The 72,089-nt window shown below is 35.5% G+C and overlaps 2 protein-coding genes, 1 long non-coding RNA gene and 2 pseudogenes across 3 annotated transcripts; 3 read left to right on the forward strand and 2 right to left on the reverse strand.

The window, feature by feature from the left end:
• Positions 1 to 491: 491 nt before the first annotated feature.
• On the forward strand, positions 492 to 1,704 carry LOC120183451 (gibberellin 2-beta-dioxygenase 8-like). Its single transcript, XM_039188141.1, has 3 exons — positions 492 to 952; positions 1,044 to 1,359; positions 1,436 to 1,704. The coding sequence occupies exons 1-3, from the start codon at positions 492 to 494 to the stop codon at positions 1,664 to 1,666; spliced, it is 1,008 nt and encodes a 335-aa protein (XP_039044072.1). The 3' UTR covers positions 1,667 to 1,704.
• A 13,488-nt stretch (positions 1,705 to 15,192) lies between these two features.
• Positions 15,193 to 16,136, forward strand: LOC120183422 (annotated as a pseudogene).
• Positions 16,137 to 28,160: 12,024 nt separating this feature from the next.
• On the reverse strand, positions 28,161 to 35,963 carry LOC120183424 (cysteine-rich receptor-like protein kinase 15). The gene is made up of 7 exons (XM_039188124.1): positions 35,177 to 35,963; positions 34,970 to 35,098; positions 29,506 to 29,714; positions 29,157 to 29,367; positions 28,821 to 29,058; positions 28,588 to 28,738; positions 28,161 to 28,500 (listed from the first exon to the last, which is right to left on the reverse strand). The coding sequence occupies exons 1-7, from the start codon at positions 35,961 to 35,963 to the stop codon at positions 28,189 to 28,191; spliced, it is 2,037 nt and encodes a 678-aa protein (XP_039044055.1). The 3' UTR covers positions 28,161 to 28,188.
• Positions 35,964 to 53,232: 17,269 nt separating this feature from the next.
• On the reverse strand, positions 53,233 to 53,908 carry LOC120183425 (annotated as a pseudogene).
• Positions 53,909 to 56,507: 2,599 nt separating this feature from the next.
• On the forward strand, positions 56,508 to 57,241 carry LOC120183486. The gene is made up of 3 exons (XR_005521948.1): positions 56,508 to 56,572; positions 57,035 to 57,095; positions 57,205 to 57,241. It is a non-coding gene; the product is annotated as an uncharacterized LOC120183486 (long non-coding RNA).
• Positions 57,242 to 72,089: the final 14,848 nt, after the last annotated feature.

Raw genomic sequence — 72,089 nt, forward strand, 5'->3', positions numbered from 1 at the left:
AATTGAGGGAATGTTTATTTTCAAAACTATATATTTTCTAATATAAATTAATACTTAATTTTTTTTGGCGTGGTCAAAACTCCCCTTGACCTCCATAAAGTTCTGCCTATAATCGCAACAACCCTACCCGTGATGGGGAAAGCCTCGAGAAATACCAATCATATTTCGTTGTCTATTCAAATAATATGTCATAATTTGTTCACTTGCTAATAGGCATGTGCCTATTTTTTATGGATTAGTGTATAGGTAAGGTTAGAGATGAAGATCCATGGAGTTCAGTGCTCTTCTTATCCTCTCCAGCACGCGCGTATTGTTTGCCAGTTCTCGTCTAGTCATACATACTGACCGTGTATTGTTTGCTTGATCTACTTGATGGTCAGTTCTAACAAAAAGACATGCAATTCATCTTTGTGTCTTTATATTATATACGTATATTTAGCCACTGTTAACCTTTATTCTCTGTTTTGCTTTGAGATCGTCCCTTAGGAATGATGGATTCGGACCCACCATTCCATGAAACCTACAAGACCCTTTTCGCCGACAAAGGATCATCGACGACGGATATATCTCCGAAAAATGACCGCAACACCACGGTCGAAGATCGCGAGCTTCCGTTGATCGATCTAAGCCGGTTGGCCCTTGACGACGAGTTGGAGAAGGAAAGATGCAAGGAAGAGATAGCAAGGGCTGCAAACGAATGGGGTTTTTTCCAAGTTATCAACCATGGGACCTCGAGAGACATATTGGATAAGATGAGGGAAGAGCAAGTGAAAGTGTTCAAGCAACCGTTTTACAACAAGTGCAGGGAAGACAAATTCATGAATATCTCTGCAGGGAGTTACAGTTGGGGAACGCCAACAGCTACTTCGCTTGGGCAATTTTCATGGTCCGAAGCTTTCCACGTTCCCATGACCGATATCTCGAGCTCTCGTTCCTTAAATACCACTTTCACGTAACTTACAAAACCTTCCTTAATCTTCACAAACTATGCAGTAATTCTCATACCATAACTCATTTCATTTGACCTTGTAATGTTACACCAGCACATCTGTGGAACAGTACGCCACAAAAGTTGCCAGTCTTGCTCAGAAGTTGGCCGAAATTTTGGCAGAGAAATCAGGTCATAACTCCACTTTCTTCCAGGAAAATTCTTTTTTGAGCACCTGCTTTCTCCGACTGAACCGATACCCGCCGTGCCCCGTCCCATTGTTCGGCCTAATGCCACACACAGACAGCGATTTCCTCACCGTATTGCACCAAGACCAGATTGGAGGACTGCAATTAGTGAAAGATGGGAATTGGGTTGCAGTTAAACCTAATCCAGAAGCTTTATTCATCAACATCGGAGATTTATTTCAGGTAACTCATGATTACCAGTGATTAGTGGACTCGAGTTAATTAGTTAGCACTTAGCAGATAACTATTTCTTGTGCAGGCATGGAGCAATGATTGTTATAAGAGTGTGCAACATTGTGTGGTGACTAATCCAACACAGGAAAGGTTCTCGGCTGCATATTTCCTTTGCCCATCGTATGAGACAGTGATAGAGAGTTGCAGCAAGCCCTCGGTTTATAGAAGTTTTAGCTTTAAGGAATATAGACAACAAGTCCAAGAGGATGTTCAAAACTATGGTTATAAAGTAGGGCTTCCAAGGTTTCGTGTATGATATATATTAACCAAGTAAATATTTATTGCTTCTTCTAGCTATATTAGCAGTAGGATCGGTTTTGAGTTTGAATTTGTAATAATGATTAAAAAAATAAAAAGTTAAAATTACGTCATTTTTATCTTTAGTTAAATAATTTGATTGTTTTAAGATTTGATCATTGATTTATGTGTTTCTTTAGTTTCTCATTCGCTTTAAGTCTAATTCTAATTAAATTTAAACCACATCCTCTTCAATCACTGTATAGTACATTTATAAATTCAATTCCTCTTTTTTAAGTAATAATTTCTCTCTCTCTCTTTTGTAATTTAATTCCGCAACTTTATGCTTTATTCAATTTAATTCTTTGACTCTAATCTTTTGTAAATTCTTTCTTCTTATTAATTCTTTGACCGCTTATACTTCCATTAATACTTTATCTTCAAAATACTTCTTTGAAAAATATCATTATAAATTTATTATATAATTTTGGACGGTATTTAATTTATTAAATAACATTACAACTCATCTAAAAAGTATGAAAATATGTGTATATGTATATACTTATAGAAGTTTACATTAGAATCAATCAATACCATAACATTATATATAATTACATTTAAATAGAAACTTAAACAAATATATTCAATTTGACTAGAATAATTTCAAATAATGTGTAAATAATAAAATGATACTCGTAAATTCATTTAACTGTGATTCTCTTCAGCTCGACTTCATCAAACGTTCACCCTTAGCTTGGTGAGCATATTTGAAGTGCCATGCATGTGCTACAATGCAACATATTTCAATCACCGTTAGGTTGGTGAGCATTTGTACTGTTGTTCACAGCTACTAATCTAAAGCATTCCCATCTGGATCTGTTCCCCTAACCGACAATGTGAAGTATATCAGCAAAATTGTACCAATGCTCGATCTGTAATCCGAAAAAAAGAGAGAAAATTTGATCAGTTTTAGTATATAAACAATAGCTTAAAAATTTATCATAATAGCTTAAAAACACTTGCATTGTGGCAAAGAACAGGAGAATCCTCTTAGGGTCTCGTAGCCATGGTGGAGGAGATCGCTTGAAACTATTTCTCCTCGAGCTGATATTCAATCTGCCCTCAGTTGCAGCACTGATATTACCTGATGTAAAGGTGATCTGATTTGCCTGTTGTTGCTCGGATGATCTCCGGACTCTTTGGCCACTAAAATACATATGCAAACTGTTCATACACTAATTACATCTAAAAAAGCAGCTCAGAATCTTTGTAGGAAACTAATATTGATGATGATAATAATCATACTCATCTATATGATGGTCGAGCTAAGTGGCAGGACGACCACATCCGCAGCTAAACTGCAGAAAATGAGGCCGGCCCAGCTGGTTGGTGATGGAAGTTAATGTACTAAACCAGCAAACATGAACCAAATATTTTCCAGGAAAATTTTCCTGGGGAAAGTTTCAAGAACGTTCTATTTTTAATTTATTATTTTATTTGATAATTTTAAAAATATCAATTTTTTATTAAGCTAAGATGATTACAAGTAGTATCTCTTCTAAATAAATTATCTTGCTGCAGCTGCTGGTGCTGGAACCATGACATCTAGGAATAACAACGATTCTTTTAACCATTGAGGTAAGTTGATTCGTGTAAAAAATATCATTTTTTAAAAGTATTTTAAATTTGTGACGGAATATGTTTATGACAGATCCATATATTTTGTCACAAATTTGTGAAGGGTCCACAAGTTCCGTCACAAATTTTGAAATTTTTTTACCTGTTCATTTTCTCCAATTTCCCTCTATTGAAACATAAAATTTCAAATCTACCCGTTTTTACCTTAATTTTTTTTAAACCTTTCTAAACTCAAGTTTCTCTCATTTCTTTCTTCTTATTTCATCTCTTCTTATTAGCTCATTTTTTCTCATTAAGAGTTCATCTTTGTAGGTTTAAACGTCGATGTCCTTCCCTCGTTGGTTTCACACATTCCTCTATTTTAATTTTATGCAATCACATAGATGGACTTAAGCCTTTAATATCGACTAACAACCATTCGATGGCCTTTTTGTGGGTGAACAAAACAGAAACCAAGTCTTCTTCTTCTTCCTTTGATAACTCACTAGAAATAATGATCGACAAGGTTCGTTTATCGCCCAAAAATGTAAATCTTAGGTGTGAAGGATGCTGCTTTAACTCTAATTTTGGTGCCTGCAAAATTGAAGGAATGGGTTTAGACTTAGAGGGAATTAGGTGAAAGTCAGAAATATATGAAAGAGAGTAAATAATTGCGCCTAAATTTTTTCATCAAGATCCGTCAATTCCCTACAAAAGTCACTAAACAAATTAGTTTCTAAAAATTCAGCAGCCAATGGATCTATAATATCGATAAAATTTAAACTTGCGACCGTATCCGAATATTTCATGGCTTTATATACTTTGAACTTAACCACTTCCCCCTTCGAACTCCATGGTTAAGATGGCACTACATACATCAATTTTGGTGTGTATCATGGACAAGAAAGGTCGTCCAAGCAAAATCTTTGATTCAATATTGCTACGATCATTTTCCATATCGATAATGTAAAAATCAGCAGGGAAAATAAGATCATTTACCTTTACCAATACATTTTCTAGAACTCATTCGGGGTAAATGGTTGACCAATCGGCTAGTTGAACCGTCACTCGCATCTCCTTCAATGGTTCGCTTGAAATTTTGTTGTAGACAGTTAACAGCATGACATTGATGGATGCGCCTAAATCACACATCGCCCTCTTGATTATGAAATTTTCTATCTTGCACGGAATGGCGAACATCCCTTGATCTTTATACTTTGTTGGGAGGCATTTCTAAAAAATGGTCGAGACGTTCTCGCCAAGATTTAATTTCTCATACCCGGATAATCACCTCCGATTTGTGCACAAATTTTTCAAGAACTTCGCGTATTTAGACACTTTTCGAATGACATCAAGAAGCTGAATATTAATTTTCACTTTCTTGAATATATCAAGAATCTGTTTCTCATATTCTTTCTTGTCACGCCATGCAAGCCTACATGGGAAAAGAGGAGGAGTCTCGTAAGTAGGAGAGAAAAAAGAACAAGGAACGTCTTTACCTAAGATAGGTGGAAGAAAATATTTTTCTTCTTGATTCTTTGATGATGTGTCATCTTCCTTCTTGTCGAATCTTTTTTTTTTATGCTTTCATCGATTCAGGCAAAATGACAGTATCACTCCGCAAAGTAATTGCACTCATGTTTTCTATCAGATTAGTTTTGGTTTGAGAGTGTAATCGGCCTTGAGACTCAAAACGACCAACGGCTTGGGCTAATTGGCTGATATGTTTGTCAATTTCTTTGAGATGTGATAGTGTTTGGGTTTGAAAATTTTCTTGTGTGATGGCCAATTTTTCAACAACGGTCTAAAGTGAGGTTTCTTGTAGCTCTTAATTTGAAAAGGAGGTGGCATCGGTTGGTAATTTGGATTTATATATCTCATATTTGGGTGATCTCTCCAAACAAGATTAAACGTGTTACTATAGGGATTATATGGCCTTTGAGGAGGTCCCGGGAAGTTGTTTATGGAATTAACATGGGCGTCTGACTCTTCTTGCAACATAAGACAATAATCCATCGGATGGTCCGGTAATGTGCAAATTCCGTAGACTTTCACAGTTATGATCTTTCCTGAAATCAATGAATTCAGAATATCAGTCAACATATCTATCATATTTTCTAATGAAATGTTGCTTACCTCATGAACCCATCGGTTAGATTCACTTGTAGAACTGAATTGTTGTGAATTCGCGATCATGGTAGAAATTAGAGTCCTTGTGGCTTCCAGGGTTATATTAACAAGGGCACCACCATTAGCGGTGTTCACCATTTTTGTCGATTGGAAACATGCATTCATAAAGGTATTGCAAGAGAGTTTGTTCGGAAAGGACATACTATGGAAACTGGAACATAACTTTTTAAACCTCTACCAGTAGTCATGAAAAGTTTCGTTGTTCCTTTACTGGATTCCCAAAATTCTTTGCCTAAGCTCACAGGGAAAAACCTGTCAAGAAAAACACGAGATAATTCAGTCTAAGTAGTTACAGAATTAGACGGGACGTAAAATAACCACTCATTAGCTGCTCCGGCTAAAGAAAAGGGAAACGTTTGCAATTTGATTTAATCTTCGGAAACTCCTTGAGGCAGCATACTATTGCAAACCATATGGAATTCGGCTAAATGTTTATGTGGGCTCTTGCAAGGAACTATGTGCACATTCAGCCATGATGATGAATGTGCACATTTGCTATACAAGCATGATATATATATATATATATATATAATGTAAAGAATGTTGATTTCAGTTGTCATGAACAACACAAAATCTAGGAGAAAAGCCAAGAATGGAAGTTTTCGTGAGCCAAACCTCGAGCTGAAGGGGTCAGAGCAGCAACTGCTGTTTGATTATAGGAGGGGCTAAGTTCATAACTGACGATACAGTTAGGATTAAAAGATGTTCCGCCTTCTGGCCCGGGTGGAATATATGCTATTGCTCCTCGCAGACATAGACCGTAATCGGTTCCTGATAAGTCCGACGCACACTGGACAAGGGTGTACAGTGTTTGAGAACTTGAAATATTCTTCTCTTTAGTTGCAAATTTTTTGGCCCTTGCGGCTTCAGTTTCCACCAGGATAGCAGTATCATTAATTATACTCAGAATATACGTGTCAAAACGGTCTTGCTCAGCGAGATTCGAACTCACGGTCATGCCATTAAAGAAGGCAACTCTAGGTGCTTCAGCCACAATGGAAAATATATTTCGATTTGAGTATCGTCTCCGGCACCCATCGAACCATATCCCGGCCTCTTTTTCAATGGGACAACGTCGGGAAATGTCATCGGTGGCAAAGGTTTCACACACTTGGCAGTCGTTGGTAGAAGATCTCCAAGGCATCCGTACATGCCGTATACCATGTCAGGGTTCCTGCCTGAGGTTGTGTTGTAGAAACCTTCTCCCCAGTGACGTTAGACGACAGTGAAGATAATAATCTATCGTGGTTGGTCCGGTAAGTGCTGCTTATGGAGAAATTGGTGGTGTTTGGACAGAAGTGGTAGACATAACTATACTGTAAAGTCAAATAAATGCGGCTGAGGGGGCACCAAGTCAAATAAGTGTGGTTGAGGGTCACTGAATTCGGTGCAATAATTTTTTTTTGTTGAAATTTTAGGGTATTTATAAGATTAGTCCTTAAGCTTCAACTATAAATACCTTTACTCATTTAGTTTCAAAATTATCCCAAATCATTTCTTTCTCATAATACTAGAGAGCTTTCTTATGAGTAGTGAGTGTTTTGTAAACAACTATAAATTTTCTCTCTTAGTAAAAGATCTGCAGTAGTCCGGAGACGTATGCATAATTGGTTGAATTCCGTTATCAATTTCAGGTATTATTTTTCTGTTTTTATTTCGCATTCTCACTAATCTGATTATAGGAAAATTACTCGTACTCGTTTATTTTCCAACAACTGGTATTAGAGCTTTTGGTTGTGAATTTTGTCAATTTTTGTGAGGTTACTATTCACATGAATAGTGAATTTTGTGAATGGTAAAATTTTGTCGGCGATACGAATTTGTCGATAGAGGTGTTCTAATATACGACGGTTCGCGAAAATTGTCAAAAACGATCCAAAGAAGCCAGATTCAAGTGGGAGCGATGACTGCAGACGAAGGGAATGTGAAAATTGAGAAGTTCGATGGTGTGGACTTTGGCTTTTGGATGATGCATATTGAAGATTTTTTGTACCAGAAAAATCTATATCAACCTCTCTCAGGAAAGAAACCAGAGGGCATGAAGAATGAAGAATGAAGAATGAAGACTGTGCTCTTCTCGACAGACAAGCCCTCGGAGTTATCCGACTGACGTTATCTCGCAATGTTGCTTTCAACATATCAAAGGAAAAGACCACAGTGGGTCTTATGACAGCTCTCTCCAGTATGTATGAGAAGTCATCGGCCTCAAACAAAGTTCACTTGATGAGGCGATTATTCAATTTGCGGATGGTGGAAGGGGCATCAATGGCTCAACACCTAAATGAACTCAATGCAATCACAACCCAGTTGAGTTAAGTGGAAATTGAATTCGATGATGAAGTTCGAGCTTTAATTCTCTTATCATCTCTAACAGACAGTTGAAGTGCTACTGTTACAGCAATCAGCAGCTCGTTGGGAAATAGCAAATTAAAATTCGACGATGTTCGGGATCTGGTATTGAGTGAAGAAATTCGACGGAGTGAATCGGGTGAAGTATCAACCTCCTCAGCCTTGCACACGAAGTCTAGAGGGAGAACTTCAGAAAGAAATTCAAATCGTGGCAGATCCAAATCCAGAAAGGGAAAATCAAGAACGGGAAAGAAAGATTTTACATGTTATAATTATAGCAAGAATGGTCACTTTAAAAGAGACTGTCGAGCACTGAAGAAAGATACCGACGCACAGGAGTCTGTCAACATGACAGAGGAGACAAGTAATGCTATGATTCTAAGCGTCAACAGTGCGATTGAATCATGGATCTTAGATTCAGGGGCATCTTTCCACTCCACCCATGACAAGAAATCATGGATAACTATGTCAGTGGTGATTTTGGGAAGGTCCCGGAAAGCTGCTTATGGAATTAACATAGGCGTCTGAGTCTTCTTGCAACATAGGACAATAATCCATCGGATGGTCTTGTAATGTGCAAATTCCGTAGACTTTCACAGTTCTGATCTTTCTTGAAATCAATGAATTCAGAATATCAGTCAACCTATCTATCATATTTTCTAATGAAATGTTGCTTACCTCATGAACCCATCGGTTAGATTCACTTGTAGAACTGAATTGTTGTGAATTCGAGACCATGGTAGAAATTAGAGTCCTTGTGGCTTCCAGGGTTATATTAACAAGGGTGCCACCACTAGCGGTGTTCACCATTTTTCTGTCGATTGGTAGCACGCCTTCATAAAGGTATTGCAAGAGAGTTTGTTCGGAGAGGCCATACTGTGGAAAACTGGAACATAACTTTTTAAACCTCTACCAATAGTCATGAAGAGTTTCGTTGTTCCTTTACTGGATTCCCAAAATGCTTTGCCTAAGCTCGCAGGGAAAAACCTGTCAAAGAAAACACGAGATAATTCAATCCAAGTAGTTACAGAATTAGGCGGAATATAAAATAACCACTCCTTAGCTGCTCCGGCTAAGGAAAAGGGAAACGTTTGCAATTTGATTTAATCTTCGGAAACTCCCTAAGGCATCATACTATTGCAAACCATATGGAATTCGGCTAAATGTTTATGTGGGCTCTTGCTGGGATGACCTTTGTAAGTGGGAAGGAGATGGATCAATCCTATCTTTAGTTGATATGGGGTCTCACCTTCGGCGAATATGATACATAGCAGCTGTTGCACAGCGAGCGCTGTGACTAGCTCTCTAATAATCTAATTCACCATTGGTATTGGCTCGGGTATAGGATTTACGTCAAGTAAGGTGGAATTGCCATTTGGGGTGGATCATTCGTAAGATTAGGATAGAGTTTCGGATGTAGATTCCAGATTTGATCTTTGGTTGTTTTGTTTGCGTCGTTGTTTCTTCTTTCGAAGTGTTTGGCCGTGAGTTATACGAGCTCTCACTTTGATATCCAGATTAAATTCTGTAAGATCTCTCAAATTTCTCTTGGTTATAAAATAAAAAAATAATCAGTAATTGTCGAAAATAAATCACCCCAGCAACGATGCTAATTTTAACGAGCGTAGTTTTACTCGCTAAAATAAATTATACCTCTTCAAAGATAAAAGAAATAAGTAAAAAGTATAACAGTGGAAAAGGGTTGATCCACAGGGAGATGTAAGAATTTATGATTCAAATTTTGTGTTGGTTTCAATCCCAGAAGCTGTAATGAAAGTAAAATAAAAGAGGGGGTTCGGCATGATTGATAAAAAAAATAAATGAAGCAATTTAATAAATCAAATTGAGAAAAGTAGTGAATCAAAAGAATAAGAGATGAAATGAAATAATACTTAAAAAAACGCAGATAAGAAAGCTGCCTCGAGCTAGCTTTGATTCGATTCTTTCAATCATGGAAATGTGTTTTTTTTTGGGATTCGTGCCGATTACATTCTACAAGGTCCAGCCCATTGTAACTTTCATTTCTCTCATGTAACCGATCTTCCCAAGTCAATCTTCGAAAGACGATTCTTGAGTGGATTAACCACATTTATTGCCGTTAAAACATTCAGATTAAAAGCAGGAAAGGCTGGACTCATATGTTATCTCGTCGAGAATCGATTCCGATCTTGTTTTTCCTTAGCAGACAATCGTTAAGTGTGTTCACAGAAAGTCGAATTACTATAGGCTAATCCTTCCTCCCAACGGTATATTTAAACATTTAGACCAACGTCGACTTTTTGATTTGAAAATGTTTAAAAATTATGAGTGAGGCCGATTGCCAAGTTCTTTCGCCCAAAAAAAACGAGAATGTATCCCGAAGGGATTTATGTGCTTATTTCAAATCTCACGATTTGAATCGATTCATTACTAGCTCTTGGCACAAGAGAATTAGCTAAGCATGATATTGCTTATCATAGTTAGCATAGTTTTGCAAAATAAAATAAAATCGAAAACGAAGAAAGTAAAAGAAAAATAGAAACTTAGATTAAAAATGCTGAAAATAGCAAAGTAAAACATGATATGTTCAAGTCATACCCATGAAGGGTATTTATAGGTTTCTTAAATCTAGAGATAATAAAATAAAAATCGCACATGGGATTCAACAACATGCAAACTTTGATGCTGTCTAATTCACAATCGATTAATTTGAATTGAGTCAACATAATAATTAACTTTTTTATAAATTTATATTTAAATTATTCCCTCTACCATGTCATGTAATTGACCTTGTTGCTGGCTAGTTTTAGCTTGGACCATAATACAAGTTTTATAAATTACAAAATGATTAAGTTTTCGCCATCGCAGAAGAATCATTGATCCTTACTAAATGAAAATCTGAGTCAACACAATTGATTTATTTTACTATAAATCTCAAATTAATCCAAACTCAAAAACTTGACGAGTGTAGTCAATACTGATTTGACATCATTAACAGATTAGGTGTAGCTTTGAAGTTTGTGATTTGTAAATTCAATAAAGTCCGCTGGTTATGCAGAATAAAAAAAAGAGAGACAGAGAGAATGGACAACGTACGGAGATGTGCATTTTCTTCTTGGTTACTTTGCTGCCATTTACCAGATTGCCTTATTTCGCGGGATTCCATTTGGCGGGATGTCTCACGAAAGGCAGGTTAATATACGATGTTACCGGATATATTAAAATATATTTAATAAATTTAATTTAGCGTTACATATTATATGGACAGACTAATAATGTTTTAGGTAGAAAACATAAAAAATTATTAAAAAATTTGGTAACCGATAAACTTTGATTATCGGTAAGTATCGATATATATATATATATATATATATATAAGTGTTTATACTTATTTCACTGTGAAAAATTAATTTAATGTTATCTTTTGAGTGGGATTTAAGATATTAATTTAGTAATTATACGCGTCTAATAATTTATTTTTATGTTACGGTATATATTATTATTAAATAAAAAACAATAAACATAGATATTACATATTTATTATTATCTTTGGTTAAAATTGTTAAATTTAAATTCTATATAATATTTTAAAAAATATCAAAACAATCAAACAATTTTTTTGTGTAAATGAAATTATTAAATCAATATTGTACGTGGAAAACATGAAACACTATTAAAAAAAATTTAAACATAAATTACATAACTTTAAAAAAAGTGTTGATCTTTTTTATAAAAAGTATCTATACTTTCAACATATCAGGTAAATTTTACCGGTTTTGTCATAATGAAATTGGTTTTGTCATATTTTTACATGTTATATTGTAAAGTATCTATCCTTTTTATAAACGGATCGATACTTTCAACATATCAAGTAAATTTTACCGCTTTTGTCATAATGAAACTGGGTTTTTCATATTTTTACATGTTATATTGTAAAGTATCTATCCTTTTTATAAAAGGATCGATACTTTCAACATATCAGGTAAATTTTACCCTTTTTTTCATAATGAAACTGGTTTTGTCATATTTTTACCTGTTATATTGTAAAGTATCGATCCTTTTTATAAAAATGATCGATACTTTCAACATATCAGCTAAATTTTACCATTTTTTGTCATAATAAAACTGGTTTTGTCATATTTTTACCTGTTATATTGTAAAATATCGATACATTTTTATAAAGTATCGATACTTTATAGGCGCTACTACTGCTTTTCTTTTAAATTCCAAAAGTTTCGATACTTATTTAAATTGAATCGATACTTTCAACATATTCGGTAGGTAGTTTAATGTAATAGTAGCACCTATTTTTTTTACCGTTTACATTATTAACAACCTTAAAAAACGATAGGTATTTTAATGTAATAGGTATTTTAAATTTTATTAACATTTATTCCTAAGGTAAGTTTATTATAACTGATAACAAATTAAGTAATTACCTATTTTGTTACATAAGCGCTACTTAATATGTTATTATACTTGATAATATTTTTAGTAATTAACCGATTATGTAAATGAAATTATTAAATTAATATTGTAGGTGGAAAACATGAAACACTATTAAAAATTTTTGAAACATAAATTACATAACTTTAAAAAAAGTATCAATCTTTTTTATAAAAAGTATTTATACTTTTAACATATCAGGTAAATTTTATCGGTTTGTCATAATGAAACCGGTTTTGTCATATTTTTACCTGTTATATTGTAAAGTATCTATCCTTTTTATAAAAGGATCGATACTTTCAACATATCAAGTAAATTTTACCCTTTTTTCATAATAAAACTGGTTTTGTCATATTTTTACATGTTATATTGTAAAGTATCTATCATTTTTATAAAAGGATCGATACTTTCAACATATCAGATAAATTTTACCATTTTTGTCATAATGAAACTGATTTTGTCATATTTTTACATGTTATATTGTAAAGTATCAGGTAAATTTTACTGTTTTTGTCATACTGAAACTGGTTTTGTCATATTTTTATCTGTTATATTGTAAAATATCGATACATTTTTATAAAGTATCGATACTTTATAGGTGCTATTACTGCTTTTCTTTTAAATTCCAAAAGTTTCGATACTTATTTAAATGAAATCGATACTTTCAACATATCCGGTAGGTAGTTTAATGTAATAGGTAGGTATTTCACTATGAAAAACATTAATTTAAGGTTATCTTTTGAGTGAGATTTAAGATATTAATTTATTAATTATATGCGTCTAATGATTTATTTTTTATGTTACGGTATATATTATTATTAAAAAAACAATAAAAATATATATTAAATATTTATTATTATCTTTGGTTAAAATTGTTAAATTTAAATTCTAAATAATATTTTATAAAATATCAAAACAATCAAATAATTTTTTGTGTAAATGAAATTATTAAATTAATATTGTAGATGGAAAACATGAAACACTATTAAAAAATTTGAAACATAAATTACATAACTTTAAAAAAAATATCGATCATTTTTATAAAAAGTATCTATACTTTCAACATATCAGGTAAATTCTACCGGTTTTGTCATAATGAAACTGGTTTTGTCATATTTTTACCTGTTATATTGTAAAATATCTATCCTTTTTATAAAATGATCGATACTTTCAACATATTAGGTAAATTTTACTGTTTTTGTCATAATAAAATTGGTTTTGTCATATTTTTACATGTTATATTGTAAAGTATCTATCATTTTTATAAAATGATCGATACTTTCAACATATCAGGTAAATTTTACCGTTTTGTCATAATGAAACTGATTTTGTCATATTTTTACCTATTATATTGTAAAGTATCGATCTTTTTTATAAAAAGGATCGATACTTTCAACATATCAGGTAAATTTTACTGTTTTTGTCAGAATAAAACTGGTTTTGTCATATTTTTACCTGTTATATTGTAAAATATCTATCATTTTTATAAAAGGATCGATACTTTCAACATATTAGGTAAATTTTACCGTTTTTGTTATAATGAAACTGGTTTTGTCATATTTTTACCTGTTATATTGTAAAGTATCTATCATTTTTATAAAATGATCGATACTTTCAACATATCAAGTAAATTTTACCGGTTTTGTCATAATGAAATTGGTTTTGTCATATTTTTACCTGTTATATTGTAAAATATCGATACATTTTTTATAAAGTATCGATATTTTATAAGCGTTGTTACTGCTTTTCTTTTAAATTCCAAAAGTGTTGATACTTATTTAAATGAAATCGATACTTTCAACATTTCCGGTAGGTAGTTTAATGTAATAGGTAGCGCCTATTTTTTTACCATTTACATTATTAACAATCTTAAAAAAAACGGTAGGTATTTTAATGTAATAGGTATTTTAAATTTTATTAACATTTAATCCTAAGGTAAGTTTATTATAACTGATAACAAATTAAGTAAGTAATTACCTATTTTGTTACATAAACGCTACTTAATATGTTATTATACTTGATAATGTTTCCAGTAATTAACTAATTATGTTATTCTTGGTAACATTTTAGGCGTTTACCTAATATGTTATAATAACAAATTAAGTAATTAACCTATTTTAATATATGAATGCTACCTATTATGTTATATAAGCGCTACCTAATATGTTATTGTGCTTGATAATGTTTCCAGTAATTAACCTATTTTATTATATAAGTGTTACCTATTACATTATATAAGCGCTACCAATTACATTAAATAAGCAGAACCTAATATGTTATTATGCTTGATAATGTTTCCAGTAATTAACCTATTTTATTATATAAGTGCTACCTATTACATTATATAAGTGGTACCTAATATGTTATTGTACTTGATAATGTTTCCGGTTAAATGATATAACATAGCCGATCTAAATTTTAATCGGTCACGCCGTTTTTGAGCCGTTTTTTAAGCGCCGCACTGCAGAACTTCCCCCATTTGGTTTGAGTCGTTTATTACATGCTTTTGAAAGCCAATCCGTATGTTCTAAGTATTAAATGCACTGATAGAATGTCCTATCACCGTCTCTCTCACGGTAATTTATAAATCACTATATAAATTTTAAGGGTAAACTACGCCAATGGTCACTGATGTTTTAAAAGTTACAAATCAGTCACTAACGTTATCGTTTGTGACAAATTGGTCACTCGTCGTTAACAGCCATTAAGAGACGTCGCAGAAATCACACGTGGACCGTTAGTTGCTTACCTGGGTGGTTGATCGACTGAAATTTATTACAGCTTGGTTGCTCTACAGTTGCTTCACCCTCTTTTGAAAGGATATTCTCCCTACTCACAAAACAAAACTCTCTCTATCTTTTATAAAACCCCCATATTTACATGCTACCAAAGAGAGGTTCGTGGCGTCGAAGTCTTTCTTATCGTTGCTATTCTTTTCCATTTATCGACCAAACGGCGGGGAATATGGTCGTAATAATGAGAGAAATAGTCGGTGAAATGACACCTTTTACGGTGATGGGGATAATGAAAGCTTGCACCATATCACTCATTATTCCTGCCAAAACAACCATAACAAGAGGAATGAGCCCTTTTGTCTTTGTAGTTTACACCAATAATGTTGGCTTTCTCTTGCTACTCCCTTTTTCCTTTCTTTTTCACAGGGAAAGATGCTTGCAAGGCTACAACTTCCTCTTATCTTTTCCCCTTCTTTGTGTACCACTCTCTCTTCAATTTCTTTATCTTTTGTTTGTTTGTTACTGCAGACCAGACCAGACGATCTTCACTTTCCCACTCCTCGTACGTATATTTTTTACTGGGTTTAACAGGGTCGCTTATCTTCTCTCTTCACCTTGTTTCAACTTCCTTGAAATGAAAAACGATCGACTGATTTCTTCATCTTCTTTTCTGGTGTTTGATTTGTGTAGGATAGCTATATCAGAGAACCTTGCATTGGTTGGATTAAGCTAAACTCACCCATCATTGTATGTGCAACTGGTCTCCTAATCCTGTCTATTTCCTTCTTGCGTTCCATCCTTCTCAAGTTCTTTATCTTCCCAAAGCCATATTCTTCTTCTTGTAATATATTTCAATTCAGAAAATAGAAGGAAAAACTTGTGATAATAACAACACATGCATGATTATCATATAGGATGACAAAGCCCGATTAGAGTAGCAACGACAGCCAAGCCAAAGTGATTGGCACCTTGGTTTCAATCATTGGAGCCAACGTAGTAAAACTGTATAAAGGTCAATTTATACAAAAATCATTTTTCTTCTACGACAAGCATTATCGGGTTAACCATGTACCCAAACTCTTTGTGTTCTACTCAGCACCAAATCGTTGGATTCTCGGTGGTGTTTTGTTAATGGTTGCATCTTTATCTGTTTCATTATGGAATGTTATTTAGGTAGCTAATGAAAAAACTAGATTATTGTATGCTTTAAACTAGTCGAAGCTGGATAAGCAATCGATGACGTGGAGGAAGACGATGAAGTTGTTGAAGAACTAGGCGACGAGGAAATTAGATTGATTTGGTTTCTGGAACCAATTAAGTTCTGTATAGTTTCAGACCACTTGCTGTTGGTATTGGTAATAACCGAAATAGCATCGCATTCATCATTTTCGTCGTCTAACAGTTGTTTCTCTAGCTCCTCAAGTTGGTTCATCATTTTCTTCATTGAGTCTTGCGGTTGTGCGACCCATATCGAAATCGGATTCATATACGGACTGCCTGGTAAACTGGGATTAAGGGCCTAAATTATGGAGGAGTCATAGTTAATATCGAGTGAAATTTGCTGCGGCCTCAGTTGTTGTAAAAACAGTAACCCGTATCGCTGCAACATGAAAGAATGAGACGAGAAATTACCTAAGACATCGGACGACGACAAGTTGGTCGACAAATCAATGGGAGACAAGAGAGAAATTGGAGAAGTGTGCTGGTAAGTTTTGGCCTTAGCTAAACGGAGATAAAGGTGGGCAGGATGAATGTTAAGGAGTTTTTAAGTTTAAAACGATCTGAGATGTTGGATCCATGAACATTTCGGGGACTTGTGTCCGGTACGGTGTAGTCGCTTTGTTGTTGTTCATGCAGCCAATGCTACCCACAGATCTGCCGGTTAATCCATCGTAAAAATCCTGACCACCGTCGAAGAATCCCGAAGCCATTTCCCCTCCCCTCTGCTTTGGGTTAACTGAATATAATAGAGGAGAGCTAATGGTGGTTTTGGAGTTCCATTTAATTTTATTAATTAAATTTTCATTAAATATTTCGTAAAACACCAGTCAAAGGGGCGATCAACCATCCAGGTAAGCAGCTAACGACACACGTGTGATTTCCGTGACGTCTCTTAACGGCGAGTGACCAATTTGTCACAAACGATAACGTTAGTGACCTATTTGTAACTTTTGAAACATTAGTGGTGAAAACGAAAACTTACCCAAACATTAGTGACCATTGACATAGTTTACCCAAATTTTAATTGGGATTTAAGTATGCTTAGTCTTAGATTGAAAAGTCACCTTTAATCCAAACTTTTTTTTTACAAAAAATGTACTGATATAATACAATTATGTGCACTATCAATTAATTATATACTAATGTATGACTAAGAGAATGAATTCAATTTTAAATTTTTAGAATGATTCAATTGTACAAGAGATCCATAAATTATGATTCTCATTCTAAATTGGATTTTGAATTTTAAAATATTTTATATCATCTTCAAACTGTGATCTCATTTTGAATTGGATCTTACTGTAACCCCCAGACCCGGTCTGTAAGTTAGACTCAAACCTAAGTGGTCACATATCCCATTCAGAGACTTTTTTTAAAACGACTTATAATACATTAGATATAATACATAACAAAATATAAATAATACAGATATATCCAAAATGATAGCAAAATACATGTCACCACACACAACTAAAAAAACATATAGAGATATACGTTCGTACAAAATAAAGTAGTTGATATCCCCTGATGCTAAATCTGTTGCTTACTGTCTGTTGTTATCTGAAAAAGGGTAAAACTATAGAATGAGCTAAAAAGCCCAGTGTGCTCCATACAGTGTATAAAAATATACAAATAAAATATTACAACAAAATTTTTGTTTATGCAATATGTTTTGAAACATGAACACTACCCCCATCCTTTCACAATCTGTTTGTGTAGGTTCCCCAGAACCATACACCCATCCCACACAACCAGTAAGGCCCTGAGCACACAGCCAAGGAACCTGCAGATATATTTCCTTCAACAATACCCCCCAATGACAGAAATAAACATGAATGTATTTGAATGGAAACAATGATTAATTCTTTAAAACATAAAGTTGTTCATGCTTGAAAATCATATACATAAATATGAAAATCAGAAGGCAAATCAGTAGTATACATAAATTCAGATATCGAATAATCAGTATTCAGAAAATTGGTATAAAATACCGTAACCAGAAATCATATCAGAAATATACGGTAAATCATATATCAGATATAAAATATTCAGATATATTGTTTAAAACAGTAATAATGTAACACTGTCGGGAAAACACACCTGTAACAGTATGAGAAATCAGATAGGGAAGCCTATTATTGGATCTATCGATCACGCTCTGCTGTAGTGCTAGATCCTACGAATTGGAAAGATCCATATTGAAATCCTAATATAAATAATCTTAATCTTTATTTAAATAATTTACGGAAACCTACGGATAATTCTCGTAGTACGCAGTTCAGGCTGGTCTAACTAACAGACATCTCCGGACCTAACTGATCCTCGCTCAGGTGAAACACGAGTACCTTCATAAAATATTTTTACTGAATCAATTCCTTAACCAAAACTCAAATAAATAATCAAAATACTAAAATACTAAGCCTTTTTGGGTTCACGTACTCGATTTGGGAATTTTGGGTCAGCGAGTAGGGTCGGGTCAGACCGGGTCGGACCGATCAACCCGGTTCAGACCGGTCAAACCGGTTTCAAGCACTGGCCGAGCCCTTCCCCACGCACAGTGGCGGCGTGTGGGACATCCTCCGGTCTCTTATAATTCTCGGAAAAATTTCTAAAAATTATTTTGAGCGATTTCGAGATACTTACAAAGCTCGGTTCAAATTTTTGAACGGCGGAGAGCTCGATTTCAACAAATCGGAAACTTTGACCGCTTCACCTCCCCACGTGCCGCCGTCAACTAAGACCAAGGATGACATCGGCGGACTCGAAACGGCACAAGGAACACGATCGTGTGGGAGGTGTTGTAAACGGAGCAACGATCGTCGATGAATTTAAGATTTTCTCGGCGATAGAGCTAAAAAAAACGTCGAGACTTTGACTTGAAATTCACGCATTTGGTAGTGTTTCACTTCAATTAATTTAAGGGGTTTGTTCTTCGCTCAATGATGAACACGATGGTGGTTTCAAAACGATAATCGGAGGTCAGATGGCGTCAGAATAGTGGTTGGAAGTTAGGGTGCGAGAGTGAAGAAAAGCTTAATTTTTTTTTCTTATGATAACTCCCCGCATATCTGATTCCCATTTATTAGAGTGTATACTGACACTTTTTTGGGTAAATTCAGGGTTTAGTCCTTGAATTTCCTTAAACTTTAAAACATGCTACAAGTTTTGAGAACTTTTAATTTAGTCCCCAATTTTTACCATATTGCTTAATTTCATTTTTTTTCTTCAAATTTTCTGGGTTGTTACAATTCTTCCCCTCTACAAGAAATTTCGTCCTCGAAATTTACCTTATAAAAATATATGAGGAAATTAAACCTCCATTGACTTCAATGTCTCCCAAGTAGCTTCTGAGGGGCTACAATTACTCCACTAAACTTTGACCATTGGAATACGCCTATTCCGAAGAACTCGCTCATCTCTCTCTAAAACCTGAACAGGCTCTTCCTCATATGACAAATCAGGTCTCAGTTCTACCTCATCAACCTGAATGATGTGATCCGGATCTGGACGATATCGCCTCAACATAGACACATGAAAAACATCATGAATACGACTGAGCTGGGGAGGCAACTCAAGCTGATAAGCAACATGTCCGACTTTCTTCAAAATATGATACGGCCCAATAAATCGCGAACTCAGATTACCCTTACGTCCAAATCTCAATACCTTCTTCCATGGGGATACCTTGAGAAAAACCTGATCTCCAACCTCAGACTCGATATCCTTACGTCGCTTATATGCGTATGATTTATGCCTATCAAATGCCTCTTTCAAGCGATCACAGATCAATCTGACAGTATCTTCAGTCTCTCGAATCTAGTCTGGACCCAAAGTTTTTCTATCATGCAATTCTGTCCAACATATAGGAGTACGACATCTACGTCCATACAGAGCCTCGTACGGTGCCATGCGAATACTTGCTTGGTAACTATTATTGTAAGCAAACTCAGCTAACGACAAGAAATCTTCCCACCTACCACGGAAATCAATCACACAACCCCGTAACATATCCTCCAACACTTGTATAACTTGTTCAGACTGTCCATCAGCCTGAGGATGAAAAGCTGTACTGAAATTCAAATGAGTACCCAAAGCCTCATACAAAGCTTTCCAGAACCTGGAAGTGAACCTCAGATCTCTATCATATATGATAGACAACTGAACACCATGAATTCTAACGATCTCAGAAATGTACAACTTAGCCAGTTTGTCCAGAGAATAATTAATCTAGATAGGGATAAAGTACGCTGACTTGGTGAGTCGATCAACAATCACCCAAATAGAATCCTTTTTAGAAGGAGTCAGAGGAAGACCAGCAACGAAGTCCATCGTAATGAGCTCCCATTTCCACTCAGGAATCTTAATTGACTGTAACAATCCAGATAGATGCTGGTGTTCTGCCTTAACCTGCTGACAAGTCAAACACCTCGCCACAAAATCTAAAATATTCTTTTTCATTTCAGTCCAGAAATAGCGCTCTTTGAGATTATTGTACATTTTGTCCCCGCCATGATGCATAACATAAGGACTACTATAAGCCTCATGAAGAATAACCCGTCTCAACTCATCATCTTTAGGAATGCAGTAACAACCGTGAAAACACAAAATACCATCCTGATCCACAGTATACTCTAAACTCAATCCTTGCTTAACTTGCTCAATAATGGGAAGCAATGAGCTATCCAGAAGTTGTTTGTCTTAATCTCCTTGGCCAAAGTAGGTTTAACCTGCAACTCTGCTAACAAACTATTATCATCAAATAAACTCAAGTTGGCGAATAATGCTCTGAGATCTGATATCGTCTTACGGCTCAAGGCGTCTTCCACTACATTAGCTTTCCCTGGATGATATTTTATCTCTAAATCATAGTCCTTTAGAAGCTCCAACCGACAACGATGTCTCAAATTTAATTCTTTCTGAGTAAGCATATACTTTAGACTCTTATGATCAGTATACATATAACACTTTTCTCCGTAGAGGTAGTTTCTCCAGATCTTTAAAGCAAAAACCACGGCAGCTAGCTCCAGATCGTGAATAGGATAGTTACTCTCATACAGCTTTAACTGACGCGAAGCATAAACGACAACCTTCCCATCTTGCATTAAAACAAATCATAATCCAGAGTGAGAAGCATCACTGTAGACAGAAAAATCCTTCCCAGACTCAGGCTGAATCAGCACTGGGGCTTGAGTTAGAACAGTTTTCAATTTATCAAAGCTAGCTTGTTGGTTCTCAGACCAAACAAATGGAACATCTTTCCTTAATAGTTTCATCAGAGGAGCTGCAATAAGGGAGAACCCCTCTACAAAACGATGGTAGTAACCAGCTAAGCCCAAGAAACTACGGATATTAGAAATGTTCCTGGGTTGTTTCCAGTTCAAAATAGCCTTCACTTTTCTTGGATCCACCCGAATACCATCAACATAAACGATATGTCCAAGAAAAGTCACTTCGCTGAGCCAGAATTCACACTTGCTTAACTTAGCGTAGAGCTTATTCTCCCTTAGAGTCTGTAGAACAACCCTTAGATGCCCCTCATGTTCTTCTTCACTTCTAGAATACACCAGTATGTTATCAATGAACACAACTACAAACTGGTCCAAATAAGGTTGAAACACCCTATGCATCAAATCCATAAAAACAGCAGGGGCATTTGTTAACCCGAATGACATCACTAAAAACTCATAATGCCCATACCGAGTACGGAAAGCAGTCTTCGGAATATCTGAGTCTTTCACTTTGAGTTGATAATAACCACACCTCAAGTCTATCTTTAAAAAGATAGAAGCCCCTCGAAATTGGTCAAATATATCATCGATCCTGGGCATAGGATATTTGTTTTTAACCGTGAGCTTGTTCAGTTTCCTATAATCAATACAGAGTCTCAATGTCCCATCTTTCTTCTTGACAAAGAGAATTGGGGCTCCCCACGGTGATACACTAGGTCGGATAAATCCCCTGTCCAACAACTCCTGGAGTTGAACTTTCAGTTCCTTAAGCTCTTTTGGGGCCATACGATAAGGATCCATTGAAACCAGAGTGGAACCAGAATAGACTTCAATCTCAAACTCAACTTCTCTATCCGGAGGTAATCCAGGCAACTCATCGGGAAAAAATATGGAAATTCTTTGACAATCCGGATGCCTTCAATACCAGATTGAGAATTCCTAATGTCTAAAATATAAGCAAGAAATGCATCAGAACCTTTCCTGATCATCTTTTCAGCTACCAAAGCAGACACAACATTCGTTAGAAATCCACGACGTTCCCCGATCATTACAATCTTTCGATTATCTGGGGTCTTCAGAACAACTCTCTTAGTCTTAAAATAAATATTTACTCGATGTTTGTCCAACCAATCTATGCCGAGAATCAAATCAAGCTCTTCCAAAGGTAACTTCATCAGGTCAGCCAGAAAAATCTCCCCATTGATCTCTATAGGGCACTCTCTATAAATACGATCCAACACGATGGACTTGCCCAAGGGACTTTGAACTATCACCGAATGCTCAATATTCTCAACAAAAATATTAAGACCCTCAGAAATGGAATACGATACATAGGAATTGGTAGAACAACTATCAAACAATGCAAAGTAGGGAACTTAATGAATAGTAACAGTACCTGCAATCACATTAGGCCCATCACGATCCTGTCGAAGTCTAGCAGTGTAAACCAATGCAGGTTGTCTGGCCTCAGATCTGACTGGACCCCTACTCTGAGATGCTCGACCTCTACTAGCCGATCCAGGTGCTCTCTCTTAAGCACGAACCCCTGCTGGAGTCTGGACTGTACTATGAGAACTAGCGGGAGTACGAGCTGGTGTCTGAACTGTATAAGCTAACTCTGGATAATCCTTCAGCATATGGTCACCTGAACCATATCTAAAACATGTACCCAATTTCTTCCTACATTCCCCAAAATGAGATTTCCCACAATGCTTACATGTCTGCAAAGGTTGCGACCTAGAAGATCCACCATGTCTAGAAGGCTGAACAGCTAAGGAACCAGATGCAACAGGTCTGATACTCGCACCGCCTTTCTGAAAGGAATCACTCCTGCCTCTCTTGCTAGGATGTGCAGAAGAATCAATAGAACCAGAAGGCCTCCTGAATCGGGTTTGAGCTCGATCACTATCTCTCCTGTGCTCCATACCCAATCGCTCTATTTCCTCAGTAGTCTTGGCTATCTCAACCAATGCATCAAAATTTCTCTCTCGGTGGGTAGCAACTTGGCTCCTGATTTCATACCTGAGTTCATTCTCGAACCTCAAGCATCTATCTACCTTTGTGTTAACAAGTCCAGTAGCATAACAGCTCAATAGGATGAACTCAACCTCGTAGTCCATAACAGACATGCTACCCTACTCTAGATTCTGAAACTCTTGACGTCGCTCCTATAGGTATCTCTCTCCGATGTAGCGACTCCAGAAGCGCGTCTTGAAAATATCCCATGTTAACTGGTTTCTCGGAATACTACCAGAAATTGATTGCCACCATCTGAAGCTCTATTTCTTCAATATAGTTAGGGCCCTCTTCAACTTCTGTTCAGATCTGAGGTCCATCTCATCCATAATCATCTCTGTGTCCTCCAGCCAATACTCAGCGTCTGTCGGAGGTCCACCAGTAATACCCTCAAATGGAACTACACCAGCAGCAACCAGAGAATTTGAAATCTCAACCGCATTCATATTACTAGGGGCCTGACAGCTCTATGAAACATGCGAAATATAGCTCTATTAATGGCGTATTCGTTCATGTCATTATCCTCATCTCCAGTGACGGGAGGATCTCTCACAGGAGTAAGCTGATCATCATGAGAAATGGTCGAATCTACTTGCAGAACAGGAGGATCACGTGGTGACATCGGATCATCTATCGTAACAGAAGGTCGAGTGATTCGTCCTTGACCACTACCACGTCCTGTCCTGCGACCTCTAGCAGCACTCATTGTTGGATCTATAAGGCTCTACAGAAAGAATTTGAAACATATGTCAGATTAGCATCAGGGATCTCGAGAGAACTTTAAATCATAAAATAAGGTGACATATTTTTTTATAAAAATCCAAAGTTTAGGACTCATATACAGTTCGAGTGTTTAAAACTGAAAGCTCTGATACCACCAAATGTAACCCCCAGACCCGGTCTATAAGTTATACTCAAACCTAAGTGGTCACATATCCCATTCAGAGATTTTTTTTAAAATGACTTATAATACATTAGATATAATACATAACAAAATATAAATAATACAGATATATCCAAAACGATAGCAAAATACATGCCACCACACACAACTAAAAAAACATATAGAGATATACGTTCGTACAAAATAAAGTAGTTGATCTCCCCTGATGCTAAATCTGTTGCTTACTGTCTGTTGTTATCTGAAAAAGGGTAAAACTATAGAATGAGCTAAAAAGCCCAGTGTGCTCCATACAGTGTATAAAAATATACAAATAAAATATTACAACAAAATTTTTGTTTATGCAATATGTTTTGAAACATGAACACTACCTCCATCCTTTCACAATCTGTTTGTGTAGGTTCCCCAGAACCATATACCCATCCCACACAACCAGTAAGGTCCTGAGCACACAGCCAAGGAACCTGCAAATATACTTCCTTCAACAATACCCCCCAATGACAGAAATGAACATGAATGTATTTGAATGGAAACAATGATTAATTCTTTAAAACATAAAGTTGTTCATACTTGGAAATCATATACAGAAATACAAAAATCAGAAGGTAAATCAGTAGTATACAAAAATTCAGATATCGGATAATCAGTATTCAGAAAATCGGTATAAAATACCGTAACAAGAAATCATATTAGAAATATACGGTGAATCAGATATCAGATATACAATATTCAGATATATATTTTAAAACAGTAATAATGTAACACTGTCATGAAAACACACCTGTAACAGTATGAGAAATCAGATAGGGAAGCCTACTACTGGATCTATCGATCACGCTCTGCTGCAGTGCTAGATCCTACGAATTGGAAAGATCCATATTGAAATTATAATATAAATAATCTTAATCTTTATTTAAATAGTTTACGGAAACCTACGGGTAATTCTTGTAGTACGAGGTTCAGGCTGATCTAACGAACGGACATCTCGAGACCTAACTGATCCTCACTCAAGTGAAACACGAGTACCTTCATAAAATATTTTTACTGAATCAATTCCTTAACCAAAACTCAAATAAATAATCAAAATACTAAAATACTAAGCCTTTTTGGGTTCACGTGCTCGATTTGGGAATTTCGGGTCATAATTTGGCAAAACGGACTTCGGAATCAGATTCAGGACGTCGAAAAATATAAAGTATGACCTTCCAGATATTTAAATTCTCGGTCAAAGTTAAAGTCAAATGGTTTGATTGACAATTTGGAAACTTTCGGGTTCGAATTTGGTGAAACGGATTCGGGACATCGAAAAATGTCAGGATAGTTATACTCGAAAAAGATTAACGGTCGTTTAATGGCCGGTCAAAGCTGGTCAAAGTTTTGGTCAAAGGTCAACGGGTCGGGTCGGACTGATCAACCCAGTTCAGACCGGTCAAACCGGTTTCAAGCACTGGCCGAGCCCTTCCCCACGCGCAGTGGTGGCACATAGGGGCGCATGGGACCTCCTCCGGTGTCCTATAATTCACGGAAAAATTTCTAAAAATTATTTTTGAGTGATTTCGAGATACTTACAAAGCTCGGTTCAAATTTTTGAACGGCGGAGAGCTCGATTTCAACAAATCGAAAACTTTGACCGCTTCACCTCCCCACGCGCCGCCGTCGATGGAGACCAAGGATGACACTGGCGGACTTAGAATGGCACAAGGAACACGATGGTGCGGGAGGTATCGTAAAAGGAGCAACGATCGACGATGAATTTAAGATTTTCTTGACGATAGAGCTAAAAAAATGTCGAGACTTTGACTTGAAATTCACGGCGTTTGGCAGCGTTTCACTTCAATTAATTTAAGGGGTTTGTTTCTCGCTCGATGATGAACACGATGGTGGTTTCAAAACGATGATCGGAGGTTAGATGACGTCGGAATAGTGGTTGGAAGTTAGGGTACGAGAGTGAAGAAAAGCTTAATTTTTTTTCTCTTATGATAACTCCCCGCATATCTGATTCCCATTTATTAGAGTGTCTGCCGACACTTTTTTGGGTAAATTCAGGATTTAGTCCCTGAATTTCCTTAAACTTTAAAACATGCTACAAGTTTTGAGAACTTTTAATTTAGTCCCCAATTTTTACCATATTGCTTAATTTCATTTTTTTTCTTCAAATTTTCTGGGTTGTTACACTTACACTTTAAAATATTTTGTATTAGTTTGCAAACTATTAATATCATTTCATTTTGATCATTTTATTAATGCGTTGTTAATTTTACTAGTTTCTGCATACCCATAGATTGAGTTTGAGACCTTCTACAAAAACTAATCTTTTTTAAAGATTTTGAGATTTTTTTTAGGTCACATGTTCAATAATGACCTTCAAAAACAAATTAAAATTTTTTCAAGAACTAGAATTAACAACGTGTAATGGCATGATCAAAATGGAATGATATCAATAATTTGAAGATTAATATAAAATATCTTGAAAATTTAAGGATCAATTTAAAATAAAATTATAGTTTACAGATTGATATAAAATATATTAAAGTTTAAAATATCAAATTAAAATAAAATCATAATTTAAAGATATATTATATAATTATTTATTTTATTATAATATTTCATCATCTAATTTATTGATAATACATATAATTATACACTATGAATACATCTAATATTAATCCTTATTTTATTACAATCACGTTTTCCAAAAGCATAAATGCTATTTCAATACCGGCGACAGAGAAATTATTTTATCGCTTTTAAATTTCATAGACTAGTTAAGGTTTTAGACCTTTCTTTTATAAATAAGACATGTGACTTTAGTTAATCTTTATTTTTATATGGATAAATATGAAATTCGTGTATGATTTTCATTTGATATACAATTTTTTCTCTCAGCAAAGTAGTTTTATTAGAAAAATAAAAGCAACTACAGCCTGTGATATATAATTTACTGTATAAATTTTGAATGTGATTAAAATGTACATAATAAAAATAATAATTTTTTTAATTTTATATTAAATAAATATAATTATTTATGTTTATAATTTATAAATTAAATAATACTATGTTAATAATAATGCTAGGAAGTTATGAAAACTAAATCAAGATGGGATATATTTGCTACGTAAGTTTGCAAAATGAAAATGATATATTTACAAACCATCGATAGTCTAAAAACCTTAGGTCCCGTTTGGTTCAAGGAATTGTATTACCGGTGGAATGTAATCTTCATTTTCTCGTTTGGTTGGTCGGTAATTTCATTCTCGATAATTTTTTTATTTCCAACAGTGATTTTTTTGGGATATATTACTGGAAATGTGATTACCCCATTCCATTAGATATTGTTGGCTTACCGGCGTTTTGAACTAAAGTGTCTTTAATTTTTTTTCAAAAATATCCTTCTTCTGTCGTTGAATAATAAAAATTCTACGAAAGTTAAATTACAAATTTATCCTTAAACTATTTTAGATTTACAAAAAAAATCTATAATTAAAATTTTATATGAAGTTAAGGGGTTAAAATAAAATTTTACCATTTCATTAAACATATTTATCTTTTTAATTTTGTAAAAAAAACTATATAAATTTTATGAATTTAATTTTTTTAAAGAAAATATATAAATTAATAATAGTAATATTATAGTAGAATTCAACTTGTTAAAAAATATATATTATAAAGACAATTTGGTTAAATATACATTCCAATAATATTTTATTCTTTTAACCAAACACGGTAATTTTACATTTCTGCTAAAATAACCAAACACAAAATACAACATTCCTAGTAATCTTATTCCCTGATAATCTTTTATTTCTACTGATAATCTTATATTCCCTTAATCAAACGCACTCTTAAAGCAATGATGAAATCAACGAGGCACGAAATTCGAAATAGTGACCTCATTAACGGAACAAGCTCCATCATTTGAATTAGATTGTGATGGTTCGACGATGGCACGTCCAACAGAAAATGCTGGTTCAGTTGGACGAGAAAGCGATATGGTACCATCGCTTGCCAACATGTAAATCACCGATGACATGGTTGGCCTGACCGATGGGTCTTCTTGCACGCACAACAGCCCGATATGAATGCATTTAAGAACTTCAGAAGCCACACTTGACGGAACAAGGCATTGATCTATCAACTCCATCCCTGCACCTTTGGACCATAGTTTCCATGCCTGGATCATTTTAGAGCTTAAAAATCATTACAATAGTTTGCTTATTGGACCTAGTGTTTGAAGACGAAGGAGAAATGAAAAACATACAAAAGTCAGCAGGCTTTCACCACTCAGTAAAAGATGGAAACCATTGTTCTTTCTTCCACTTATAATCTCCAGCAGCAGGACACCAAAACTAAAAACATCAGATTTGATAGAGAAGAGGCCATGCATAGCGTACTCGGGTGCCATGTATCCGCTGTTTTAGTAATTTGTACGAAACGATTAAAACAAAAGTACGGAGAAAATCAATAAATAACAATGAGTGCACTTAGACTTACTATGTCCCGACTACTCTCTTGGTATTTGCTTCATTCCTATCTTCTCCGAAAATTCTTGCCATACCGAAATCTGAGATTTTCGGATTCATTTTATGATCAAGTAGAACATTGCTGGCTTTAAGGTCTCTGTGGATAATTCTGAGACGAGAATCTTCATGTAGATACATGATACCTCGGGCAATTCCTTTAATGATGACGAGTCGTTTCTGCCAATCCAATTGTGCTGATAAGTTTGGATCTGAGATAAATGCAGATCAAAAGCAAAACATTTCACTACTTTGTTTAATGTTAGTATTTTTTTTCTTTATAAGAAAGATAAAAGTCTTGGGATCAAACCGAAAAGGAAGACGTCGAGGCTTCTATTGTGCATGAATTCATACACAAGCAAATTTTCGTTTTTCTCTAAGCAGCATCCTAAGAGCTTCACAAGATTTCTATGTTGTAATCTGGCGATTAACATGACTTCATTCTTCAACTCAACAAGCCCTTGACCTGAAGTTCCAGACAGTCTCTTAACAGCAATTTCTTTACCATCTGCTAGTGTGCCCTGGAATAATTCGTTCATTTATGTAACGCATCTGGATTCAGATATAGACTCGAACAAAAGCTTCATGTTATATAATATAAATGATAGGCCCTCTAGAGTTAGGTGGTCTTTAATATAGTTTAACCTAAAATAATTTACCTTGTATACGGGACCAAATCCACCCTCCCCGAGCTTATTATTATGAGAAAAGGAGTTTGTTGCTGCATGTAAAATATCCAATTGAATTGAAGGTAACTCTTGAGACTTGCCCATATTTTCTCCACTAAACGTTTCCGTTGAGTGCTCATTAGGAATTCTTCCGTCTACCAAGTCAAGTAGTTGAGCACCTTGGCTATTTTCCCTATTCTCTGTAATAAAATCGAAGCGCGACCGCCATGAAAATATAAGAAAGATCTGTAGTTCTTGTTGGATCATAAACTTGATCCATTATGGGAGCCTAAACCCAAATCCAAACTAAATTGATGTCATTACTTACATCATTTAATTAAAGATGTCATTGCTTACATCATTTAATTAATGATGTCATTGCTTACATCAATTTAGTTAGGTGAGAGTTAGATATTTGTTGAATTTGTAATGGTTTAAATTAGTTTATTTGTGTGGTGTAGGATTGTTCTTGAGTAGTATAAATACCCCTTCCCATTTTAGTTTTAAGCATCAAGAAAAATTAAGAGCTTCTAAGTGAGTGAAGAAGCAAAGTCTTATAAGAGTGAGTTGTAGTTCTTGTTTTTGAGTGAGAGTACTCTTGTAATATTTGTTTGAGTTTCAATAAAAGTTGTTTGTGTGAGTGTTTTATTTCCAACAAAGTGGCATCAGAGAGAGTTGGAAAGATCGAAGGTCTCGACAAGAGGAATACGACGCCGCCAGAATTTTCTCAATCTGAGTTCTGACGCACCGCCACGCACCGCCGGAAGACTGCTGCCAGAAAATCGAGTTGACTCACCGAGTTGAGCCGATTCAGCCGAGTTGGAGCCCTTGACCGAGTTGTCCAAGTCCCTCCAAAGTTTTTTTTTTCATCGTTCCGGATTCATCCGTGCAATCGGATTTTACAAAATCTCATTATATTGAGAGATATGGCAAATGGTATGGCACCATTCCAAGTTCCGACACTCAACAACAACAACTACGACAATTGGAGTATCAAAATGAAGGCACTTCTTGGATCACAAGATGTGTGGGATATCATAGAGAAAGGCTATAATGAGCCTGCGGATGATGATGTTTTTGCTACTCTTACACCAGATCAAAAGACAACTTTGAAGGATTCAAGAAAGAGAGACAAGAAGGCTCTCTACCTCATCTATCAAGCATTAGATGATGATGGTTTTGAAAAGATTTCAAGTGCAAGCTCTAGCAAGGAAGCGTGGGAGAAGCTGCAAACCTCTTACAAAGGATCCGAGCAAGTGAAGAAGGTTCGTCTCCAAACATTAAGAGGTGAATTCGAATCCTTAAACATGAAAGCATCTGAGTCTATTTCAGATTATTTCTCAAGAGTAGTAGCTGTTTCTAATCAATTAAAAAGAAATGGTGAAAAGTTAGACGATGTGAGGATAATAGAGAAGATACTCCGTTCGTTGGATCCCAAATTTGAGCACATCGTCGTGACGATTGAAGAAACTAAAGACTTGGAAGAAATGAAGATCGAACAGCTCCAAGGATCATTGCAAGCATACGAAGAGAAGCATAAAAAGAAGCATGAGTTTACTGAGCAACTCCTCAAGCTGCAACTCAAGGATATGCATGAGAGCCAACGCAATGATAGAAACCAACGTGGCCAAGGCAGAGGTAGAGGCCATGGACGAGGTGGAAGTCGAGGTCGTGGACGAGGCTGGAATTACAACAATAACAATTCCAACAACAACTATGAGAAAGGAGAAAGCTCAACACGAGGCCGTGGAAGAATTAATCCAAACTCAAAGTATGACAAATCTCAAATTCGATGTTATAATTGTCAAAAATTTGGGCATTATGCTTCAGAATGTAGAGCTCCCAACAACAAAATTGAGGAGAAGGCCAATTACGTGGAGGAAAAGACAGATGGCAAAGAAACTCTTCTTCTAGCACGAAAGGAAACTGATGGTGGCCAAGCAAATTCCTGGTATCTTGACAGTGGTGCAAGCAATCACATGTGTGGAAGGAAAGACATGTTTGTGGAGCTAGACGAGTCAGTAAGTGGAAATGTTTCGTTTGGAGATGATTCCACAATAGCAGTGAAAGGGAGAGGTAACATTCTTATCCGTTTGAAAGATGGGAGACATCAATTTATTTCAAATGTCTACTATGTGCCCAATATGAAAAGTAACATTTTAAGTTTAGGGCAACTGGTAGAGAAAGGTTATGATATTCATATGAATAATTATAATCTTTCTATAAAAGATGATAAGAATAACTTCATTGCTAAAGTGCCGATGTCAAAGAATAGAATGTTCTTGATCAACATACAAATGATGTTGCAAAGTGCCTGAAAGCTTGCTACAAAGATGCATCATGGCTTTGGCATCTTCGATTTGGGCATCTCAATTTTGGAGGTCTAGAGCTATTATCTAAGAAGGAGATGGTGAAAGGACTACCTCACATCAACCATCCTGACCAACTCTGTGAAGGGTGTCTAGTCGGGAAACAATTCAGGAAAAGCTTTCCAAAGGAGTCAGAGACAAGAGCTAAGAAGCCACTTGAGCTCATCCATACCGATGTGTGTGGACCGATCAAGCCAAGTTCTCTCGGTAACAATAACTATTTTCTTCTCTTCATTGATGATTTTTCAAGAAAAACCTGGGTATATTTCTTGAAACAGAAGTCAGAAGTTTTGAAGTATTCAAGAAGTTCAAAGCAGCAGTGGAGAGAGAAAACGGTAGAAAGATCAAAGCCATGAGATCCGATCGAGGTGGAGAATTTACTTCCAGGGAGTTTCAAGAGTTCTGTGAAGCAAATGGAATTCGTCGACCAATGACAGTTCCTAGATCCCCCCAGCAAAATGGTGTGGCAGAAAGAAAGAATAGAACAATCCTCGACATGGCACGAAGCATGCTCAAAAGCAAGAAACTACCCAAAGAATTTTGGGCAGAAGCAGTATCGTGTGCAGTCTACTTGTCAAATCGATCTCCAACAAGAAGTGTATGGGGAAAGACACCGCAAGAGGCATGGAGTGGAAGAAAGCCTGGCATTTCCCACTTGAGAACCTTTGGAAGTATAGCCCATGTTCACGTACCAGACGAGAGAAGAACGAAGCTTGATGATAAAAGCGAGAGTTTTATCTTCATCGGCTATGATGCTAATTCGAAGGGCTACAAGTTGTACAATCCAGACAATAAGAAGTTTGTGATTAGTCGAGATGTGGTCTTCAACGAAGAAGGAGAATGGGATTTAACTCCCATACAGATGACTTCAATTTCTTTCCTCAGTTTGAAGAAGATGAGCAGACAATGAGGGAGCAACTAGATGAATCTCAACAAGAGCTTGCAACTCCACCCACTTCACCAACATCAACCACTCAAGGAGACTCATCACCTTCATCATCGTCAAGTGGGAGTCAAAGTGAAAGAGTTGTGCAACGCACAAGAAGCCTTAGAGATCTCTATGAGGTAACTGAACAACAAGATAATCTTACATTATTTTGTCTGTTTGCCGATTGTGAACCAGTGAGCTTTCAAGAAGCGGTACAAGAAAAGAAATGGAGAGATGCGATGGACGAAGAAATCAAGGCCATCGAGAAGAATGACACATGGGAACTTACCTCACTTCCCAAGGGACATAAGGCGATAGGTGTCAAATGGGTGTACAAAACAAAGCAAAACGCCAAAGGAGAGATTGAAAGGCACAAGGCGAGGCTAGTTGCTAAAGGCTATAGTCAAAAGGCTGGAATTGACTATGATGAGGTATTTGCTCCTGTTGCTCGATTGGAGACTATCAGACTAATCATTTCTTTGGCAGCTCAAAACAAGTGGAAGATACAACAGATGGATGTAAAGTCCGCCTTCCTAAATGGAGTTCTTGAAGAGGAACTTTACATTCAGCAACCATCAGGCTATGAAGTCAAAGGGCATGAAGACAAGGTGTTAAAGTTGAAGAAGGCTCTTTACGGGCTAAAACAAGCACCAAGGGCATGGAATAGCCGAATCGACAAGTACTTCCAAGAGAATGGCTTCAACAAATGTCCCTACGAGCATGCTCTATATATCAAGATCAAAGATGAAGATATTTTGATCGTGTGCCTCTACGTGGACGATTTGATCTTCACTGGAAGCAACCCAAGCATGTTTAATGAATTCAAGGATGTGATGATGAAAGAATTCGAGATGACAGACATGGGGCTCATGGCGTACTACCTTGGCATTGAAGTTAAGCAACAAAATGATGGAATTTTCATTTCACAGGAAAGCTATGCAAAGGAGATACTGAAGAAGTTCAAGATGGAGAACTGTAAGCCAATAAGCACACCGGCAGAATACGGGATCAAGATGACCAAACATGAAGAAGGTGAAAGTGTAGATCCAACATTCTTCAAAAGTTTGGTAGGAAGTCTACGCTATCTAACTTGCACGAGACCCGATATTCTTCACGCAGTTGGATTGGTTAGTCGCTACATGGAATTCCCAACAACCACCCATTTTAAAGCCGCAAAGAGAATTCTTCGCTATCTGAAAGGTACAATTGACTTTGGCTTGTTCTATTCAGTTTCTAATGATTACAAGCTTGTTGGATATAGCGACAGTGATTGGGGTGGAGACATAGATAATCGAAGGAGCACTACTGGATTCGTATTTTTCATGGGAGATATTGCATTCACATGGATGTCAAAGAAACAACCGATTGTCACATTATCCACTTGTGAAGCGGAATATGTTGCTGCTACCTCATGTGTTTGTCATGCAATTTGGCTTAGAAATCTATTGAAGGAGATTGGTTTGATACAAGAAGAGCCTACCAAGGTTTGTGTCGACAACAAGTCAGCCATTGCCTTAGCGAAGAATCCAGTATTCCATGATCGAAGCAAGCACATTGATATTCGCTACCACTATATAAGGGAGTGTGTTGCAAGAAAAGATGTGGAAGTTGAATATGTGAAGTCACAAGATCAAGTTGCTGATATTTTTACCAAGCCACTGACCAGCGAAGACTTCTTAAGATTAAGGAACCTACTAGGGGTCACGAGATCAAGTTTAAGGGAGGGTGTGGATCATAAACTTGATCCATTATGGGAGCCTAAACCCAAATCCAAACTAAATTGATGTCATTACTTACATCATTTAATTAAAGATGTCATTGCTTACATCATTTAATTAATGATGTCATTGCTTACATCAATTTAGTTAGGTGAGAGTTAGATATTTGTTGAATTTGTAATGGTTTAAATTAGTTTATTTGTGTGGTGTAGGATTGTTCTTGAGTAGTATAAATACCCCTTCCCATTTTAGTTTTAAGCATCAAGAAAAATTAAGAGCTTCTAAGTGAGTGAAGAAGCAAAGTCTTATAAGAGTGAGTTGTAGTTCTTGTTTTTGAGTGAGAGTACTCTTGTAATATTTGTTTGAGTTTCAATAAAAGTTGTTTGTGTGAGTGTTTTATTTCCAACAGTTCTTGCCAGAAAGAGTAATCCGCTGCATACCTTGATTGTTTCTCCTCCTCCAGATGAAGAAACCAGAGACCGAAATCAGAGCTACTCCGAAAGTTGCTGATAAACTTGCAACAAGTATTGTGATCCAGTTTGAATTGTTTTGTGTGTCTTCTTCTAATTAAATCAGGATAGAATCAGATATTATACTAAATCAGAGTTAAAGGACTGAATTTAAAACTTATGCCAGGAAGGATAAACCTGGAGCCGGAGCCGGAGGTAGAGGTGCAATTGCTGTTTGGTTATAGAATGGGTAAATATCATATCTGACGTTACAGCTAGGATTCAACACTCCTCCCCCTTGCCTTCCGACGCAACAACTTAGATTCTCTATCGATCTTTGCAGACATATTCTGCAATCCGTATCCGATATGTCCGGTGAACACTGCTCGAGGATGTACAGTTTTTGATTCGCTGAAACTCTGGTTTCTACCGCTGCAAATCTTTTTTCACTCGGTTGATTTTCCGCCCGGTTTAATATTTCGTTCATGCTAATCACTGCCGCGGCCGACACTACCTGGTCGAAATATCCATCTTGCGGGATGAAGCTGGTGTTTCTCTGTGTGTCGAGCCAATAACCTATACGTGAGTCTTCCAAAACCGAAACGATAGTTCGATTCGAGTACCGGAGGAGGCACTCCCCGTAATAGATAATCGCTGTTTTTTCAACGGGACAACGTCGGGTAAGGTCTTCGGAGGCGAAGTTGATATACGCTTGGCAGAAGGTGGTATTAATATCCACACGGCAGTGGGAAATGCCGTATACGGTGTCGGGGCTGCTGCCTGCGGTTGTGTTGTAGAAACCATCTCCGCGGGTGGTATTAGACACCAGCCAAGACAAGACGGTGTCACGATTCGCTTGGTAAGTGCTGTTTACGGTGAAAGTGGTGGTGTTCGAACACACATGGTAGATATAAGTAGGCTGCTGAGCTTCCGATTTAAGGCTAAGCCAGAAGAGGACTATTACTAGCAGGATTGTGAAAGTCATCTCCTTTTAGGTTGGATCATAAGACAACAGATATAAGGTTTATAAATTATACTAATATGGTTTGTTCTACAAAGGAAAATACTTTATAAATTATTCAAAGTCAAGTCATTGACTTTTTATTGTCTGCTAATTTCGCGTTATTATTTTAAAAAACCTGGAAAAAATCATTTATTTGAAAAGTAACTCTAACACCATTAATTAAAAAAATACCCTTGAACTGCTCACGTAGAATGATCGCGCGTTCTGTGAAAAGTGAATGATCGCGCGTTCTATGAAAAATGAATGATCGCGCGTTCTGTGAAAAGTGATGTTAGATCTAGCGTTCTACGAAAAGCGAGTTGCATTCATTTATTATTTTCGTTATCCAAAAAATAAACAATTTATATGAAAAGTTGATGAATCTCGTGTTTAATAAAACTCGAGATCTATTAAAAGCGTTTTGTAGAGCGTGAAATAATCTTATGAATATTTTTCTAATTAATGAAGTTTTGGTTAATTATCCCATAAATAATTTTTTTGGCGTTTTTTTAAAATAAAAACGCCTCCCAATTTCGTCTCGAAGGAAGACTAGAAATCTTAACCAAATTGATATTTAAAATTAGAAACGATAAGCCTACTTTTTCACAAAGCGATCTGCGTAAGTTATATAGTTTATTGGGTAATTTTTAAAATTTCTTTGTTTCATGGCAGCGGTTGTGATTTTCTCTGACCATCACTATGTCATTTTAGATTTTTTATCATATTTTTAATAATAATTTCTTTTGGCCATTTTTCTAGTAAAATGTATCATGGTTACCCGTGTTTTAGACTCTCAGTACAGGTTTTTTTATTGGCTTTCTTCTTGGTTTTTTGTTTTTCACTGAATACATAGTTGGTTGCTTCCCCAATGTCTAGTTTTTCTGTTCGTTTATACAAGAAGGTTCGTTAGTTATCGCATATATGTGCCAGATAGAATTGTTGTTAAGGGGAGATCGTTTTTTCATTGACCATTTTAGTTATTCTTCAAGTTTTTTCTCCTCTATGTTTTGATGCTCGAAGCCGTTGGTGTGTTCAGTTTATGTACGTCGTTGCTTCACTTGTTAATGGTTTTGTTTATCAGACTATCACTAAGCGATCATTGTTATATTTTATTTCGATGGTCTTGACTATATTTATTCAGTCTATAATTGGCAAGACGTTTGTTGATACGACTTTCGATAAATAAAATACTCTGGTTATTTAAAAAAATTAAAGATTGTTAGTTACCAAACTATAAAAAAAGATTTTCTTTAATTTTCTAACTTTTTTTTTTTTATTTTAAACAGAATGATATTAAAAAAGTTAAACTGAAAATAAGATTAAAATACATGGGAAAGCAATATTAAGGGGGGAAAAAGAGACTTATTTCTTCGTTCATCCCCTTTGGAACGCAAATTTACAAGTAATAAGTCTTCGATCAATTAAGAAATTTTCAACATTGAAGATTAGACATCGTCATCTGATTTATCCATGACTGATCAATTGGAGTCATTCTTTATTTTAAAATTATGAAGATTTCTCTTTTTTTCCCCCATGATTACCATTAATCTTGCAGCCACGACGCCGCCGTCTCGATGAAGCCTCTAGAAGTGCCGTGTCACCACCCACATTGAGACCCTATTGTGAGTCACCACTAAAGGTTTGGTGACTCATCGAGGGCCATTCTTATGACCGGTCCGAAGAGAACACTATCGATGGCTATAAGAAGCCATCGACCACCTGCAAACAAAAAAAGGAGGGAGGACAGCAAAAACCAACACGAAACAGAGCAAGAACTACAACCACCGAGAGCAAATCAACACCAACACAACAACATTCGACAACCATCAACCAACCGGAAAAACAAAATGAAGAAGATAAGAACTTACCAGAGCCCAAAAGTCGTCTGAAATCATCGAATCTCAAATGTAAAATTTCAGATCTACGGAATTCAGGGAAATTTTAGAGAAAGGGGAGGCCGAATTCGGTTTTAGGTTGGTGAGATATACAAATTGGGGTATTTTTCTAATTTTCGGCCATCGCGACGGTGCTGGCGAAAAATCATGGCTGTCGGCCGATGGCCGGCTCTCTCTCCGGGGAGAGAGTTTAGAGAGAAGAGAGAGAGTTCAGAGAGAGAACCATAGAGAAGAAATGAAGCTAAATGGCCCTTGGGGCCGATTTAAAGGGGTATAAATACCCTCATCAAAACGACGCCGTTTTTGGTGAGGGGTCCCTGTGTAATATCTCGCATGGTCAAACCATACGCACAGACCCTCTATGTTTGTATCTTTGCAATTTGGTCATTAAAATAAATTTTCATACGTTTTAATTATATATTTTAATTTTTCTTTATTATAATTTAGTCACTATAATAAATTTTCATATATTTTAATTTAGCATTCAAATTTAATTTTATTTATAATTTAGTCACCGTATATCTATGTTTAAATATTTAGGGTAAATATCTATTTAGTCCCTTTAATTTAATTAACTTTTATTTTAATCCCGAATAAATATATATGGCTAAATTACACTTTTAATTATTATATTTCATAATATTTTGAATTAGAGATTCTAATTTTAATATGTTTTATTTTAATCACTGATATTTTAATTTTTTGATTGTTAATTTTTATATTTTGCACTTTAATCTTAGAGTTTAAATTTTATTTATTTTAGTCATTATTTAATTGAAATTTATTATTATTATTTTTTAATATGTTTAATTTAATATTTTAAATATTATTTATTCATATAAATATATATTTGATTAAATAATAATGTTTATTTATTTTTTATATATTAAGAAAGGGCGGTCTTAAAATAACTAGACGTCCTATTCTGGTATTTTAAAAAATAAATAAATATGTTATTTATAAATATATATATATATATATATATATATATATATATATATACTTCATTATTTTTTCATTATATTCTTCTTAATATTTATTTATTTTTAATACCAAAGAAAATGGCAGACTTAATATAACTAGATGTCCTATTCTGGTATTTTAAAAATAAATAAATATCTTACTTATAAAAAACAAAAAATACATATTGTTTTATTTAAATTATTTTCTTAGGAAAATTATTATTTTTAATATTTATTTATTTTTCAAACATTAAGAAAGGGCAGTCTTAAAGCAACTAGATGTCATTTTCTGATGTTTTAAATAAATAAATATTTTATTTATGATCTATAAAAATTATTTAATATTTTTTTCTTCCTTAGAATCATCCGATTAAAATACGAAATAATAGGATCATAAATTAAATTTATATTCGAATTCTTAAATTCGATTATTAGAGACAATTTATAATCGACAGGGATTGGGCGTTGTGGGGGTGCTAATCCTTCCCCAAACGTAATCGACCACGAATCACTTTTTTATTATTAAAAATAACGAATTTTTGGTTAAATGCAGACCAGTTTATCTTTTAACTAATGTTTTCTTAAAAACTCTTTTAAAAGATGATTTTTAGGTATTCAACCTACCTGACCCAAAAGGCCGATGGAGACTCCCAAAACATTTCAATAAAAACCATTTATCCACATTGTTTTTCCCGCCAAGTAAAATTTCGTGCCCGGATGAAAACCGGTTACGATAGCTTGGCGACTCCACTGGGGACTTTTCCTAGTCAACCTAAGTCGATTATATGTTGTCTCTATAATTAGAAATTGAGAATCCAATTTTATTTAATTTATGATTCTTTTTATTTCATTCAATTTTTATTATTTTTTATCCTTTATTATTTTTATATCCTTATATATTAATGTTTATATTTTTGATTTTAGTTATTAATTTTTGTGTGAAAATTTCTCCTCACACACAACACTTGCATTGCATAACATAAGCTCTATACCCGAGCTCTTTTCCCTTTTAAATGGGAGTGAAAGCGATGTCTTCGTGAGAATTTATTCTCCATTTCAGACATAGCAAGTAACTTTCGGGGTTCATATATCCTATGTCTTTGTGAGAATTTATTCTCCGTGTTAGACATATGAAAATGTGTCCGCTCGAATTGAACTCGATCCGCTTAAGTCTGTGATGGACTAGGATTGAGGGTTTGGTAGCCCAAGGGGGCACCAACAAGGACAATTCGAGTACCTTTACTCTTAGAATCGAAACCATGCATATATAAACCCTAGAACTTCACCTGATCTAAGACAATGCTGAAACCCTGTCCGTAGGTGTACACAAAGGAGAAATAAGCTCTAGCTTTCAATTTATTTGATTGATTTTCTTTTTTCTGAATAAATGCATGCGAACTAGTAATCATGCGGTTAGGTTAATTTTTCCAAACAAAGCATGAAACTAGAAAGCATGAGGTTAGGATTTATTTATATACCATGATAAATAAGAATCTTTTCTTTCTATTAATTAGTACTAACCATTTTATTTTTTATTTTATTTTATTTTGCTCTAATTTGTTTATATTGATTTCTTGTGCTTGCATTGCATGATCTTGGTATGACCAAAAGGTGTTGATTTGAAAGATGTTCATCAAATTAGAAAGTTTTCATAAATGGAAAAAAAGTTTTATGATCAAGCAAACTATGACACAGCCAAGGAATGGCATCCGGAGGGAACTCCGAAGATAGAGGAGAGCTATACACCCAAAGATTGTATGCCCATTGAAGACCAAAAGGAGATATGAGAAATAAGAGAGCAGATGTCCAAGATGATGGGTAGAATATCTGTTTTGGCCAAAGGAAAAGAGATTCCTGTACAAAAGAGAGAAAGGCCAATGAACATAACCTTGTAAACTCAGATATACAAGGAACTTCGGATCTTAACCAATTTGAGAAATTACAGACAACCATCATTCGTATTCACAAATTGTCTGGAGATACCAAAGAAATGGTGACAACTGTAAAAGCTCCCAGAGATGAGAAGAAATCATGTAATTTGAAATCGTCGAAGTTTAGCCTGCTCCCGGCGTCTAAAACTCAGGTTCAATCCAAGACAAAAGGCGGTTCTCATTTTGATGATATCCCTATATCATATAAAGAGTTATATGAGAAGCTACTTGAAGTGTGATAAGTGGTTCCGTACTACATAAAACCATTCCAACCTCCGTATTTGAATTGGTATGACATCAACGTTTATTGTGAATATCATGCCGGAGCTCAAGGACATACCATTGAGAATTGTCTTGCCTTCAAACGTCGAGTCCAAAGTCTTTTGGATCATGGAACCTTACAATTTATGATAAATGATCGACCTAGTTTGGTAACTAAAGGTCCTGCTAGATTAATACCAGAAGTGTTCAAAGGTAAGAGTATCAGTAGGGGTGTCCAGAATGAAGAAGATTACTAAGGTCTGGGGCTCAAATACATCATTTAAAGATTGAAAATGATAAATTGAGCACCAAAATGGAAACCATGCATGAAGATTTCCAGAAGGTCAGTCAAGCCTTTCGAAATGCTGCCATAGGAAACACCCCAAAAGAGTGGATAACAGGGGTCACCAAATTGAAAAAGAACTGCAAGATACATGAAAGACGAGCCAATAAGTTTTCTCATGATTTACGAGTTACAGAAGAAAGACGCATTACAACTGTCGTTAAATTGAAAAATGTCAAGTCGAAAATCAAAGATTGAATAGTGCTATGACCAACATGGAAGTATCATATCAGATTCATCAACATGAGATTGATACTGAATTATAAGTCACTAAGACCAGAAACAAGACATTGATGAAATGTTTAGATGATTGTAGATATCTAATACAAGAACTTCTTGAACACAAAGATTCTCTTACAAAAAAAACGAACAACACTGTTTACAACTCCGAGAATTGACACGGAAGATGAAAGAAAATATCATGAAGGAAGTTACTGCTCAAGCAAACAATGTGGCTCATAAGATGGTGGACTTAGCTGGCTTCACGAGAGAATTAAAGTAGATTGAAAACTCCACACCTGAGCATGAGTGGAAGTTAATTTGGATTTTAAAGGAAATAGAGAAATTAGGAGTGAAAGTTATCCCCTACATGTAAAGTTTTGCTTGATGTACCGAAACTTTTGTGTTCAATGAAATCTGTTTTAAGATGATCACTCTTGAGTAACACCTTTTCATACATGCATTTGTATTTCACATCTTTGCATTTTCATTTTGTATTCATACTTTTATGTTTGCTTTTGCATTGCACAGTTTGCATTCTTATTTTTGCATTTATGCATTTTCGCATTTACATTACATTTATTTATTTAAGTATTGTTATACATTAATTATAAAAACATGTAAATAATTCATGAAAGGTTTTTGTAACAGTAAAACCGAGATCATTCATTCATATTAATGTATCATCATCATGAAAATAATAGAGCAATCTTATTAGGGATTACAAGATCAGTGGCCAGAACAATTGACATGATTACTTCAAGATACAAGGAAAGAAGCATCGAATTCAGTACCAGATTGATCAAATCAAATTATTCAAGAGATGTCATCTGATAAAGAAGAGATAACTGATAAAGAGCAACCATGCTATCAGATTGAAGAGTCGAGAATGATAACATACCCTAGGGCATCCCAATCAAATCCAAAGAATAACCTCATTAATTATTCGCAATATGAGGAGAGATTTAAGAAGACAGATGAAACAATCAGAAATATGAAAAGTGTTAATGCCTTCCACAAAGAATTAGAAGCAAGAGATCTCAGCTTGGTTCCAGATTTGGTTATTCCCCATGAATTCAAAATGCCAGATTTTGAGAAATATAATGGCACCAATTGTCCCCTAATCCACCTGAGAATGTTTTACAGAAAAATGGTAGGATATTTAAGTTCTGATGATATGTTAATTCACTCTTTCCATGATAGCCTCGTTGGACCAACTGTAGTCTGGTACAATCAGTTGACCCAAGAACAAATCAAGAGATGAGTTGATCTAGCTGATGCATTTTTGGGACATATCGGTATGTTAATGGCTTAGCCCCCAAACATATGGATCTTCAAGGTGTAAAAATGAAAGCCATTGAAGGGTTTCAAGGGTATGCCATGGAGAGGAGGGCAGTACAAGTTCAACCTCCCATGTTAGAAGAAGAGATATCGCATATGTTTCGTGATTCCCTTCATGCTCCTTTCTTCGAGTTAATGCTGGCAAATCTGATGAAGGAATTCAAGAGTTTATTGATAAATGGAGAATTAATTAAAAATGTAATCAGCAAAGGAAACTCAAAAGTCACATCCAAGAGCCCGACGGATCAAAGAGCAAAAGCTGATGATGTGAATGAATGTGGCATCCAGAATCCTCGTCACTGCAAAAGAAAAAGAGCAAGTAGTTGTTCGGATCGACCAAAGAAAGTCATGCGATCAAGAAAAACTTTGGAAGTGTTCCAAACTTCCATTTCAGACTTGTACCCTCATTTGGTTAAAGGTTGATACATCACACCAAGACCAACGAAAGTGCCACCAAACCCTTCTGCTCATAGTTATGATCAAGGTAGTGTTGTAATTTTCACTTGGGGTAATGGACATTCAACAGGGAGTTGTTGGCCACCGTTAAAAGAAATAGAGACGCTTGTTGACAAGGGAGTCTTGACACAAGAATGGGGGGGCAAATAAGGATGAAAATCCTGGGCCAAGTACACAACGACATTCGAGGAATTATAAAACAAGATAAATAATAAGTGGAAGTTATTATCTACCACTGTAGAACCTTTCTATTTTCAGCATCTTGTTTGAACATGTTTTTATTCCGTTCTCCACTTTTGTGCAATAAATAAATTTGTGTTGCTTGTAAGGTTATGAGCATTGAGTCAATTTTGCAATCTTGTAGTTCTTGAATATCAACTGGATTAAAAAGTTCCTCATGATTAGAGTTATAAGCTTTGACAAAATATTAGGATTGAAAACCAGAAAAGCAAGGACCCTTAACCTTACCTCAGATGAAATATACCCAAACACTATCCTATTACAAATATGAGATAGCCTTATCCTATTGAAAGGAATTACAAAAAGGCTTGGTATTTATATATAGGAGCATACAACGTGGGGCATCTTGTGTAACATTGCAAAACTGACTAGATTGCTTTTCTATTGATGAAGTTTGACGATGAAACTTTGACAAGTCTAGTATAAAGTTTATTGCTTGGAAATTGAAATTTGGTAATGAGATTTTCTGAATTCTACCAAACACATAGGCTATAACAGTTCTCCTAAAAAAGTAAAAAAAAAAGAGTTATATATTCAAAGCGTGACCTTGATCGGGTATTTGGCAGTTCGGTGTTTACTCCACTATGATTGTCAAGTCAAAGACATTGTGATGAGTTGAACCATCTAATTAGTCCAATGAAGGCTAATGTCAAAAAAAGAGTCATATATTCAAAGCATGACCTTGATTGGGTATTTGGCAGTTCGGTGTTTGCTCCACTGTGATTGTCAAGTCAAAGACATTGTGATGGGTTGAACTGTTTAATTAGTCCAATGAAGACTAATGTCAATAAAGCTGAATTCAGCTAGTTAAAATGGCAAAAGAAAACTTGTTATAGTCTATTTCACACACGTACACACAGAAATATGGTTATTAGATCGATGTTTTCACATTGCTTTATCAAGTATTTCAGAGAATTGAAATGAAAGTATTCTAGATGGTCTAGTAACCGTTATGCTAGATTCTGTCATTTTGTACGCATTAGGTTAAAATACCAAGTCCTTAAAGCAAGGTATGTGACAATGTTCACAAAGAGATATAGGAGTGACATCTTAAATAGATGTAACCATAGAAAATATGAAAGCCATCCTAAAACTAACCCATAAATCTTGATACTTGTCAAAGAGCTATAATTCTCAAACATTAAAGAACTGTTGATTCTTTTGATATTCTTTGAATTTATGCTTATGATTTGATTCTATTGTGAATCTATGATAGGTAACACTTTACAAAATTCTTTCATTCTTTGATAAAGAAAAGAGAAAAAACATTTTCAAACAGGACAGTCTCAAATGAGGAAGGTCCTTGAAGCAAGTTGTTGCCTATTCTACCTCTATTTAAGAAAAAGAATGAACGAGGCTAGAATGATGAAACATTTCATTTTCTTGAAAGCAAGTGGTCCAAGAAGCCATAAAGTCTGGAGAATTGAACTTGTGACGCTCTCCTGTGACATTATTAGCAATTCATCAAGAAAGATTATCACTTATCTCATGCTGAGGGCGATAAACATCATCAGACAAATTATTTTCCCCAGCCATCAATCCATGTTCTCTAGAAGATTACATCACAGAGTTATAAGTCCCATTAATATGTATTATGGGAATGAACAAGTCCACTACTTGTACTCTGGTTATACCGAGATGTTGACTCAAGTCTTGATACATCATTGCTACTTCTTCTATACTGATCATTTTCTTTGTCAGGATTATATCCATTATGTCCTTCAGAAGATTGCTGAACTTGAATCTGAGAACTTATGGCACAGAATAGGACATTGGAACAGATTCTACACTTATAGACCTTTCATATGGGGCAACATTGGTTACAAGATTCCAAAAGTAGAGATAACCAGTTTTATCATCAACTAAACCTTTCCATGGTTCGGGAAGAGTGTGATATATCTTGAAGCAGCAGAAGAGACAGTCACTGTAGCAGTCATTGCAAGAAAGACACAAACAAAAATTCTCGAGTCCATCCCGATGATGTTTAGTATTTCGGTAAGGTTGTTACACGGAATGCCACCGACAACAAGGTCGAATACGCCAAATCTATTCATCAATTGCTCCAACCGATCACCATTTAGTTCTTGTACATTTCATCAATTTCTACAACCGATCACCATTCAGTTCTTGCATATCTCATCAATTCCTCCAACCGATCATTATTCAGTTCTTGCCATCTACTTTAAAAGGTATGACAAGCCGTAAAAGGAAATCTCTGCAGCACAGATCCTAGATAAAGAGACATAACATGATACCCCTGGGGAACATGTCTCTTAAGACCGAAATATGATAAGCCACTGTGTCGACCTGGAATGGATTACCAAGCAATTTATACCACTCTGTCCGACTAGATCCTCCAAATCTAGAAAATGGTAACCTCATTCAGAAGAGGCACATATCTCAGACATTTCCGTCCGAATGATTGATTACTTCTTAAATTTGTGACAATATGAAGAGAATTCCTCAAGTTACTTGAAAACTGTTGTTTAGTGACACTAGAATGAGAGCATTCAAGATTAACAAATTGGGGCACGAATAAAGCCACAAGTATCCATACCAGTACATTGTCAAAATTGGACCTCGTGGTGATCATGATATTCAAGTCAAACAGACGTTGAGAGTAAGCCTTACAGTTTAGAATATTTAGGGCATTTTGAAGACCAAATTCAGACAAATCCGTGTGACATCTTGAAAGCCAATTTCAACTAGAAATAGAATGTTAGGGCATTTTGAATGCCTAATTCAAACAGAAATAATCTATGTGGGGCATTTTAAAGTCTCATAGCAATATGAATATTTGGGCATTCTTGGAGGCTCATCTCAGCAAGAAGTAATGTTAAACGCATTTTTAACATCTGTATCAACAAATGTTTGGGCATTTTTAAGGCCACTTCAGACAGATACATGTGGGGCATTTTGAAGGCTCACATCAGTATGGGAAAAAATGTCGAGGCATTTTGAAAGCTTACATCAACAAGAAGCAAATGCTAGGACATACTGAAAGCTCATTTCAATAAGAATCAGGAATGTTGATGTATTTTGAACGTTCATATTAACAAATGTTGGGGCATGGTGAAAGACCCACATCATCATGTGTCAAGATCATTGACTTGAGCAAATATTTCCAATGAGACAGAAAGGTATGAAGATAATGGTTTCAAATACCCAATCTTCTTAACTATGTATCACATGACAACGTGTTCTTTGAATTTGGTCTCTATGCAGACCATTTGATCCAGGGTTCAGTTCCTCAAGATCTCGACTTTGAACTTGTATTATGTGCGTCAGTAATGATTGAACAATTTCTTTGAGATTCCTGGCAGTTAGTTTCAATCATGTTGTTGAGGTTACGAAGCTGTTTTTCACATCAGTTTTTATTTACTTGATGACATTGAATAAAGAGGCTCAGCTTACGTATATTACCCTTATTCCCTTTCTTACTAGGGTTATCATTGCATTAAGGGTGAACTGAATTTTCATCTATTTGGTTTATCATGTGCGTTTCATCTACAGCAGCAAGAATTCCATGGACCTCATTCTGTACATGGATCCTATAGCGGATGTGTTTCTACGTCCTACAACACTCATTATAGAAGAAAACGTGATCAGTATCACATTGGCCCTTGCCCGAGATGATATCAAGATGAGTTGGTATCTTATTCGATTCGGTACTAGCATATTTTGTGAATTTGACCAACTTTTTGGTCATGAAACACGCCAACATCTCACTTGTATTCCCATCGAGTTTTGTTCTCAAGTGGTCTTGTGACATCATACAAAAGTTCTGAACACTATAAAAGGGCTCCCCTGACCAGAAATCTGTGCAGAAACCACAGAAAATGATGAATGTTTGTCAAATATTTTATGAACATCTGTGAAGAAGCCACAAGAAAGGATGAATATGTTGTCAAATATTTTACGAAACATCTGTACAGAAGCCACAGGAAAGGATGAATATGTGTGTCAAATGTTTTCGAAACATCTGTACAGAAGCCACACTGGATGAATGTGTTGTCAAATATTTTACGAACCAGTGATTATGGTGTTGAACCAATGTTGTGATCATATGGTTTCCATTTATTGATGCAAGATAAAGAATGACTTCTTCAACCCCAAGGTTATAAGTGAGATATGATGAAGATTTCTTTCCACAGAAGGGAAGCTGAAAATTTTAACAACAAGAAACTAGTGGAGCCAACTAAGGTTGAACGACAGGTTGTTGTTAAACATCTCGACATGATATGGTCTGAATGGCTTTGTTCGAGATACAATTAGATGTGGAGACATGAAAGAAATTAGGATAAATCCTCCTTATGACGTTTTCAAGAGTCAAATCAGAACAGACGTTGATCTCATAATTAATTTGCTGAGTCAAGCATATATACTTCTACACTCTTCAAAGATGATAGATTCTCTCTTCAAAGATGATAGATTCTCTTTTCAAAGATGAAAACTTTATTGGATTTCTACACAAGTTCAGATGAAGAAAACTGATGTTATTAAGACAAAATTGGGGACATCAAGGTCATAGTTCTGACTAAAACAAGAGTTCCAAAAATGAAACATTTCTTCTAAGACTTAAATGAAGCAAAGAAAATACAAAATACAAGTTGATCAGATGATTCTTCAGAAAGATAACATAAGTTGCTTCATTGATATCCAAAGGTAACCCTGGAAATAAATGATGAAGAGAATGAAGACCAAGTTCACCACTTTGAAGTCAAATAAAGATTGCATCAACATTCATGCATTCATAAGAACATCATTTGCACAATAAACAATGCATTACATTGATACATTTGATTGCATTTAAACATAAGGTTTTTTTTCCAGATTTTCGTATGAAAAAAGAATATTCATGATACCTTACAAGAAGAAGGTAAAATTTAAAACCTCAAATGCAAGAATCACATAAACATCTGAAGAATAGATGGACGCAATCCACAGAAGAAACATTATTTTGAAGTGGGGCATGCTACCCAATCAACAAGTTATTTCAAAAAATGAGAAAACGATTTCCAAAGTTTCTCATTTAATCTTTTCTGAAAATGAAATTGTTGAATAGTAAGAAAATGATTTTCAAAGTTTCTTACTTAGTAACTATTTCCCACATCTGTAAGCCCTTCAGTGCATGATGTTTTCAAAACCTTCGGGTCATCTGTAAGCCCTTCAGTGCATGATGTTTTCAAAATCCTCGGGTCATCTGTAAGCCCTTCAGTGCATGATATTTTCAAAAACCTTCGGGTCATCTGTAAGCCCTTCAGTGCATGATGTTTTCAAAACCTTCGGGTCATCTGTATGCCCTTCAGTGCATGATGTTATTCAAAAACCTTCGGGTCATCTATAAGACCTTCAGTGCATGATGTTTTCAAAACCTTCGGATCATCTGTAAGCCCTTCAGTGAATGATGTTTTCAAAACCTTCGGGTCATCTGTAAGCCCTTCAGTGCATGATGTTATTCAAAAACCTTCGGGTCATCTATAAGCCCTTCAGTGCATGATGTTTTCAAAACCTTCGGATCATCTGTAAGACCTTCAATGCATGATGTTTTCAAAACCTTCAGGTCATCTATAAGCCCTTCAGTGCATGATGTTTTCAAAACCTTCGAGTCATCCATAAGACCTCCAGTGCAGGATGTTTCAAATGAGATTTTAAGAAACTGATTTTCAAAGGTTTCTTGATCTTAAATCCTCCGGGTCATCTGTAAGCCTTCCGAGCAAGATGATAAGACCTCTGGGCAGAATGTTTTCAACATTTCCATCCTACTCAAAAGAAGCCAAATGAAAAAATTATTGTTTTTTTCGTCTTTGCTCTATTCTTGTTAACACAAGAATGAGCAAAAAGGGGCAACTGTAGACACTAATTTTTTTCTTTTTAAATTATTATTTTTAAATTATTATTATTAATATCGTATTATTTTTTTGTATTATTATATAATAATAATAATTATTATTATTATTATTATTAAAAATAATTACAAGAACACAGGCCCAGTTTACAAGCCCAAACTCGGTGGCCCAATAGAAACCCTAATCAATTAGGATTTATCCCATACACCCAACTGCCGCTGGGAAGATGAACCGTTGCCTCCAAGAGCTTCCAGCCACCCCACATCTACACACTCCCGACACTCTACTGCCAGGTGCTCGAATTCGCTACAGCCACGATGTCGCCACCTCGATGAAGCCTCCAGAAGCGCCGTGTCACCACCCACGTCGAGACCCTATTATGAGTCATCACTAGAGGTTTGGTGACTCACCGAGGGCCATTCTTATGACCGGTCCGAAGAGAACACTGTCGATGGCTATAAAAATCCATCGACCACCTGTAAACAAAAAAAGAAGGAGGACAGCAAAAACCAACACGAAACGAAGCAAGAATTACAACCACCGAGAGCAAATCAACACCAACACAACAACATTCGACAACCATCAACCAACCGGAAAACAAAACGAAGAAGATAAGAACTTACCAGAGCCCAAAAGTCGTCTGAAATCACCGAATCTCGAAGGTAAAATTTCAGATCTACGGAATTCTGGGAAATTTTAGAGAAAGGGGAGGCTGGATTCAGTTTTAGGTTGGTGAGATCTACAAATTGGGGTATTTTTGTAATTTTTAGCCACCACGGCAGTGCTGGCGGCAGATCATGGCTGCCGGTCGGTGGCCGGCTCTCTCTCCGGGGAGAGAGCCTAGAGAGAGAGAGAGGGTTTTTTCTCTTAGAAAGAGAACCAAAGAGAAGAAATGAAGCTAAATGGCCCTTGGGCCGGTTTAAAGGGGTATAAATACCCTCATCAAAACGACGCCGTTTTGGCGAGGGTCCTTGTGTAATTTCTCGCATGGTCAAACCATACGTGCATACCCTCTATGTTTGTATCTTTGCAATTTGGTCATTAAAATCAATTTTCATATGTTTTAATTATATATTTTAATTTTTCTTTATTATAATTTAGTCACTATAATAAATTTTCATATATTTTAATTCAACATTCGAATTTAATTTTATTTATAATTTAGTCACAGTATATCTATGTTTAAATATGTAGGGTAAATATATGTTTAGTCCCTTTAATTAGAGCTTTTAATTACACTGTTAATTATTATATTTCATAATATTTTGAATTAGAGCTTTTAATTTTAATATATTGTATTTTAATCACTAATATTTTAATTTTTGACTGTTAATTTTTATATTTTGGAATTTAATCTTATAGTTTTAATTTTATTTATTTTAGTCATTATTTAAATATTATTTAGAATGGCAATAAGACCAGCGTTACTGTATGGATCAGAATGTTGGGCAATCAAGAAGGATCACGTAAGGAGGATGGAGGCCGCAGAAATGAGAATGCTTCGATGGGCATGTGGTAGGACTCTGTGGGACATGACACCAAACTCTGCTATTAGGATGTCCTTGGGGGTGGTGCCTATACCCGAAAAATTGAGGAGGGAAGACTACGGTGGTTTGGGCATGTCCTTAGGCGACAACCATCGGATGCGATCAGGAGGGTGGAGTCGATTACAGTCGACGGTGCCAGAAGGAGAGGACGACCAAGGCGGAAGTGGGAAGACTGCTTGAGATTTGATTTAAAGGATTTAGCCCTTACTGAGGACATGACCTCTGATAAGAAAGTATGGAGACTTAAGATCAGGGTAACTGAGTAGTACATATCATATCCATAGGGTATATCATCTCTGTCTTCTTTTTATACATTTGTAGTAATTTCCATGACTTCTTTTTACGTTTCTGTCATTGGAATTTATGAAGGCTTAGAACTACGGTAGCGGAGTAGTGTTGCTTTAGTTTAGGTTTTAACACATTTGACTTTATTCCTTCTCGTTGCTTGCTATCGTTGAATTTTGTGTATCCTTTACTTCAAGTTTTGCTCTTTTTAAATATTAGTCGGGTCTTACGTTTCTGTCGATATGCAGAGATTTTTATGCAGGGATTACTTCACATTTCAGTCGCACATATGTAGACTGCATATGAAGAATGTTCAACTATTTATTTATTTATACATGCATGGCATTTCTATCTTTACTTTTAATTTTTCTAACTGTCGCTTCCACGGAAGCTGCTCTCAACCTAGTATTGGGGGCAGCCTACTACCCTACCTCCCCCTTACCCCATTGCATATGAGAATAGGGTTTTGTTGTTATTGTTGTATATAAATATATATTTGATAAAATAATAATGTTTATTTATTTTTAAATATTAAGAAATGGCGGTCTTAAAACAACTAGACGTCTTATTCTGGTATTTTAAAAATAAATAAATATCTTATTTATATATATATATATATATATATTTACTTCATTATTTTTCATTATATTCTTCTTAATATTTATTTATTTTAATATCAAAGAAAAGGGCAGTCTTAATATAACTAGATGTCATATTCTGGTATTTTAAAAATAAAAAAATATCCTACTTATAAAAATCAGAAAATAAATATTGTTTATTTAAATTATTTTCTTAGGAAAAATTATTTTTTAATATTTAATTATTTTTCAAACATTAAGAAATGACAATCTTAAAGTAACTAGATTCATTTTTTGATGTTTTAAATAAATAAATATTTTATTTATGATCTATAAAAATTATTTAATATTTTTTTTCTTCCTTAGAATCATCTAATTAAATACGAAATAATAGGATCATAAATTAAATTTATATTCGAATTCTTAAAGACAATTTATAATCGGCAGGACCAATTTTGGGCGTTGTGGGGTGCTAATCTTTCCCCAAATATAATCGACCACGAATCTCTTTTTTTTATTATTAAAAAGAACGGATTTTTTGTTAAATGCAGACCAATTTATATTTTAACTGATGCTTTCTTAAAAACTCTTTTAAAAGATGATTTTTAGGTATTCGACCTACCTGACCCAAAAGGCTGCGATGGCGACTCCCAAAACATTTCAATAAAATCCATTTATCCACATTATTTTTCCCGCCAAGTAAAATTTCGTGCCCGGACGAAAACCGGTTACGACACATACATATTCATCCCATAAGATAATCTTGATTACAAGGCAGCCGTGATGATGAATGTGCACATTTGCTATACAAGCATGACATATATATATATATAATGTAAAGAATCCTGATTTCAGTATTCATGAACAACACAAAATCTAGGAGAAAAGTCAAGAATGGAAGTTTTCGTGAGCCAAACCTCGAACTGAAGGGGTCAGAAGCTCAGAGCAACAACTGCTGTTTGATTATAGGAGAGGCTAAGTTCATATCTGACGATACAGCTATGATTAAAAGATGTTCCGCCTTCCGGCCCGGGTGGAAGATATGCTATTGCTCCTCGCAGACATAGACCGCAATCGGTTCCTGATAAGTCCGGCGTACACTGTATAAGGGTGTAAAGTGTTTGAGAACTTGAAATATTCTTCTCTTTAGTCGCAAATTTTTTGGCCCCCGCGGCTTCAGTTTCCACCAGGATAGCAGTATCATTAATTATACTCAGAATATACGGGTCGCAAATTTTTTGAACTTCATTAATAATATTAAACTAAATACTGAAATAAGGATTTATACTTAAAAAAATATCATCAAACAACTCCGAATCTAACCAAAACAAAATGGAACAGGAATCAAGTGAAATAGACAGGGCATTTCTTGTTCTTCCAAGCTGGTAACATCGACCTATCGGAACCCACTGAAACATCACAATCTGCTTGCATTTTATGGTGCTTACTCTTCCATGCCGAATCCCTAAATCTTATTCCCGATGTTATTTCTAAACGAAAAAACCACAGTCCCATGTTGCCTATCATTCATAAACTCCTTCCACTCATCGGTGTTTACAGTAAGCGTTGCTGCACCAATTGTACCTTGCACGATCGTAGTTGTCCTGGGGTTTAGGGAAAATGGGGGGTACAATGCAGTCGACCCGATTCACTGATCTTTATAAAAGACCGACACCACCATGTAGTCGTAATAGATACCCATGTGCTGGTTCGGGTTCCTGGCTGTGACATTGAACGTTATTAGAGAATTGTCCAGCACTGATTGTTGAGCCAACGTGGGGACGGTGAAATCTATCGTATGGAACCTTGGACGATGAGGGTGTAAACTAAGCCATAAAATGAAGAAGAAAACGCCAACGAATAGAAAAATGAACAAGAATATGGCACATAGCACTTTGGTGGCTTTAGCGGTGAAGCTTTCGTGAACTCGATGCGCGTAGTAGCGGGCGGAGTGGTGGTGTTTGATGGGCTTGGGTTGAGGCCGGGAGTCTCGAACCGGCAACCTGACGGAATCGGACATATTTTTCGATGAATCGAGAAGGGTTTTCGAGGGAGTTTGGTGAGGAAAAGAAGTATTTGAAGCACAGGGAAAGAATTAAGGCACGTTAAAGAATTGGGAGTCTTTTTTTGCGTGGCGATGGAGAAAGAAAGGAATAAGGTCATATTGTATGGTACAAACTCAGAATAATCTTAGAAGTATGTGTAAGGGTTTCTTGCAACCTATGACCTACAGGAACAGCAAAGTATGTGTACATTTAGGAGAAAGAATATGATTTTCAGATTCGGCTGCACGAGTTGTGTCCTAACCCTTATTTCTATGTCGCCGTTCCATTTGGTCGGAGAGTTGAGGTTGACGAAAACCAGGTTGAACCGCTCCAAGAGACACTAAAGTTGAAGATGACAGCATTAAAAGCACCATCGTCATCATCTTCAACTCTTCCTCCTTTCTCCAAACTGGAATATTTGGACATTGAAGAGATTGAAGATTTAAATTCTGTATTAGAGGAGTTTCTGCACCTGATATAAAACAAATTATAATTCAGAGACCAATTTAAAATAAAAGTAATAGTTTGAAGATCTCTTGTACAATTAATTCATCTTAAATTTAAAATTAAATTCATTTTTAATAATATATTATTAAATTTATTGATAATGCATATAATTATATTCTATCACTAGATCGAAAGTGATATTATGTAGTGCAGACGTAAGTCAAATGGAATCCCACTAAATAGACCCTTTTAACTTTAGGCCAAAGAATTCAATCAAATCTTTGAATTATATTAAAGTATTTAATTAAGTTTTTATGTCATATTCTTTTTTGGATAATTCGAAATTTTATTACCCAAAAGTACAGTGAAGCTACAACCAACAACCAAATAAACCAAAAAGCCTAATTACACACCAATGATTGGTTAGACTATACCCCAAACATTACAAAGGCTAAAGTTAGTAAGATCTAGTATGTTAATAGCTTTGTCCCTAAGTCGGATACCAACAGTATCAATGATGTCTTTGAGAATTTCATCAACAGCCTGAATACGACCCCAAAATGTTCTCTGATTCTGTTTCTGCCACAAGTGATAAATGAACGCATTCCACGAGATTTTTAGAAAGGTGGTGAGTAAGGACTTCCCTTTCCAAGTTAAGCTAGCACGATTGACCATATCATCCCATGTCAAAAAATTCTGATTCATCCCGTTCAAGTTTAAGATGGATTTCCATAAACGCACAACCATGGAGCAATTAAAAAAGAGATGGTCTCTAGTTTCTTGGTATAAATTGCAATTAACACAGAGACCATCTGTGGGAACTCCCATTCTTTGTAACCGATCTTTGGTTGGTAACCTGTTCAAAATGGTCATCCAAGTGATTAAGTTATGTTTAGGTATATGCATAGGGTACCATATGAGACGATGCCAAGGTACTTTCTATCCTTGCAACCGTTGTCCCAAATTTGCTTAATCCGCAGCGAACTAGTAGAAATAAGAGGAGAAGCAGTGTGTCTTAGCTTTAAAATCCTTCTAAAACCCCAGCTGACGTTAGTTCCAGGTTTGAAATGCCAGAATTCCTTATCTTTAAGGGTATAGTTTTGAAGCCATGCAACACATAAAGAGCCATCACCCGCAAGAATTTTCTTTATAAGGCTAATAATACAAGTTTTGTTCCAAATGGAGATATTAATCAGACCAAGGCCTCCTTCAGACTTCGTACAGCAAATATTATCCCAACTTACCCGAGCCCCTGTAGCAGACTTGTCTTCTCCTTTCCAAAAAAACCGTGAGCAAAGCTGATCCACGGTTTTTAAGGTCGAGGCTGGAAGGGCAAGTTGTCTACACTAGAAATTACTAATATTGAATAAAACAGACTGTATTAGCTCAAGTCTGCCCGCATAACTGAGGTTACGGGCAGACCAGTGGTGCAAACATTTTCTAATTTTGTCAAGAAGAGGTTCACAATCCTTCGCAGTGAGTTTACGGGTTACAAGAGGGATGTCGAGATACTTAACAGGAAGAGATTTAGGTTTGAAGCCAGAAATAAGATTAATAATCTCTAGTTCCCTAGAAGAGATTCCCGCAGTGAAAAGCTCGCATTTGGAGGAATTAAGATGTAGCCCTGAAATTTGATAGAACTTTTCGAGAACGCTAACACTACAAGAAAATATACCTTTAATGAAATACAAACGATGACACACGCTAATTTATGACTTGCAAAACATGTGTGTCATAAAATAAATGTCATGTTTTTTAAAATCTGAACGATTTATGACTTACAATAATGTGTGTTATATTTAATAGTCATAATCCATAAAATTTGCAAAAACACGGAGTATACTTTTAATTGTGTGTCATCTTTAGGAGTCGTATTCTAATTTCCCCATTATTTTCATCCTTTCCCGCTTCTTCCCCCACCTAATGTTTTCCACTCCTTTCAATCTCTCCTTTTTTTTCTTGCTTTTCATCCCGATTCTCTTCTTCTTGTTAGGCCCGAGTTTGAATCCCTAGCCTCTGCTACCAAAATCAAGTGGAAAGAAGGCATGGTGAGGGTTTCTTCTCTTGTCATGTCTACTCATGTTATTTTTTCCTTTGGTTATCATGTTAAATTAGTTTTCTAAATGTCAAGGGCTTTCCAAATGGAGTTGACCATGAGAAGAAAGGAAAAAGCGACAGTTTGCTGAAGAAAGGTTTGCTATCATATTTGTCAATCAAATTTCTCCCCAGCCTGAGGACTTTAGTCACATAAAACCTGAGATTAATTTCTCTGTTGTGTAATGTAGTCGCTTCATTTTTTTTCTCAATAATTTTATTGAACTTCAGCTTAGCATCTTATAAGAATCTTAGTTATTTCATGAGTCATCTTCCTTTTGTTATGTAGAGCTAAACCTTAGCAGATAGAGTTTTCCTTTTTTAGTGCAGACAAATTAAGATTACACATGCTTTATGTATTATTATGTATTGTGATTATAAATAGTATGCATTTATATGTTTCTTTTAGTTTATTAAGCTGCATTATAACTTCTAACATGGTAGGAATTTGTTGTACTGCAAAGCTTGGGTCATTTATGACATTGTCTTGTATTTAATTTTGCCTCTTTCACTTAACCACCATCTCTATATTATACTAAATTTATTACACATGAATGCAGCTTCTTTACCTGGTTTTCTTATGCTCAGCAGAAAGATGACATGGATGAAATTCACGATGAGGTAAACTCTTTATGCATGTGCTATGTGAATGTAGGTTTTCCTTCTTTTTTTTCTCATTTTGTTAAAGAACTGGCGCCTGGCCTAAGCTTTCACTTGATAAACACTACAGGTAGCAGAGATTATCAAGGAGGATTTATGGCCCAATCTCCTCACATATTTCAATAATGTAACTTCATTTCCTTTGGATTCTTCCCCCGGTTTTGTTTTATACCATTTATGATCATCTTATACTTACTTTAATTTTTTTCATAACCTGATGCAAGATGCTGATGAAGAAGATTTTGAGGATGATGAAGAGGTACATCATCTTTTGCCTTCTTTTTTCTTTCAATTACTAAATTCATAATCTTCCTGTACCATTTGTTCTTACATGTTTTCTTTCAGGATAATGGCATGATGTAGGTTTTGTGGTCTTTATTTTAACATTTTTGGTTTATTTTTCAATAAAGATAGAGTAGATTGGTCTATTTTCATTGTAGATATGTTTGTAGGACATGCTTACTAGAGTTTAGCTTGTAGTTAAAATTTGAATTCATCAATTGAGTAATAAATTGCTAATAAAAAAATGTGAATATAGAGCTCCCTTACTAGGGCTTCTCAAATGGTTAGAAAGGATGCATCCTTTTAGTTTCAAGTATATGCTCATTTTCTTTTGCTGGAGCGGTTGTGAATGTGACATTTGTGTGAGATATACTCCTAGAGCGGTTGGAAAGTATATGCTCATTTTCTTTTGCTAGAGCGGTTGTGAAGGTGACATTTGTGTGAGACATTCCTTCTTACTTGAGGTCCCAAATTCAATCGTACATTTTGTTAGATTCGATTATGGCTTGCTGCATAGTTGAGTCAAGTTCAAACTACCCCTGGTAACTCTATAGCTTGGTTTTTTCCAAACTAATTAAACTTTATGTTCTCTCTGGACCTGGAAACATAAACCGGCTAAAAGGGTAGAGTTGATCATGTTTTACCGTAAAGAATACCCAAAACTGTTGTAATGAAACCGTCAGAACTTGTGGCTCATTTTCTTTCTTCTTATGCTTATTCCAGGTTGACAAACAAGGACTTCCCATAAGTTTATAACTAATAGGTCGTCCATGGGGTGAAGCTACAGTTCTACGTTTGGCTTCTGCAATCGAGGTATAAACAAGTTTATGTCCTTGAAAGAGAATGTTTTGAACTTTATATTCGAGGTTGCATAACTAATTATAAAGAAAACGTCTCATGTTTCCAGGAACTTTGTATCTCTTCTTCATTCTATGACATCTCAAAGGCCAAGTAAGAGCCTTCATGGACTATGTTATATTGCAGATCCTTATGTTGTCTCTTCAGAATCACCAATAACGATGCATCTCTAAATATCGTTATCTTATTTGATGTATCTTATGTGGAAAACTTTATTATGCCGTGATATTTTGTATCGACATATGATTACAATATTTTTGATAACTTAATGTTAATATATTGTACGCAAATGGATTGCTTATATATAATAGTATATATATATTTAGTATTATGAGGCATTAAATGTGATTTAGTTTTATTATTTGTCAATCTATAATATATATATATATATATATATATATATATTACGACATACAATCATGACACACGAATGTGTGTCATATTTTCTAATAACGTGTGCTTCAATGAAACGTAATGTAAGTCATAAATTCGTGTCATAAATTTATGACACACAAATGTGTGTCGTCTTCATATATGACGGGGGCTTCAATGACGCGCAATGAGCGTCATAAATGCGCGTCATAAATGCGTGTCATAAATGTGCGTCATAAATTTATGACGCACAATTGCGCGTCATCTTAAATTCATGTCGGTGGCTTCAACGACAGGCAAATGTGTGTCATCCGCAAATTCTTTGTTACCTTTGCTGAAAATAAGTAGATCGTCTACAAAAGAAAGATGAGTAAGCCCGATCTTCTTGTATTTGGGGTGATAAACAAAGACACCTTTAGAAGCAGTCAAATTAAGCATTTTAGAAAGAATATTCATTGCAAGGACGAGTAAATAAAGGGAAAGGGGATCCCCTTGTCTTAAACCTCTATCCCCTTTGAAGTAGTCGGTTAAGGTACCATTGAAGGAGATAGAGTATCGAGCTTTAGAAAAACAAACTTCAATCCAAGTAATAGATCTTTGAGGAAATTACAGGGATGTAAGAATTGAAGAAATGAAGTTCCAGTGCAAGGAATCAAAAGCCTTATAGAGGTCGATCTTCATGGCGCAACGAGGAGAAATGTTTTTTCGGTCATACCCTTTAACCATCTCCTGAGCAATAAGAGAATTTTCAATGATATTCCTTCCATGAATAAAAGCTGTTTGGTTTAAGGAAATTATCTGTGGAAGGAAAACAGTCATCCTGTTGACGAGAATCTTAGTGATAATTTTATAAATAACGAAACAACAGGAAATCGGCCGAAAATCTTTGACCGTGCAGGGGTTAATGACTTTAGGGATAAGAGAAATAATAGTGGAGTTAAAAACAAGGTGAATGTGAGAATTACAGAAGAAGTATTTGACAACATCAGTGATATCTTCACCCACTATAGACCATGAAAATTTGAAGAAGAAAGGGGTGAAACCGTCTGGTCCAAGAGCATTGTCATTGCCTTGGCAAAAGACGAAATTTTTGATTTCATCAACAATAACTTCCTTAATAAGCAAAGAAGCAACTTCAATAGGCAATGAATAGTTAAGGAGATCTTGAAGAATGGAAGGATTTGAGTCCTTGACCATAGAATCAAATGTACCTAGAAGATTGAAGAAAAAAGAAACTTCATTGGACATGGCATCAAAAGATTCAAGTCTATTTCCTCAGTCATCGACAAGGACTCTGATGGTTTCCTTTTTGTTCTTCGAGGCCATAATTGAATGGAAAATTTTTGTGTTTTTATCACCATCTTTTATTCATTTAACTTTAGCCTTCTGTTTAAAGATAAGAGATTCGACTTCTTCAAGGGTGTTCAACTGCTCGTGGATTTCAAGTTCCTTCTGAATAGGTTCCTCGCCTTTAAGAGTAAGAAGTTATTGTTTTTCCAGTACCAATCTCTTAGCTTTAACTCTATCAGAAAGGTTGTTATAATGGTCTTTATTAAACCTTCTCAGACAATCTTTGAGTCTTCTAAGCTTTGTGAACAAAACTATCATAGGATTGCCTTGAACTTCTTGTTGCCATGAACTCCTTACTACATTCAGGAAATTAGGATTGACAACCCAAAAATTAAAGAATTTGAATGGCTTAGGCCTGGAAGCAGGAAGGTCTTTTGAAATCCAAAGCATGACCATGTTGTGGTCAGAGATTCCAGGGGCAAGAAATTCCACAAAAGATTGTTGAAATATGGGAGCCCAACTTGGGTTAATCATTACCCTATCAAGCTTCCTAGCCAGAAATAACTCTTGTTGCTTATTACTCTAAGTAATTTTTGGTCCAAAGAAAGGGTGATCCTAGAGACCAAGCTCTTGAGTAAATTTTGGAAATCTTTCATATCCGGAGAGGAATAATGGCCTATTAGATCATGATCTGAACTTTCATGGGAATGAAGGAAAATATTGAAATCTCCACCTAAGACCCATGGGGATTGATTAACAATGGAATTGACTTCCTTAAGTTTAAGCCAAAGCTGTCTTCGAATTACTCCATCATTACTTCTATAGATGGCCGAGATGAACATCGGATTACCTTGAAAAGTTCCTTGAGCAGTAATACATTGGTCAGAAACTTGAATAATGGATAAATCTATTCTCTTCCTCCAAAGCATCCAGATTCTGCCATTAATGGCATGATCATAATTATAACAAACATTCTAATTTAGGTATTTAGTGTTGGATAAAGCCTGAGACTTATCTACTTTAACTATTGTCTCCAAAAGGCAGAGGACATCTACATTATTATTCATGGCTCTAAGAACCACTTTATTTTGTTTTAGAGGACTATTTAGACCTCTAATGTTCCAAAAACTTATTATCATTTGGAAAAGGATCCCAAGGAACACCCTTGGTTTTCAACAGGATGACTTTTAGCTTTGTCAAGCTGGTCTTTCTTTTTGGATTTAAGCTCATGAACCAAACCAGCAACTCCCAAAGATGATGCCCTTGGCTTCCTTGATAAATTTTCTAGATTATGATCTTCAACAGTGTTTAGAATTTCAAATCGATTTTTTGAACCTGAAAGACAACTCTTAGTATTGTCTTTACTTGGTCTTCCTCTTCCCCTTTTAGAATTTACTGGCTGAGAAGTGATGTCAGAAACAGAATCTTCAGTAGGCTTACTAAAAGATTGGGTGTTAATAGTAGTATCTTCAGCAACAGTTAAATAAAGTTTGAAGAGTCATGAACCACTTCCATAACAGGTTGAGAACTTTGCAAGTCCGTGTCAATAGCAGGAGCATTCTGTTCAAGCTTATTAGAAGATTCAGTAACTAACTTCTCCTACTGGATAGAACCATTTACTTCAATATTACCATTATTTTCTGGTTCCTGCAAGATTTTAACTCCTCCCATAGTAGTAACAGCAAAATTAGGGATAATGTCTCCCTTCTTCTTCCAGACTTGGGAAATAGCAGGTTGAGCATAGGATTTGTTAGGACAACCTTTGTCATTATGCCCAAATACTTTGCACTTCTTGCACGAAGGCGGTAACCATGGGACCTCAACATAGATAGAGGTTTGTTTTCCATCTTTAAGAGCAACTTCAATATACTTAGGAATAGAATCATTTACCCAAATTTCAATACAGACTTTTGCGAACTCTAGCCTAGTTTTTGAAGCATTTATGTTGTCCATTGAGAGAGGATTTCCAATGGCACTAGCTATGTAGTTAAGGCCAACTCGAGAGAAGAGTTCTAATAGGACGTTAAACAGATGAACCCAAACAGGAATCTTAGTTATAAGTCAAAACTAAGTGTTTTCAAGCATGGTTCCCACTTTCTAAGTATAAGAGTTTTGTTATGTACGTGCCATGGCCCATTGTCGAGCACTCAATCCCTAGAATTTTCAGTATCAAACGTGAAAATAAAAAGGTTATTTCCAGCAGTACTAACCTGGACTCGTGAACCCCCGTTGCTTTACTCCATAAGCTGTCGATGATTCGTTGTAGAGACGCAAAGCTTGGTTTAACTCCAAGGAATTGACCCACCAGTGATAATCTCCATTAGGAGATTCCAGTATCGAGGATCTCCTGAGGGGGAAGAACAATCGGGGCTCCATCTCGAACATTTGGGGGAAAGTATTCTAGGTCATGCGAGTCGGAGCACTTGAATAATTTCCTCCAGTCCATTTAGAAAGGAAATGGAAACCCAAACAGCAATGAAGAAATGAGGTAGAAACGGAAATCAATCGGCGGCTGATCAACAGAGAACTCGGGTGCCGTTTTTATGTCATATTCACTTACGTATAGACGACTATATTACATACATGAATTGTCACATTAATATAATATATCAAAGCACTCAGGTTGGCTACGCGTGGAAAGGTCACCATGAAAACTAAACCACATTATTCAAATGTCTTAAATTCTACGCATCTTTTTCCACTAAACGTGATGGTGATTATCGTTGTTTCCTTTTTCAACTTGTTATTTTTTCCGTATATTTGAATTTTTGGGTTTTCCCCCAATAATTTTTTTCTTTTTAATAAAAACAATGGACGTTTTCTATTTGTTAGTATAATTTCTCTACTTTCGTAATATTATTTTTTTAGGATAATATTTAACAGTGTCTTCTTCAGGATCACCATCTAACATCTGGTGCAAACCCCTCGGACTCGGTCATTAAAATAAATGTTGATGTTGTTTGCTTTCGTCTAGACAGAAGATCGACGATCGGTGTGGTGGCCCGTGATCAGTATGGGATAGTGGTAGCTTGCCAGGCCATTCCTTTATTTGATTGCAGTGATGTGTGTGTGTATATATATATATATATTACAATAATAATATAATATGTATGATGAATGCTATGATAATATGATACATGTATATATATTATAATGTACATTATACTTATGCAAACAATATAAGTATACATTATACTTATAATATGTATATAATATATATAATATATATATAGTATATATAAGTATAAGTATATATATATATATAATATAAAATATATAAACTATATAAACTATAAAGTATATAAATTATATACATATATATATAAACTATATAGCATAAGTATATATATAAACTATATACAATAAGTATATATATAAACTATATAGCATAAGTATATATATAATATATAATATATAATATACAATTACATATATAAGTATATAATATATAATAATATAAACTATATAGTATATATATATATATATATATATAAATAAACTATATATTTAAGAGAAAATAACCTCAGTGACAAAAAATGCCTTATAATATACGAATTTAACCAACTTTTTTTGGATTTGCCAAAATGACCAACAAATTCGCAACGCGAATTTCAATTTCGCAACCTAGTTTCCAATTTCGCAACGCGAATATGTAAATCGCAACACAGAAGTCAAATTCGCAACGCGAAAGTCAAATGTTTTTACGCAAAACACATTATTAATTTCGCAACACAAATGTAAACAGTATTATCGCAAATCATCTCTAACCTAAAACCCTAAAGCACAACTCAGTCCCATCTCCATCTCTCACTCTCTAAGGCGATATTCGTCCCAATCTCCAACGAAATCCGTCCCCATTTCCGACGAAATCCATCCCCATTTCCGACAAAATCCGTCTATCTCCATCTCTAAGAGCAACCCTCACAACCATTCACGGTCAGAAATGGAAAATCAACCACCGAGGGTTAGTTTTTTAATTATTTTTATTTTGAAATTTTTGTATTATTATTATATTAACCATTTCACTGAGATTGCTAAATTCATTCGGTTGCTACCAATATTGTTAAACTGTTTAGTCTTTAACCCTATGAAGTTAGTATTTATCTTTGTTTTGCCTTTTTATTTTGTCCTTTTGTTGAAAAAACCCTAAATCGCAACACCAAATTCACAATGCGAAACTAAAATCGCGTTGCGAATTTAAGTTTCAGAAACTTCTTTTATTCTGCAAATTGAAACTTGAATGAATTGCATTTCTTCAACCAAAAAACAAAGACAAATGCTAACTTCACAGTATTGCTAATTTAAGTTTCAAGAATAAACTACTACTCTTTATGTTGTCCTTGAACCTGCACTAAACATATATGTTGTCATTTTAAATGTTTATATAAGTGCTTACTTCTGGAATGTTATCTGATGCATTTTGTGAACTATGATGGAATAATGACTTGAGTGAATACCATGCTAGTTTGAAACATATTTGGCTTTATTTTCACTGTTTAATATCATGTCTGTTTATAGTGTATAATTTGCAGTTTTTGGTATATCTAACTTGGTATGTTTATTGTTTTTGTAGAAATTTTTTTCGACTGTATTGACCTTAAGGAATAAATTAAGCCTAGCCACTAAAATTGCGTCGACGTTTACACCTCTACAAAGAAAATTGTTTGAGGATACTTGCTTCGGGCCATGGCTGAAAGTGCAACATACAGGTGGAGATGCTATGTTGACACATTTGTTTCGTCAGACCAAGACTAACGATCTACCCGAGGGGGTACAACGTGGTGATGAGGAGATATGGTTTTATTTTCCTACGGCACCGGCATATACTTGTTTTGGGCCGGAGGAGTTTTGCTTAATCACCGGTCTACGCTACGGAGACAATAATGTAGGTCGGTACACTAGTCATATCGCCCACCCATCATGGTTATATCGGGTTTTTCCTGAGCTGGCAAAGTCGAAGCCGAGTATACACATCGACGACTTGAAGAGATTATTTGATAAAGATGGTTTTACTCGGATGAATGGCCTTGATGTTGTCCGAGTATGCCATTTATTACTTTTTCATGTCGGTTTTTTAGGCAAAGAGGGCACACAACCAATCTCCGAGGACCTAATATTATTGGTAGAGGACCTAAATGCATGGAACTTGTTTCCGTGGGGTTCATATCTACGGAAAGCTACCTGGAAGAAGTTGTCGTCTGCCTTTGAGGACCGAAAAAGTTTACGGGGCGATGGTTCTAAATACACTTTGACAGGCTTTACTTGGGCCTTTAAGGTAAGAATTTATATATTATAATGTTTCCAAAATTATAATTAATTATTTAACAATTACTAATGTTTGTGTATTATATTGTTTGTAGATTTGGATATTTGAGGCTTTCCCCAGTATGCGGACATATGCGATAAAAAATATCAAATGATATTCCTAGGGCTATTACCTGGAAGAGGATCCACATGTTGGATTGGAAAGAGTTACTCTCATATATGACGATAAATGATGTAAGTTAACACACAAATAATACCATATATAAACAAGTTATTACTAGTACAAGTTTAACTTTGTTTGAGCTTTTATATTGTTAGGAGGCCAACTATCCATTACAGAGGCTGACACCCACAGAGGCTGAGCTTGCCACTGATTGGTGGCGCTCTAGTAAGCGGTTTTTTGATGGGATGGATGATGAGCACCCCCTACTTCGAGAGCCATCACCTGATAGGGCCGATTCTACAGCTTGACACCCAGAGCCATCACCTGATCGAGCCTCTTCTCCACCTCCACCATTACCTATTCCAGCACATCATCGAGCCTCTTCTCCACCATCACCTCATGATAGGCGACCAGCAAAGAGGCCACGACATTTATCTCCCTGTTCTCCACCTCCACGGGATGAGTTAGGGGAATTATGTGATGAGGTCGGTGCTTTGCGTCATGAGGTCGGTACTTAACGTGAAGATAATGGTGCATGGAGTGATGAGATTCGATCTTTACATGGTGAGGTAGATTTTTTACGCGATGACAATGGTGCGCTATGCGGTGAGGTATCTATTTTACGTGATGAGGTTGCCGCTCTACACGAGATTGTTTCATTGTTGCATAATGAGGTTCATACACTACGCAATGAGGTAAATTTGTTTAATATTATACTAAAAATGCAAATAACCTTTTTTCGGCATTATTTATTTATTTATTTACTGATTTATGTATTAATTTATTTTCAGCGGCCCGATAAGGTAGATGCTTTACGTTGGGTTTTTCTTGCACGACGGGGTTCACGCATCAGACGTCGTGCACGTGCCATTACGTCTCCGTTCACCCCACTAGTGCCAAGACTCCGTAAGAATAAGCCCGATGCACCTATCATCATTCAAGAGGCGCTTCCTATCGTTCAAGAGGGCCCTCTCATCATCGAAGAAGCCCCTCCCACCGTTCAAGAGGCCCCTGTCATCGTTCAAGAGGTCCTGCCCGCCGTTCAAGAGCCTGATTCACATGGCATCATAAGTCGACATATTGATAAACCCCCTCCTGTGCCCGATATGATGGATGCGAGTTGGCTTTTGTATGTGCTACCGGCCAGTACTATTCCTCAGCAAGAGAGGGAAACACTACCGGAAACAATTACGGATAATACCCTTTGGGCTAAGACCGCAGTTAATTTTTATCTACATGAGCAGAGCAAGGGGTGTTATTCTGACCTATACCAAATCGACGATGCTATTCATTTGTTTCTTGATCGGTCTTGGTGGGGTATTTTATTAGGGGTTGAAGATAATGGCTACCTCAAAGGGGTGGTAAGTATTATATTCTTCTTATATTGCATTTTGATTAATTTTTTTAAATTATTAATAAATTCACTAATATATTTATTTTTTTATAAAACAGCATATTGATGCATGGGTGTCACGTCTTCTAATAATAAGGAAATTGAAGAAAATAGGTACTCAATGGACTATTATGCCGACGTCTTTTTACACAGCTCACTTGAAGGATCAGAGAGATGCTTCATATAAGTTGGCTAATGGAAAAGCTAAACTTTATCCTGCGTGGTGGGAGGTCGATAAGGTTAGTATTTATTTTTTTGAATATTTTAAAGGTTTTCATAAATTTTATTTGATGTGCGTAATTATTTATGATTGCATGTGTTTATCCCTATTTTGGAACGTCGCCATTAGCTTCTCGTCGAGCTTCAGCTCCCATCCCTGAAGACAATGGTATATGATAGCATGTTAAATTATATACCATTGTCTGATTTGAGATATATTATTACAAAGGGATGGAGCGATCATTTGGCTAAATACTTGAATGCAATTGATTATTGGACAAATTCTAGAAACAAGAAGCCAAAGAAGTTCAAAATTACAATGATCAGAGACGAGACTGTGCCACAACAAATGCAGAGAGCCAAAGGGGATTATGGTCTTCTCGTATGCTTGTGCTTGGAACGTTTGACGACAGAAAGTATACAATATCTACCTCCCACAGATAGAGATAGAGCTGCAGTAGGCTTGTGGTTTCGACATTATATGGCCAGATCGATATATGCGAGACACTGCCTACATGCATCCGTGTGCTGAAAGTTGTACATAAACAATTGGTAAGTTTGAGCAAGTGTTGTTAACATATATACTCTTTAATTGGTTTAAAAATATTTGGTTAAGTACCTAGAGTAATTTGTTGTTTGTTGGTTTTAGATGTGCAGAAAGCGTTGTTTGAGCAAATGTTTGGTTTCTACAGGTTAATCCTGAAGTGAGTTGCGTGAAATGTATTTGCGCATAAACAATAGTCTGGGGTACACTTTTTTTTCTTTGTTTAATTGAATTTTATATTGAAAGTTGATTTGTTTAATTGATGAGGAAATAAGATTTATTTTTTGATTAATTTATTTGTAAAAGTTGATTTGTTTTATTTGATTTGTAAATAAGAATTATTTTTTTGCTTGTTTAATTGATTTGTAAAAGTTGATTTGTTGTTTCTAAAAAAGTCAATCTGCATTATGTTTGAAGGCAAAAAAGATCTGTTGAAGGTACAAATTCACAACGCAAAAGTCAAATTCGCAACGCGATTTTCAGTTTGAGAATTTGACTTTCGCGTTGATCGCAATATACAACATCAAGGTATATACAACATCAAACACATTCCAAGCTATAAATACAAGCTAAGGACATTTGAAGAAGCAAGAGAACAACTATCAAAAAAATCAAACACAAGAGAAAATCCCAACATGATAACAACTGAACAGATCATATCAATGTTCAAACTCAAGTTATAGATTTTGATTTCCTTTTGCTTGGCACCATATGAGATTTGGATTTTGATTTCCTTTTGCTTGACACTATATGAGCTTTGGATTTTGATGAGTATCGGAAGCATTTCGAACTTATGATTTGGGTGGTACTCAAAAGCATTTCGGACTTATTATTTTTGTTATTATTACAAGTTGTAGCCCTCAATTATCGGGATTTTTAGTTGCCATTTGTTGCATTTCTCGTATACCACCCAGATCATACGCCCGAAACGTTTTTGATGCTTTAAAGTTGACCAAAAAATACGATGGTCGAGATTTCCCTCCCGTTTAAAGTTGAAAAAAACAATGGAAATTAGGAATAATCAATTATAACATGCATATTGGCTTGGGCTAATATTTATAGTGGAGCCGAAATTTATATTGAAATTCAAACTCAAATTGAAATTTAAATTCAAACTCCAATTACATATGAAATGAATTTGAAATGCAGTGTTAAATTGAACATGGAATTACATAATTGATTCATATTGTTCAAGTAACATGCTTTATGAACCATCAAGCTAAAAGACAATATTGATTGAGTTCAAAGCTGAGTTGTGAGTTGATGGGGTTGTCACACTTGTCACATGGTTGGAATAAAGTACTCACATGGAAGAGATAGATTGTTTTGTTATACACAACCCATCTTATCTGAATGAAAATATGCATACAATATAATCAAACCAAAACATACATACACAACAAATTTATACATAACAATGTTCAAATAATGTACCCACAAAAACAAAATTAATCCGATGAAAAAGGGTTATTTCTAACGAAGTCCGGAACATTATTTTTCCAAATAATGTACCCATAACAATGTTCAAATAATGTACCCACAACAATGTTTAATTATTTTTTTGTTTAATTTTCAATCTACATTATGTTGAAGGTAAAAAAAGACTTGTTGAAGGTAAATTCGCAACGCGAAAGTCAAATTCGGTTTGCGATTTCGGGTTGCGAATTTGACTATCGCGTTGCGAATTTGTCTTTCGCGTTGCAAATTTGTCTTTCGCGTTGCGAATTTGACTTTCGTGTTGTGAAGTTGACTTTCGCGTTGATCGCAACATACAACATCAAGGTATATACAACATCAAACACATTCCAAGCTATAAATACATGCTAAGGAAACTTGAAGAAGCAAGAGAACAACTATCCAAGCAATCAAACACAAGAGAAAATCCCAACATGATAACAACTGAACAGATCATAGCAATGTTCAAACTCAAGTTACTAATGAATGTCTAACTGAAAATGTATGCATTCACACATAAAATACACATAATACAACGTTTGCATTTAAAATCACCTAAGTTAATAAGTCCCAAAAGGTGAAGCCGGTTGTGATTGGGATTTTGATTTTGATTGCGATTTTGATTTTGATTTCCTTTTGTTTGGCACCATATGAGCTTTGGATTTTGATGAGGATCTATTTTTTGGTAGAGGAAAAGATGATTGTGATGGCACTGGTGATCCACATGTCAACCTTGTATGACCACTTTCCTTGCACCGACTACATGTCGATATCCTCTTCTCTTCACCCTTAGACGGTATACGATCGTGATTTTTTGGTCGGCCAGGTAGCCTACTATCCATGACTGGTGGCAAAACTGTTTGTAAGTCATCTGGTATGTCCCACTCAGAAGGATGTGGACATGGGTAGACAATCTCGGCATAAGTCTGTCGATATACTTCTGTAGTGTAGCAATCCATAGCGTATGCGCTTGAATCATCTTGATTTAGATGAAGAGCAACTTTTATAACATGGTCATACGGATAACCAGATGTTTGCCATTTCTTACAACTACACGTCTTTGCATTTAGATCGATAAGCCCATTTAAGTTATTATCCAATACTTCAAACAAAGTGTTTGAACATGGTTCAACTCTCCAGGATGTTAACTTCACAACACGTTTCATTATCTTTTTTTAGTCCATGGTGTAACATGACGTTCCAATGTTTCTGTAAATTTAAATAAATAATACTTAGTAAAATATATGATAAGTTACGAATTTAAAGAAATAATACCTACATGGTTTCTTTTCTTGTAGTACCACTATTGAATAGAGGCTCGAAAAAACTGCATTAACATAGTAATGGGTAATTTCCGGGAATGACGACTTAGAACGTTTATTGATTCTGCACTATTAGACGTCATGAAACCATATCTTGCTCCAAGTTGATGTACTCTTGACCATCTTTCAAACCCGACATCTTCTAGTGTTTGAGCACATTGAGGCAAAACACGTCTTAAACAATTTATATGCTTATTAAAATCCACTTCCCGATAAGCTTTTACAGCCTTCCAGTATATCCATTTGTGATTTTTTATACCATCAGACCTTGATTTTAGATTTCTGTACAAATGAACACCACAAAGTCCATGAAAAGCATATGGGAAACACCTTCTAACAGCGTTGTCAATTGAGTTTGCCCTATCGGATATGATTGTCAGATTGCTAATAAGACCTATACAATCCCTAAGATGCCCCATAAACCATGTTCATGAATAAGAAGTTTTAGATTTGCCAACCCCGTAAGCTATTGGTAGTATCTCATTGTTAGCATCCATGGCTACTGCTAATAAGTTTACTCCAAGGTATCGACCTTTCAAATGTGCTCCATCAACTATAATAACTAGGCGCATGCAAGTAATAAACGAACGAATCTACAAAATCATATACACAAGAAATATAATCATTTAAATGTGAAATGTATGCAACTAACAAAAATGAGTCAACAAAATTATAATTATTTACTAACCGCAGCACCAATGGCAATAAACAACAACTCAAAGCGTCCATCTCTATATGTTTTGATATGAGTTACCGACCCAGGATTTTTCAGCTTTAAATTGTGACAATAAGCCGGTAGTTGGGCAAACGATGCTTCTGGCGACCTCCTCAACAATTCCAAGGAATAATATTTGGCTCTCCAAGCTTGAGAATATGAGATACTAATCTTGAACTGAGCATTCATGTCAGTCATAATTTCATGTCCCCGATACCCTTCCATTCAAAAACATTAACTCAGCCAGAAAACCACCCAACACCTTTTTGTTTCTTGTCTATGGTAAGAAAAAACTTGGGTTCTTGAACATGTATATTTATCAATAAAAGTCCTAACTTGAAACATTTCTCAATCTTTTATCCTCTTTGCAATCATACGCCACGTACAGTTTTTGTCAATTATACATCTTGTTTCGAAACGATCTTTGCTTGATTTGTTAACTCTTAGTTGATAGCCATCTTCCACACATTTCGTATACAAAGCTACCTTCAAGTATTCCTTTGTATCAAAACAATCATCTTTCTTGATACGAATAACTTTTGTGTAACAATCAACTGATATCTTTACCAACTCTACTTCCGGTATCTGAAGTAATTCTGGCATATTCCAGTTATAACTCCCGTGGTATTTTTTCTTTTTCCTTTCTTCGGGGACTTTTTCTTTTTCTTTTTCTTCTTCAGGGTTATATGAATTACAGAATGGATGTTCAACATGTTCATTCACAGTCGTAACATCCTCCTCATTATCATCAACAACATCTTCCTCGACAGCGGTTGTTTCATCATCAAAATTCGGGTATTGACCAATATCAAAATCATTACATGCAGGGTCTGTTTCTTCTTCTATCACATCATCAAAATCTGAGTATTGACCAAGATCAAAGTCTGGGTATTGACCAGGATCAAATTTCGAATACTGACTAGTACTCACAATTTTTTCTGTCCGGCTCATAATCGTCTAAATGGTTAATACGAAAACCGGAATTTGGTGCTGAAAGTTGATTGGGATTTGGATTAGGAAAAGGTTGTGGGTTTTGAGATTGTGTTTGATATTGTGTTTGGTATTGGAAATGTGGTG

This window comes from Hibiscus syriacus, unplaced genomic scaffold (genome assembly GCF_006381635.1).
Source record: "Hibiscus syriacus cultivar Baekdansim isolate YM2019G1 unplaced genomic scaffold, ASM638163v2 tig00112762_pilon, whole genome shotgun sequence".
In the NCBI taxonomy this organism is placed as follows: domain Eukaryota; kingdom Viridiplantae; phylum Streptophyta; class Magnoliopsida; order Malvales; family Malvaceae; genus Hibiscus; species Hibiscus syriacus.

Coding starts and splice junctions, on each gene's coding strand:
- LOC120183451 (XM_039188141.1), top strand. CDS start 492: ATGGATTCGGACCCACCATTCCATGAAACCTACAAGACCCTTTTCGCC. Junction 953..1,043: donor TCCTTAAATACCACTTTCAC/GTAACTTACAAA, acceptor ATGTTACACCAG/CACATCTGTGGAACAGTACG. Junction 1,360..1,435: donor ACATCGGAGATTTATTTCAG/GTAACTCATGAT, acceptor TTTCTTGTGCAG/GCATGGAGCAATGATTGTTA.
- LOC120183424 (XM_039188124.1), bottom strand. CDS start 35,963: ATGACTTTCACAATCCTGCTAGTAATAGTCCTCTTCTGGCTTAGCCTT. Junction 29,368..29,505: donor GATTTGGTCCCGTATACAAG/GTAAATTATTTT, acceptor GAATTATTCCAG/GGCACACTAGCAGATGGTAA. Junction 28,501..28,587: donor GTGAAAGCCTGCTGACTTTT/GTATGTTTTTCA, acceptor AAAATGATCCAG/GCATGGAAACTATGGTCCAA.